General features: G+C 34.8%; 3 protein-coding genes across 3 annotated transcripts in view; 2 read left to right on the forward strand and 1 right to left on the reverse strand.

Annotated features, from left to right (window-relative positions):
- The window catches only part of LOC138334456 (uncharacterized), a 5,045-nt gene extending 3,657 nt beyond the window's left edge, over window positions 1-1,388 (forward strand). Inside the window, exon 4 of the mRNA XM_069283114.1 lies at window positions 1-1,388. This exon is cut by the window's left edge and continues 193 nt beyond it. Coding sequence (XP_069139215.1) covers window positions 1-25 — 25 coding nt within the window. The 3' untranslated portion in view covers window positions 26-1,388.
- A 15,281-nt stretch (window positions 1,389-16,669) lies between these two features.
- On the reverse strand, window positions 16,670-17,212 carry LOC138334457 (uncharacterized). The gene has a single exon (XM_069283115.1). The coding sequence runs from the start codon at window positions 17,210-17,212 to the stop codon at window positions 16,670-16,672; it is 543 nt and encodes a 180-aa protein (XP_069139216.1).
- Window positions 17,213-22,640: 5,428 nt separating this feature from the next.
- On the forward strand, window positions 22,641-58,915 carry LOC138334914 (APGW-amide-related neuropeptide-like). The gene is made up of 3 exons (XM_069283768.1): window positions 22,641-23,404; window positions 49,175-49,260; window positions 58,590-58,915. The coding sequence occupies exons 1-2, from the start codon at window positions 22,799-22,801 to the stop codon at window positions 49,223-49,225; spliced, it is 657 nt and encodes a 218-aa protein (XP_069139869.1). The 5' UTR covers window positions 22,641-22,798; the 3' UTR covers window positions 49,226-49,260; window positions 58,590-58,915.
- The last annotated feature ends 13,174 nt before the right edge of the window (window positions 58,916-72,089 follow it).

Raw genomic sequence — 72,089 nt, forward strand, 5'->3', positions numbered from 1 at the left:
CTATTTCGTGTGCGAAAAAGTTTAATAAACTTCACATGATTAACTTTACCTTTCTCGTCAGTGACTACCTCTCTGGACGTATTCCGGAGGAGTTATAATAATGGGTGGCATTTCTGTTTCAAAGTTTGACTTTCGACAACGATATCAGCTTTTCTGGTGAATTTAGGAGATTATGGCTTACATACATACATCTAAAGACATGCTCATAAACTCGAATGGAAAAGATTAAGGCAGCAATTATCAGACTAATTAGCAGGTAATTAAGGAAAATTTTCATTTGTGTTACTATGAATATACGCTACATGTATAAAGGGACGTCCTACACCTAAAGTTTATGTTTCGTCAACGATTCCAGCTTACGTAGAACATAGTCAACAGTAAATTGATAACAAAGAAATGTATAATGCTAAGCTTGAATTTTTAAGATTTTGATTGTATGAACCTGATTCATTAGCGACTAATGAGGGTGGGTAATATAAATTGTCACCAGTGTACAAAGCGGTATAGGGCCGTACATTCGTGTAGGCTGCACTCTGACCACATAGACCTATATTGACACATATGTGTCCGTCAGCAATGACTCTATCTATTCGTATTAATACTTGGAAATTTAAGTTGTATTTCTTAACTTGTAAAACTAAAAATATAAAAAATATTCTGATAGAAAACATCACTTTTGAAGCTAAATAGATATTAATTGTACACCTGAGAATGGGAGAAGGAACAGACCTGATAAGTTTTTAACATAATTGTTTTCACATAACAATTTATCGTCACAAAAAAACTGCTATAAGAAAATGTCTTTGCCATGACAATTTTTTTGGGAAAAATACCATTTGTAACATAAATGAATTGTAAGGTTACGAAACACATTTTTTAGGAGTTTTGTTTTGCCGGAAGCTGTAGGTAGCCTATTCTACTTGATGACTGTTTTGTGCTTAGGTTTTGTGAGACATAGCCAGTGTGATGTGAATAATGACACTTACTCATTAGACTGTTGTGCTTCGTACTCTCTCTGATAAGTCACTAGCTATATATAGCCAGGAACACTATCATCTGTCATTACTCCGCCCCATCCAACATCCAGTTGTAGGTAAATTCATTCGAAGTGATGTTTCCTGAATATTTATTAAAACATATGTGGTCCACGTGCTACGTCATTTTACTTGTGTAAGTCATCAATTTCATAACATATAATCATATAACTCAGATACGTAATGCTAATTGCGGCCACTTTTTTTTTGTTCTAGAAAATCACATGCTACTGGACAGGACATATTAGACTTGTTGACCTGTCCAGGAAGTTACGAGGCTATTGGTCTCTTTTCTTTCTTCTTCTAGTGATCTGTATCGTACATTGCCGTTGTCGTTGTAACTAGATAAGGTAATAAAATCACACTTCTTGTTCAAAATCGTTTGGGCTTCTTTGTTCATACAAGAGAATTGTAAAATGTGTAAAATCGGGCTCAATGCTCATAACATCGACACCTATTTGAATAGTGAACTTTTTTCCTGAAGTAATACCCGACTGAAGGTGAATAACTGAAATGAAATTACTGTTATATATGTTTATAATATATATTTATGTGACCACAGAGAATTTTTCGGAATTATCGTCCGTATTTTTTGTTCATATATGTAGTTTGGAAATCACTTATAACACCTCCTGTTGATAAATTCGAACAGAGAAGTCTTTTCATAATTGCATTTTTCTCACTATAGTGGGGCAGATAAGTGCATATTTCGTGCACATTATGATAAAAGCATGAAACTTGGCACAAATGAAGTTTAGGGTAAAAGAAAATCTTTTGATTAAAGCTCCGTAATAGATTAATCTTTAGAGAATTTTCTAATTTTCAAACTTTTTTCCTTCATAAATGATACTAAAATGTTGAAACTGAATTAATAAACATTTTGTTTCTGAATGAAAAGGAATTTGCAGACATTAACATGCCGTCACTGGCGGCCATTTTCCAGGTGTGATAGCAGCCATTTTTTTTTTTTGGTCAAAAATCCAATATGGCCGCTCTGAACTCGCTTCCTGTTTTAAACTTACATTTTTCAACATTTCACCAACGGCTTAACGAATTTCTTTCTTTTTTGGATATGTTATTTAGAATTTAAAAAAAAAAGCCACCAACAACTTATGTAATATTTTTCTTTAAAACGAAAACTTCCGGTTGGAAATAATGGTCAAAGTTCAAAAGTGGAATTCTTCGTTAAAATTAATTAAAATATCTTCTTGTCAAGTTCTGGAACGCAAAGATGCCTATTATTGCATGTAGAGCGCTGAGATAAAGGACTACCAAGTTTGTAAACTTGAATGACATTGACCTTCATTTATTGGGCAAAAAAAAACACCTAACACTTTCAAACGACATTTTGTCAAGTTCTAGAATTTCTAGAGATCTGATAGGGGGTCTACAGCATGCTGAAATAAATTAAGGGCTACCACAAGTTGATATGTTATTGAGAATGAATTTTACCTTTGTTTAAGGTCACATATGCCTTGGCATAACCTTATATTTAAACCACTTCTTGTCAAGTTCTGGAAGGCCTAAAGACATGTTATAAGGCCTGAAACGTGCTGATATAATGGGCTACCATGATTCATAATATGGATGACCTTGACCTTCATTCAAGGTCAATGAGTCAAATAACTTTATTTTTTAAACTACGTCTTGACACGTTCTTAAAGACTTAAATACCTGATATTGGATCTGGAGCATGCAGTGTGTATGTTTTAGATAGTGTAGTTCATCGCAATACACAAAACATAAAAAGTGGCCACTTTTCAAGATTGCCAACAATATGTTTAAATCATAATTATTTGTCAGTTTTTACTTTCAGACGTAATGTTGAAATAAAGAATTTAAATGTTATGAGGGTTATATTTAGAATTTTCAAAGAAAACTACTGAAATATGTATTCAGAACTCTTTAATTCTCTTAATTTTATGTCAAAATTGTTTGATTTCTACAAAGATAACTAGGTACTACATTTGAATGTGATTGCATCAACCAACCTTGATAGCATGATAAAAATATAGATGGTTATGATTATTTAAAAAAAATGTATGTTCTTATCTTTATACTGTCAACCTAATACTGTAGTCATAGTGTACATTCATGTACATGTATGTGCCTTCAAACAGATCATATGCTTTCATTGGCATGTATTTCTAGGTCTAATGTCGAATCATAAATAAAAGATTAAACAAGAGGCCCATGGGCCTTAACGGTCACCTGAGTTAGAATATATAATGAAACAAATAATGAAACAAATTAAAGACACATAAACACTATATGCTGGGCCTTGAAGTTAGTCAGTGATTTATGAATTTGACTTTTTAGACTATGAAGAGTATTTGCTTCCATCAAACCTGTGAAATTAGAAGTATTTTTTGAAATCTTAATCATTTTGACCCTGTTTGGTCCTGCCCCTCTGGTCCCCCAGGGGGTCATCGAGGACTGATATGGATGTTAAAATGCTATATCTTAGGCTAATAATTCTAATCAACTTTGACTACTTTCCTATGAAAATTGGGCAAATAATGTTCACAAATTTGTTTTTCCTGTATAAACTAAAGTAAACTTGACCCCTCCCCAGGGGAAAACGTGAGACCCCAAGGTCATATTATTCACATTTTTTTATAAAACACCTTAAGACCTTCCCATCTATAATAATTTGATCTTACTATTTCCAAAATTTTAGAAGATTTTTTAAGTTTTAGCCTATTTGACCCTTTTTAGCCCGCCCCTCTGCCCCCAGGGGGTCGGCAAGGACCAATATGGATATGATATTGAAATGCTATCTCGGGCTAATAATTCTTACCAAGTTGGACTCATTTCCAATGAAAATTGAGCAAAAATTGCTCATTAATGTGTTTTTCCTATATAAACTGTAGTAAACTTGACCCTCTTACCAAGGGGAAACGTGAGACCCAAGGGTCATATAATTCACAATTTTTGTACAGGACCTTAAGACCTTTCTATCTATGAAAGTATTTGATTCTACCATTTCCAGAATTTCAGAAGAAGATTTTTTGAAGTTTTAGCCTATTTGACCCCTTTTGACCCCGCCCCTTAGGCCCCTGGGGGTCAGTCATAGAAAATTTGTTAATAGGGTTAAATGGCCATCTCATACTGATAATTCTGACAATATTTGACTCATTTCCTATTACAAATGACCAAATAATGCTCAAAAATGTGTTTTCCCAATATAAACTAGTAAAATTAACATCCTCCCCATGGTGAAACTAGAGACCACAGGTTCATATAATTCCCAAGTTTTGTAAAGGACATTGAGACCTTTCTATCTATGGAGGTATTTGATTCTACCATTTCCAGAATTTCAGAAGAAGATTTTTTGAATTTTTAGCCTATTTGACCCCTTTTGACCTCGCCCCCTAAGGCCTCTGGGGGTCAGTCATAGAAAATTTATTAATAGGATTAAATGGCCATCTCATACTGATAATTCTGACAACATTTGACTCATTTCTTATTACAAATGACCAAATAATGCTCAAAAATGTGTTTTCCCACTATAAACTATAGTACACGCAACCTCCTCCCCAGGGGGAAACTAGAGACCCCAGGGTCATATAATTCACAATTTTTGTAAAGGACCTTAATACCTTCTATCTATGAAGAGTATTTGATTCTACCACATCTGTGAGTAGAGAAAAAGATTTTTGACATTTTACTCAATTTTACCCCTTTTGGCCCGTCCCACAGCCCCCGGGGGGTGGGGACCATAAAATTCACAATTTTGATTGGCCTTATGCCTTAGAAGGTTTGTGCAAAATTTCATTGAAATTGCTTCAGCAGTTTTAAAGAAAAAGTCGAAAATGTAAATTGTTTACGGACATGCGACGGACGCAGCACGACGACGGACAAATGGCGATTAGAATAGGTCACTTGAGACTTCGTCTCAGGTGACCTAAAAACAAAACATTCAAAGTATATAGTCACTGCTCTCGCTCTCTATTGGAAGGAAAGATCAATAGAAATGATTCTACGTGAGGTCAACTTATTTTAGAATTTGTTTTAGGTAGCAATGAAATTTGCGTTTGCATTCCATTAGTGTATACAATTTGATTAAAATGCAGATCCTTCTAACAACTCCGTTGACAACATCCAATATTAGGGGTCATGTTCAAATGACATTATACCACCTGTACTTCAAATCAAATCAACATGACACATTGTTTGAAAACGCTATTTCGTCGCATTTTGGCAAGATGACTACTCGTACATACACGAAAATAATTCTGACAGCTGTTTCAAACAGTTTCGTCTCCAGTCAAGATTCTGGTAGCGGTATAGGTCACCTGGCAGTGACCCCTAATGAGATGTTGTCAGATCCTCTCATTAAGCGTACTGACCATAAATGATCTGTATTTTAATAGGATTGATTATTATATACATCGTGTAGCACAGTTTGAATTTTTGATGGTTCCAGAACAGATCTTGAACTTTCTGGAGTTAATTATTTCCTCACCCATTTGAGTGATTGTAGTCACATGACTTCTATTTTTTGTCTAGACGACACTTTCTATCTACATTGTATATGTTGATGTGAAGAAAGGAGAGAACTATTTTTTTCAAAATGCAATTTGCAGTTTGGTGAAAAGATTACAAAAACTTGTATTCTATTTTGACGTAATCTTACTGATATACCTGAAATACAACTTATTTGAAAATATAGTTTGCCCTTTAATGCGACAAAAGGTTTATACAGTAAAAGCTGGAAAATTTTACGAAACGAATCGGCCAAAAAAATAATCATTAACATGGCGATTTTAGTGGCATCTTGTAAAATAGCAGTCAATATCTTCGTATTAAATTTCCCTGAAGTACTTTGATCAAAATCATTATTTGAAATGCATAAAATTACTTGTTAAATGTTCAAACATTATTTGAAAAAGAAAAGAAATAAGTTCGATAGACTTCATAGAAAAAAAGAAAACGGTCAATATTTTGGGCAGCCATCTTAGAAAATGCAGCAATGACGTCATATAGCATTCCCTAGTACATGTGCTGATATTACAAACATCAACTGAGAAGAATGAAATTGAAAAAAAAACAATAGCAAAAAGGCCGAAAAACAATCTAAATGATGTTTTTGGTAAATTTCATCAGCGGCCATCTTGGAAAATGACGACAAACTTACATAAAATTTCTGTAAATTCTATAATTTTTCTTTTTTAAATAGTATAGCAAATTTTATTTTTCACTCATACATCAATGAGGAATGAATGAAGTAAAATAAATATCAACATTGCTTACCATTGAGCTTTATGAGGTTTTTGAAAAAAATTGGCGGCCATCTTGAAAATTGACGTCAAATTGATTTGAAATATCTCTGAAATCTATTAATCTAAAAAAAATAGTGCTGCAAATATTTTATTTTTCATTCACACATGAAATTGGAATTAATAAAATGGAAAAAAAACAAACAGAAACATTACTCACCATTGATCTATAATGAGGTTTTTGAAAAATTTTGGTGGTCATCTTGGAAAATGACACCTAATGACGTCAAATAGATATAACATTTCTTTAAATCCTATTACTTTTTTATTAATTAGTGTCGCAAATATTTCATTTCTCATTCATAAATCAATAAGGAATGAATAAATGAAAAAATGAAAACAAAATCTGTAATGAGGTTTTGGAAAAAATTTAAATTTTGGCGGCCATCTTGGAAAATGGCGCTTAATGACGTCATATCGGTAAGAATTTTTATGAATGCTATCAATTTTAAAAAATAAGATGTCGCAAATGTTTTATTTCCATCCATACATCAATTAGAAATATATAAAGTGAAAAAAAATCAGAAACAGAAACTTTACTTGGAAAATGGCCGCCAGTGACCTCATTATAAGGCTAACTCGCGATGGCTCAAAGGCCACAAAGTTTTCTGTTGGCCTTAACTTCATTTGCGCCAAGTTTCATGCTTTTATTATAACGTGCGCAATTTGGCCATTTGTCTGCACTTATCTGCTCCACTATACCAAGTCTATATCCAACACATTACTTCATACGTCGTCTTGGTGGTAACCGATGTAGGCGTTTGATATGGAGACACAATAACCTGTTATATTATTAGAACAAAAATCGTACATTTAACAAAATATATTTATATATATACGTAATAATCAGTTGTGTTGCCACTAATACACATGACAAAGAATATGTTAAGTTTATGTAAAGGTACTATGTAACAGGATCCACCATTTCCGCACTTTATTGTCGCAGCGCGCACCATTCGAGTTATCCTCCTTTTACCATGACTATATCAATCGTCTGTGTATGACCTGGTAAAGCTGCTATAATAATTAATATCATGCTTAGCAATAATGAAATAGAATATTTCCAATTGTGTGTATAGCTTTGTTATTTTGTATCATTAGTTGGTTGTATTCTTCAATGAGATTCAACTATTACAAACATAAACGTAGGTAGTACATTAGCCAGTCTTATAACTAATGTATTAATGGAGATATTTTTGCGTTAGAAGTTTAGTTTTCTGAAGTATTTTGCTTTGTTGCTTATTAATCTGCTTCATTAACAATGTTTACTTTGAAACTTTGTATTAGATTATAAATACTTTTAACTAATAGCTTTTCCTGATTTTATATTGATACCGAAACAGCATGGAAATTTAAAAGCAATCAAATTGACATTAACAATCATATTAGGTGGTTATGGTACTAATTCTTAAATGTTGTGGTTAGTCTGGTATATACCCTTATCTACATTAACTCCGTAACTAGGTGACCATTTTGACTTTTTCATTGAAATAATAATAATATTTAATGAGTTGAGCTGTGAATGATGCCGTATAAAAATAAGTTACAACACAGCGGCCCTGCAGGCGTCGCCTGATGTCCTTATAACATGGATCGTAAAAGGCGACTCATTTAGGATCTTATCTCTTCTCTTTTTTAACGTCTCCCTTGACTTGTTGAACGCTTTTTGTTTGTTAGTTTTAACGTCTTTGTCCTGCAGGGAGGGCGTTAGAGTTGTACCTGATGGCCCTATTGCAAGATCGTAAAAGGCGACAAAATTTAGGATCTTATCTTTTCTCTCTTCTTCCTAACTGACTTAATCTTTCCTAATGCCTCCCTTGGCACCGCCTCACTTTTGGCCTTGAGTTGAGCGTTCGCCCCTGTGAGGAAGGCTCTGGGTTCTGTCCGCTGGCCAAGACACACCAAAGTCTATATATATGTGGTAGTTTCTGCCTTGCTTAGCACTCAACAAACAGGGAGTTGGGACACAGGGAGTTGGACGACTGGTTTGTCCGTTGTAAGTATAACGGGACCGGGAGGGGAATGTTGCTTGGTGTTTTCGGCGGCATGCTTCAGTGATATAGCAATATAAAAAGGGCAACAGTTCCACTATACAAGAAGACAGAACGCGAACATACCGCAGTCTCCCAAAACATGCACGTCGTACTTCACACACGCTACACACTGCATACATGGGAGGCCGTCCTTACAAAATTTTAACGTCCTATTCACAGCCAGGGTCATGTAAGATGATCCCCCATGTATGCAGTGTGTAGCGAGTATGAAGTGCGAGGAGGAAGAAGAGAAAAATAATATTCTAAATTTAGTCGCCTTTTACGATGATGCAGCAGGTACAATTCTAACGCACTCTCCTTTCCCTGTATATAAACACACATTCCAATATATATATACGACATGGTCTTTGATACAACGAACGAAGGTAGATCACTTTGTAGACGGAGATGACATAAGTTTTTGCTAAGGCCCAAATGAATAATAGAAAGGTATTTCAATTATCATCATTTGTTATACGTTTAGGTATTATAAACATACAGACATTTACAAACTTGAGTGAGATAGCACATATGGCATTAATATAAACATTAACTAACAACGGAGAAAACTCCTTAATGTAGTCGCATCATACAATCATGCATTGAGGCCAGCAATGACGGGCAGTTATGATTGTGCCTCGGTCATTTAGGTGTAGCTGCTTCAGTTGAAGTAGATGACAATTAGAGACACAAAATGAGGTTTGGTATTTGTAATTTCTGACAGGAACGACCGTTTTTTACTTGCACAATACCTCTATCTGATCTATATACACCTTCATTAACCTATAAAGTATCCTAATGAGGACCAATTACGCTTTAATTACACTAATGAACGCCGTTCCGCCTACATCGTTAAAGATTGCTCATCTTGCGTATATAGCCCTAAAACTAATTACTGTACTACCGCCACAGACAATAGTTATGTCATCTGTATAGGCCCGGCTCACAACGAACAAATGCTCGTGGTGAATAAAGAAAGAGGCCGCTAAATAAGTTAGTTTTACTTTTCAGCTATCTGAACTAGTATCATTCAGGTAACAAAATATGGATTTAATCATAATGTTATCGGTTATTCATACTTTAAATTATTATACGTTCCGAACTTAGTTTAAAGTCAATATGTGTTATGTTTAACAAAACGATGAAACTGTTTCTTGAGACCCCAGTCTGCACGTAGTTGTTTTGATCAACCTTCTTCGATTGATATTTACTCCTATAGAATATTCATTGCGTATAGGAATATGTCATACCATATTAAATAATTCTTCAATGTTATATATATTTACCTGGATACTAATCCAGAAGCGTTCATATTATTCCTTTAACGTCTCGAGTCTCTGTTGCTGAAACTTAATAGATTGATATTTAGAATTTTCGCAAGAATACTATTGTTATGCATATTAAATATAATGCAAAGTATAAGAAAAAGAAAGCCTTCATGCTGCTAGCCATATTTTTGTTGATATACAGTTTCTGTTTTGAAAAGTCCGGACTGGTGAGAGATGCTATTAACTTCACAGTCTTTCAAAAATATCGCTTTGTTAAATATCAATGCATCTGGTATAATTTTTATATATATTAAAATATTACAAAAGGTGTATTTAATAATAGCACCTGAAGTATTTAATAAAAATAATTTGCAAATGCATGTTCATCCATTGGTGAGCGGTGTCTGTCCTAATGTTAACCAAATTGTGAACAATTATGTAAATTAATATACCAAACTGCCTTCTGAGATAAATAAAATGACGATAAATGAAAAGTTTTTTTTTAAAATTAATTTCACATTTTCCCATATAATAACATTGACCGACATTTTTCATTTAATCATTTCTTAGCCTAATTACGGGTCAGGCAGTTCCGGAATTAATGTATGGTTTGGGCTCTTGTTGGCCCCCAAATTCATCAAATTTTCAAATTAGTGCTACGAAATTAAGATGTTGAATCTGAAATATTTAGTGTATGTGGTAAATTTCCGATTCATAAAAGATGGTCGTTTTTTATTATTACCGCTCAGCTGCCATTGTTACCATATAAAAAATATGTATAAATTAAGCGGATGTGAAAATGGAAAATTTATTTACTGCGAATGTGTCGGCACAATTTTTAACAATTTAATGGATTTGGAGGCCAAAAGGGCCCAAATCATACATAGTCCTTTTTAAGTATTGTAGGTATATTTATGACCAGTTGAATTTCCCTAAAACTTGTTATTTTGTAACATATTAATGAAAATGAACAAAAGAGTCGTTTCATCTTGAATATAACCATAACAAGTAATGTGTATTTAAAACAAACAAGTGCAACCTAATTATTACTCAGGAATCTATGAATTTATTAAATATTGAACTGTCAGACATTGTCTTATACCTCAACATTGGTAATAAACTCAGATAGTGAAGAACATTGACATGAAAACTGACATGACGGGCATACGTGACTGACAAGAACTTTTTTTTTTCTTTCTGCTCTTTCTGTACTATCATGTTATTATGGTTTCTTCCTCCTTTCAAGAAGTGCCGACGAGCGCAAACTTTTTGCCCTCCACTGAAATTGCGCTTACATTTATTTTTTTATCTTAGACACAAATAGTCTAAAAGCTAAATATGGAAACAATTCATAACTAGTTTGAGACTTGAATTATAATGCATTGACTTAGTGTCCCTGTAAGTCAGATTCTAATAGACAATAGGATTTAATGTCTAAATGTTAATCTCTCATACATTGGTCAGTTTTGCTTTGGTTATTATAGTCAAATATAAGATTGTTTTTCAAAAAACGTCATGAAGCAATGAAAGTGAAAATTAACTTTAATTTTGTTGTATATCCTAATGTGTATCAAACCACCCAATACCCCGACACTACATAATGGTTAAAACCATGGGACCACAAAAGAAAGCCAACAAAAGTCATTTTCTATTTAAAAGTTCATCAGCTGAATCACGAGTCCTGACCATGTCTACACAATGATTTACTAGAAATGCTAAAATGGCCTTTTAAGACGTGTTAGGTTCCTGGTCGGCTTCCCACAAGGACCCAATTTGATAGTAAGCATGCCCACGTGTAGGAGACATTACGTACCGCCGCGATAATAAACCTTGATAGCTTGTTTTATATGATTCGTTGTTCGCAAATGCCATCTTCTAACAGGATTCGTGTTTTCGTACCTGGGTTGTTTCAGTGAGATTTGGTTTTGCAGAATATGGACATGCTATCATAAAAATAATTCCTCAGACGACAAAGATGTTCCGTTTTATTTCATTCTGAGCTGTTTTTGGAATTTAGACCTAGGAATGTAATGCTTCAACTATAAATGAAATTAAGATTAACACAGTACAAAGCATTTTTTAAAATATTTTTATACATGATCATTTTGACATTTTGATTATTGTTAAGCAAATTCAGATGTTGATGGTGAAGCGAGAGCGAATTTCATTCGGTGGTTTTTGAGGTTGTACCTGAATCGTGTTTGATTAAATCGAAGTCCGAGATATTTTGCAGACGTCTTCGAGAGTCGTCAAGAAAACACTTTTATTAAATATTCTCATCAAATTTTAATAATAATGGTTAAAGTCATCACTTTACCATAATGAGTACAGACATTTCCATTTTTGATTCAATTCTGACTGGCCGTCAAAATGCAATATCTTGTACTTAAACGATAAATGAAGAAAATATTCACCTCTCCTTTACGTTTCCGGGGGATAATTTACCTTTCTACCGAACTAAATTATCATTATCAAAACACAGGCGTCCTGTGCTACGGAGGATTGTCAGTTTAAGATGAGTCTGAAGGTGTCGCTGGAATAAACGCACGTGTAATTAGGGAAAAATAGGTGATTATTAGTCCGTCACGTGCTATGCTGTTATTTGACCGGCAGGTAGATTGAATTACCCACCATACACCAATAGAATGAACATTTAGCCGCACAGAAGGCCTTGAGTGCATCAATCAATGGACGGCTACTAATGAACCAAATGATATCTTCTGATGATACATAATTTGACATATTTCTCAAATCAAGAGTGATCTATTCGCAAAGGATTGTCACCTACGAACAGTCATTAAAGTCCATGCTCTCCGTCGTGATTGAGTGTGGTGAGTGCTTTCAATATGTTATATTTATGATAGCCTCACCTTATTTCATACTTCAATTACATGTATATGTTTTGAACACTATGTAATCTCGTTAAAGGCCGAACTACAAAATAACATTACATAGAGATAAATCACAAATAAACACAGTCTCCTTATATACCCATATATAAACCATATATATCCCCAAAATATCCCAATGAAAGACGTAAAGCGCAATTCAACCAACCACTATAGGACATTTTTTAGCAGGTGTTAAAACTACCATTTTGTGTGTCTTAGCCAGGACAGATAAACAAGAAACTTCATCACAAGGACACCGTTCAACTCGGGACCAAGAGTGTGAAATTGTTAAGGCAGACGTTAGAAAGGAGAGGATCACTTTGGATAAAAAAGAATATATCATAAAATATTTAGTCGCAATGGCGACTGCAGAAACGATTACTTAAGTTTGTTTTAATGTCATGTCTACGATAAGACTAGAACAACTAACAGACGTGCGCAAAGATGTGCTTAGAAAGAAATATGATGGACCGGTATATATAAAATGTTCAATTTAATGTAAAAAAAAAACAAAAAAATCTTTTTTCCTGGTGCATTTGTCTGATTTTCAATATATTCAAACTTTTCAACAATTAAAAATGTGCAACACATAACAAACTGAGAGGACATCCACAATTACTGTGGCCGTTATAAATTGGACATATAAATAAAAAATCTTCCTTTTTTCAAGTCGGTAATTACTTATCTTCATCGCGGTAGAAAAGGCGTATTCTCACTTTTTGAACTCTGCATACTACACCAGTGTAATCTGGAACGATTTTCTTTCATCGGTTGTTAATTCATTATGACGTTATGACTATTCTTCAGTAAACAATGGCATGACGTCAGGATTCGAGCACGTGACAAAATGGCGGCTTCCGCTGGATTTTTGCATCGCGTTTTGACGTTCAAATGCTTCGAAATGTAGATTTTGTCTCGGCTTTTTAAATTTTGCACGCCAAGGCTCGCAAAATTAACAAAAAACTTAAACTATTTTCATTTAATATTTAAAATGAACACTCATGTAAAATCCTATATATATTCCTTTGCATGAAGCATATAAATGGTTAAATACGTCGGAATGTACAATAACGTACATGTATGGATAGGTATGATCACTAGTACTCTTTTAAACACTTTCATACTGACATACATGTATGCTAAAAGACACGATGAAGGATGTTTGAGAACCTCGTGCATACAAAATATCGAAGTACAGTTTTTGTAAATGTCAGAGTTACCATAGAGAAGATTTATTAAAGAAGTTTGAAGGGCGTAATATTATATAATCAGAACCAACCTTGAAACGAAAATAGAAAGAATGCACTTGTGATTTTGAAATAATTAAACTTCTTGACTGAATAAGCATTACATATCTCTCGGGACAGACAATAATACGTATCTATATCTAAGCACGGCTACGCTTAAAAAATAATAAAATCTACATAATGACTCTAATTTCGTTTTGCCGCGTAGTGACACATTGATAGTTTACGCAACGATTAGGGCGACGCCGGGAAACATAAGATAACCTACATCATGGGAAACATTAATTAGAAGATTTTGTGATGGTTCAGAAAATGATTATAAGTATGTAATTAACGGTAGACTAAAAACGTTTGCATCTCTAAAATATCAAAATCCATCTATATATGAGGCCACTAGCACGACCTGCAAGTGGAACATTTGATGCTGACCTTAACACTAAACATTTAAGTTATATATCTTTTTGAGGTTCTTGATACTATCTTTGACTTTGCATTATATACCTGTTCATGCACTCACTATAGACATATCTCGCGATTTGATCTACAGACTATTAGTGTATGTTCTTACAATTTTGGGAAATATAGGACATTCAAATGAGTGTTTATTTCATATGAGATTTTTATGAAACGAGTCTTAGCAGTTTTCAGTTTTACGAACCTTGGCGAGACAAGTTTCATAAAAATATTATATGAAATTTACGTAGATACATGTTCTTAACTACAAAACTACAACAACCTACATTTTAAAAAAATTGAACACCGCAATGACGTACAAAAAATCCATTGGCGTCAGCCATTTTGTTCAGTCGACCTTGAAATCCTGACGTCACTTTATTGTTTTTGTCCTGACGACACGATTATTTTTTTTAACATCGCACAGCTGATGAAAATTGATTCAAGATAGTGGCATGTGCAGAAATATCACATAGATTGAATCACTTGATTTGGCGGAGTATGTGTGATAAACAGGAAAAATGTCCATTTCACTTCTGTTTTTCATTTTGGTTCCCTTCAATGTGCCTCTTATGTACTGGTGTGTTAGTTAATGTGCGTATAAGTCGATTTTAAATAAAGTGAAATTAATGATGATTGATAAACAATTTTAATTGATAATAATTGATCAATTTATGCTTGATGAATTACATGCTGACTTGAACAGCTCTTCTTGCACATGGTCAGGATAAATATGTAATGTACAATTTATACAATGCAATTAGCAGTACTGCTGTGAAATCATGTCAAAGGAAGTTTCCAAGATGAGGTTTTCTGGCCCATACTCTCACTATATACAATACATATCATGGGGAAAAAACAATATAAAACCAATTATTGAAGTATATGTCAATGAAGAGATGATTATTTTTTCTTTATGTAAAACGTATTCCAGTATTACGTGACCCAATTCCACTTATGTCAAATATTAGTAATATAAGAAAATGATTGGCAATTTTATTAATTGTTTCTGTTGTCGATTGATTTCCTCGGAGAGCTGTACGTTAAGAAAAGAATTAGTGCTGGGAGTTATTTCCCTTTGTAAGAATTATTTTATGTCTGAAGAGCATTGACGCTAACCAGGACATCAGAGCACCGTCTATTTATCCCATCAATTAATTGAAGTGATATTAAGAATATGGCCTTATTAACAATATTTTATTTCATTGTCTTCTAGCTTTCACATTACCATTTATATTTGATGTATTGTTTCGCTTCTTTAATGGTTTTAGATCACATAAGACCTTAAAATAATTTAAACAAAGCCTATCTGAAAGCGCATCAGTTATTTAAAATGTTTCCAAATAGAAATATATAATTGTTATGAATGCAGTTTAGATGCCTTTAAATAACGGATTTCTAACGATGAAAGAGTTAGTCTTATCGATGTTATGCGTTATGTTCTTATTGCTTATTGTGTTCATTGCCTTACTGTACTACTTGAAATCATTTTCATATTTGAATCATAGACTTGCTGAATTACCGAGTAGAAAAAAAAATTTAGCAACGAATACTTCTACCGTTACCAGGCGGAAAATTCCGAAGCAAATGGTCACATAAAACGGCTTAATTTAAGGTTCAGAAAAAATGTAAATATTATAATTAGTTTAGAATTAAATTGGAAGGTTTATCTTTCACTGATGTTTTCATTTTGAATTTTTCATAGTATATTGTTTGTAATCACGCGAGAGTGTGACTTTATAAACTGTCCTGCTCAACACTGTATCTTGTTGTAATTTCCGTTTCCTGTTTACGAGAAAGTTTTCCAACTGTACATATACTGAGCGCCGATGAAAACGCAACACTGTTATAATATGCAAAATTTAATGATAAAAAAAATTTTACAGAAAAAAAATCTTTATTTCATTACAAAGGTATACATTTCGAGAGTCGTTTCCTACATGTGAGCTAGTCAAAGATTGCCCGTCAATAGGGATGAGACAAACGTTTCAACGCTACCCCCCAAACTCATTTTCACAGTTTCACAGTCTAATGTGGCCACCATTTGCCTCCACACAAGCACGACACCTACGTGGCATGGACCGAACCAGACGCAGAATTCTAACTGGCTGAATGTTCCTCCACTCCTCCTGAAGGGCAATTTAAAGTTCACGTCGATTTTGCGGTTGTAGTAGCTGACGTCGTTTCACAGCTTGACCTAACTGGTCCCACAGGTGATCAATCGGACTTAGGTCAGGGGAGAAGGCAGGGCAGTGATTTAATGTTCTGTTGATTAAGGAAGTCTGTGTCGCATCGTCTTGCTGTAGAATGTCGACGTCGGATGATTACGAAAGAACGGTACAACGGTAGTTTGTAGGACTTCACCGATGTAACGCCGTGCCGTCAGATTACCGTCCACGATAACAAGGGTCGTCCTGCGGTCAAAGGATATCTCTCCCCACACTATGACACTGCCACCACCTCAACGGTCACATTCGCGGACGCACGAATCGATATAACGCTCTCCCCGTCGTCTCCACACGCGAATTCTACCGTCACGATAACGGAGATGGAAGCGGGATTCATGCGTGAACAGTATGCGTCTCCATAGGCGCATGAGCCAATGCCGATGCCTCCGGGTCCACGTCAGGCGATTTTGACGTCGATGTTGTGTCAAAATATTCCCACGGAAGGGTCTACAGGCTTTCAAACCGGCGTTACGCAAACGTTGGCCGACAGTAGAAACCGAATTTTGTCTTCCATTGATACCTATTGTTGTTCTGGCAGTTTGGAAGCGGTCACGGAGATGGGACACCCGGGTGTAACGGCCCTGTCGATCCGACGTCACTCGTTGCCTCCCAGGGCGCGGTCTATCATTCAGAGAACCCGTTTGAACGTACCGCCGATGAAGTCTCACAATAGTAGAAGGCGAACATCCCATTCTACGCGCAATTTCACGCCGCGGAAGTCCGCCTGCCAACATACGCCTAACTTCGTGACGCTGGGAATCCGTAAGTCGTGGCATCGTTTTCCAAACTAAACGGCGTTTTCAAAATCTGAACGTGGAAAACAGTTTTCCTATCCACAAGGACTGTACACGTGTAATGGGTAGACCAAGAGCGCATTTATACCGAGTGCACGTGCAGATAGGTACTTTTTCAACAACCGACCGCTTCACGGCCCGAGAGCAAGTTCAGTCATGCGATTCATTATTGTATACATAGGTAAGTTTTGCATTATTAATTTGTTTGATATGATCAAAACACTTATTTGAAAAATATTCAATTAAAAAATGTTGCGTTTTCATCGGCGCTCAGTATATATGGATGATTTACATAGATTAACGGTAGCGAGACATCTCTATCCAAAGTGTTCGCTTCGTGAACGGGTCTTTGGTCCGTTCGAGCTACGCTCTCTGTCATATGTGTCCAATTCGAATCGACTCTTGTCTGTGCTCTGTGCGCATACAATGTTTGTATTTTCATCTGCCATGGTCAGGAAGTTAAGCTGTCTCTACCGACAACTTCAGACATCGGATGAGAGTTTGTTTGTTTGCTATTAAGTCACTGAAGGAAGAGCTCCACCATTAAAAGGAGACGTAACACGGACATACCACAGCCTCCCACAGAGATGTCACATACCCAACACATAACAGACACAACAGGATATCAAAACCATCCCACATGGGGTCAGGTTGAAAAATGATAATAAATAAATTGACAAAGTGTGTTGCCACTTTCTTTACATAACCAATACTCAATCAGATTGGCTAAGCTAATACTTATAAAGACACAAATGTAAATCAGAACTGATGTTCAGAATTAAACATTTGCCTTTTTAAGACTTTGAACAAATGAATTTCCAACGACAACATGTATGCGGTATATACAGGCGCCACCCAAGGTCTTGACTGGCCACAATAGTTTGACTGTCGTCATCATTTCAGAACAATGTTATAATGTATCGTGTTATAATAGTATCTCTGATAAGGTGATACGCATGGTATGACCGGGAGATAAAACCTATATTTCCCTCAAGGGATATGAAACATCGTATTTTATAAGGCTATGTGCCCCCATGGTGACAGCAAATATTTTCCTTCAAAATGAAAAGACAAACAGCTTATCCGAGCAGCGAAGATTAGAAGAAAATATGTGTATGTATATAAATCTCCATGCATTTTTAATTGTGAAATCAACGTAACAAAAGCAACGTATTCAATGGATCTTAATGTACCGGTTAACTTTGTTGCTTGGGTATGTAACATTGCTAACGCTACACAGCTATCGAGAAGTACTATGGAGCTTTGTTAATGTGTAAACATTGAAACAACTTCCTTTTCATGGTTTTGGGTTTCATAGTTTAACGATCTATTAACAGTAGGGTTAATGCCAGGTTTGTACGTGGAGGGAAGTCGGATTTCCCGGAGAAAAACCACCGATCAGCAGTCAGTACCTGGCAACTGTCCTGCTTCCGTCGAAATCGCCACCCGAGGTGGCCCCATTCCTTTCTCTTCCAAGTATGAATAAGTCATTGGCACTAATAAATGACATGACAATAGTTGTCTACGTACATAAAGGTATATCATTACACGCCATATACCTACAAAAGGTATAAAACTAAATTTCCTTATCACAACCTACGAAATATTACAAATAAAATGATAAACTTTTTTAATAATTTCGGTATTGTAAAATGATTTATATTCATTTGATTTGGTTTAATAGATTAGCGCACTTTTAACAGCCATGACAGTTTATGGACGGTCTCCCATGAGTCAGTGCCATGACAGTTTATGGACGGTCTCCCATGAGTCAGTATGTTTTGAGGGGCTATGATATATTCGTGTTATGTCTTCTTACAATAGTCGAACTCATATATGAATATACCAAGTGTCGGATTGATAGTTAAAATGTACATTAACCTTAGATGTAATATATATCTCATCTTTGTGCACATAAACCTGTATATGACCCCGAGACTGGGATTGTAAGTACATATATTCCTAATTGACCCTGGCTGTCGAAAGGCTGTTTTACTTATTATTATAACTCATGTTTATAACAGCGTTTGTGATTTGTTGAAACACGTCACGTAAGAGGAATAAAACATCGTATTTCCCTGATGCGCGTGCCCCTATTGTAACCGCTCGTCTTTCACACGGAGTTTCCTCCCCGTCAAATTGTACAATGACGGACGAAGCGTAAAACGCTATCACGAATTTAAGTAATATTTAACCCAGTGTACAGCGAATCGCAAATTTTCGTAAAATTAAACAAGTTATGTCCCTGGTGACCATGTAACGTGAATGTTTACTTATTCTCAGTTGTGATATTTCCCTCGGACAAGCCCTCGGGAAATATTAAACTTTCGGCTAAATGATTTAAGACGCTTTCACATATGTGGATATGTAGTATTAGAAGTTTTACAATATTTTGTGATCCCAAGAGTAGACTATCCCTATCCTTCATACCCACATATGAAACAGTATTTTTTCTCTTATACCTCGACGTTTTATTGCAATTTTACAACTATGATATTCTGCCATTTTGAAATAAAGTAGGGGAAAATCGCGACTGCAATTCAGTTGTCTTTACATCAAAATACGTGATATTTTCTAAGCAAATGTCATTGCTTTATCTTTTAATTTAAAAAAAAGTAAAACCAGTGTAGTTTCAAAGAAAATACTAATTTTGTTGTCGCTGTGACGTCACGAGGCTATATTGCATGGGTAGACTTGGAATACAGCCTCATGCGAAACAAGGGTATTGCCCGAGACCAGAGAGTGTTACACCTGTAGGTATGAAAAAAAAATTCATATCACACTGCCGCCGGGGCTATACATACATAAAAAATATATAATGAAATTAATTACATAACACTAAAAGGTTTAACTGCAATTTGAACTTGATTGAGTGACTGTCACGTTTGCATTCTTTATTGTTATTCCTAGATCCCGTTTAAGACGTATTGGGTTCAGTACTTTAGCTTCTATTTTTATGTCAGCCTAACTTTGTATTGTACCAGCTGTCGAACCATTAAGCACAAAATCCATACTTGAATTAGACGATAAACATTTAATTCTTCTCCCATTACAGAATATGTACTGTTAATTACTATACATTCTATCATCTGTACATAATTTTATTGGTGTTTAAGATTAAAAGGACTATTGATTTAAAGTAAATTGATAAGTTAAAATCAGGGATTCCACATTCATTCGCATAGCTAGTATATCCGACATAAATATTGCGATTGCGATTGAAAGAAAAATGAGCAAATGGAATAGATAATATTTTAATAGAAATAGGCGAAAAAAAGAAGTTACTCGTTGTCAATTATTATTATTTTTACGTTCCAATATGCGCAAGTAAAACAGCACTTCAAAATGAGTAATTAAATAACATAGTGCTTGCTAATCGACATTCATATATTACATACATGGAATTACATGACCCTAGCAGTTATTGGGCCATTAAGCCTAATTAACATAGTGCTTGTTATATCCTAGAAATTAACAAATTACATAAATGAAATTACTATCTAGGTTATTGGTCATTTAGAAATAACATACATGGGATTACATGACCCAGCAGTTATTGGGTCATAAAGCCTAATTAACATAGTGCTTTTATATCCCCAAAATTATACAAATTACATACATATGGGATTACATGACCCAGCAGTTATTTGGCCATTAAGCCTCACACATTACATACATTTGATTACATGACCCAGCAGTTATTTGGCCATTAAGTACAATTACATACATTGATTACATGACCCAGCAGTTATGGGCATTAATCACACATTACATACATGGATTACATGACCCAGCAGTTATTGGGCCATTAAGCCTCACACATTAACATATTTGATTACATGACCCAGCAGTTATTGGGCCACATAAGCGTCACACATTACATACATTGGATTACATGACTCTAGCAGTTATTGGGCCATTAAGCCTAATTAACTTAGTGCTTGTTATATCCAAGACATTCACAAATTACATACATGGAATTACATGACCCAGCAGTTATTGGCCATTAAGCGTCACACATTACATACATTTGATTACATGACCAGCAGTTATTGGGCCATTAAGCCTCACACATTACTATACACATATACATTGACCCAGCAGTTATTGGGCCATTAAGCGCCACACATTACATACATGGATTACATGACCCAGCAGTTATTTGGCCATGAAGCCTAATTAACATAGTGCTTGTTATATTCCTAGACATTAACAAATTACATACATGGATTACATGACCCAGCGGTTATTTGGCCATTAAGCCTAATTAACATAGTGCTTGTTATATCCCCACATATTCACATATTACATGCATGGGATTACATGACCCAACAATGAAGCAGTTATTAGGCCATTAAGCCTAATTAACAGTGTTTTCTATATCCCTGGACATTCACACATTACATACATGTACATGGGGTTACATGACCCTACAGTGTAGCAGTTATTGGGCCATGAAGCCTTATTAACATAATACTTGGTATATTCCTAGACAATAACACATGGGACATACATGGGATTACATGACCCAGCAGTTGTTAGGTCAAACAACCAAGTAACGAAATACAATAACACACGTGATGTATTATATTGAAAGGAATTCAAATTCAACTTATTTTATGGCTATACTATATACATTTACAATATTTATCTTCGACTAAGGTATGCAGTATCTGCCTATCATATTGACAACTAATTAAAGATGAAATATAATATTCTTAATTATTCTGATAAATGTTCACATTTCTACAGTGTTTTTAAATTCTGAATTTGCATATTACAGAGTTATCTGCGCTTGCAGGTAAATATTGATTATGACGTAATGTGTTTGTGAGCGTAACGTCATAATTTTCGGAGAAAGCCACGTGAATAGCGTTCACAAAAAGGACGTCACAATGGACATCTACTCGCAAGGCAGCTAACTCTGTAATATGGAAAGACGGAATTAGTAGAGTCCATACGTTCATTAAATTTCGTATACAGGAGCAGCTAGTGGGACTTTCAAGGTTTAAAACTAAGTGATGCTAATCATAAACTCCCTTTATAACATAGGATTTAGTCGTCTGCGATAGCAAGTTACTATATATTTTATATGATATATTACTTCTACTTCATCAATGTGTCCTGGTTGAATGCAGTGTTAATCAAATATATGTGACGTTAGTGATGTGCTTGACCAGTGTTAAAGTCAACAGAGCATCGTACTACCAGTACACCATCACACAAACATAGTGGGTGTATTGTCGGATGTGATAGCTGTACTCCGTGCGTTTGAGCCCGCCTTCCATGTTACACTCATCAAATAAAAGTGTTTCTGATTGGTTACTCATATATCTTAGATGACAAATCATTTGATTGGCTCGAGTAACTTGGTTCATCTCATCAGAAAAATCTGAAGTTGTCGTCTGCTATTTACTACGCTTTATTGTTTGAATGATTTCAAAACTAGCATACCACGCCAAACTGCGAGCTATATAAGGCGTAGGGAATCGGTTCCATCAAGTGGCACGCAGAGACGGTTACAACAGGCAATACATTCGGAAAGTGAAACATCTTTGAGAAAGCATCATGGATTCTTTAGCAGTAGGAATTCTTAGTTTTATTTTGACATTTAGTGTACTTTCTGCATCCAGTGAAACTGACATTTTGGATAAACGCGCCCCAGGTTGGGGTAAACGAGATGGTCAAACAGACGACGAATCGACGTTAGAAGAGTTTGGGGAACCAGATAAACGGCGACCAGGTTGGGGTAAACGTGACTCGTCTGATTTCTTAGAGAATTCTCTTAATAAACGTCGTCCCGGATGGGGCAAACGTAGCGAAATTTTGGACAGAATTTCAATGCTGAAACGAAGACCGGGTTGGGGTAAAAGGACAATACAAGACTTTTCTGATTTTGAAAAAAGAAGACCCGGCTGGGGCAAGAGGGATTCCGAAGGCTTGAACATGGAAGAACGTGCACCAGGATGGGGTAAAAGAAACTTTATTGATGATGGGGAATACTCTGTTTATGATAAAAGGCGACCGGGATGGGGTAAACGATCAGACAATATTGAAGTAGAAACAAGGAGACCCGGATGGGGAAAACGAGCGCCTGGATGGGGGAAAAGGTCGATGGATGTGTGTCTGTCTATGAAGGAAGAAGCTGAATATTTAATAAACTCTGCTATTGAGGTAAGTGTATCGTGGTGGTATGTTATACAGTAAATAGTTGTTAAACAAGTATGACGTTGTTCTATTTGGTAAAATATATATCCATAATTAGCCATATTCCAGATAAGCAATTTATTTGTTCGCAACTCAAACCCTAATCACAGTTTAAAGCTGCGAAACATGGTTCAGTGGCGCCGCCTAATTTATTGAAGTGTGTAGTTTGCAATTTTAGGAATAGTCTGTTAGAAATACTAAAGATGGCTGAAATGATCTAGGACATTATACATTACATATATACGGTTTAGTTAATCATCTCATCTAAAAAGGCAAGTTTTTATTTAAACACACCAACTCATATTTTCTCCATATGTATATATAAAAAAACCTCTCAGTATATGGAGTTTTAGCAGTGATTTATCGACAGTAGAGTAAATTGGAATAAAGTCAAGGTTGTAATACAATTCAGATGAATAAATTATGTTGCAAGGGTTGTTAACGTTTAGAATCGAAACACGTTTTAGCTAAAAAAAATGTGTTTTAGGAATGTAAATTATGTAAATCTTTATGCATTTTCAGAAATTTGAGTCATACAAAGGGTGTTTAATGAATTACATCAATATAAATTCATAGTGTTTCTCTGGACGCTATATTTAACCTGTTTTAATTCAAAAGTTATCCATAATTGTCGGCAACGAAAGTGAATAGTATCGATTTTACTTTTATCATATTCATTGCGGAGTACGTTCCATCTGTATTATCAGTTTAGAATATAACCAAGACTTATCTCATAAATAACAAATAATATTGATATAATATATAATAATATCAATGTTAACCCCATGTATATTATCACCAGTATAAATAATTAACACACGACATATCACGTAAATTATGAAATGCACATTTATTGTCTTTACCAGTCTTATGTAACTTTGAATATCGTTTAGATGTCGGTTTCTAATTAAAATTGACAAAAACAAACATAACGCATAATGTGACATTCGATACATTTGTATATCATATTATGTAAAGTGATAATACATATACAGTTACGGAGGCTGGGTCTATAGTTTCCACAGTATACATTGTAGTCTATCCACGTAGTCTCCAATAATTTACATGTCATTAATCCCTTAATGTGTTTTTCTTGCCACTGTGTACATACATTCATACAAAAACCAGTAAATTTGTATGCATCACTTACTATTGTTTCCTTGGCGCCGAATGTTTCGAAAGCAAACATCAAAAGAGACGTGGAATCGCTACGTCTTAGACACTATGTTCCTGATTCAATCAGAAATGTTCGGAGTAAGTGCAAACTCTGGCCTATACTTAGACATCGCTCTTCGTTGTCACGGTTAACTATTAGTATTGATTATAAGTCGATATGTACTATATCGCATGAAATGTATGTGTATGCATTGTTTGTTGGGTTAGAACAATCGACTCGCGAGGATGAAAACTTTTGTTATAAGCACTCTACACAAAATCAATAGCACATATAGCTGTGTATCAATATAAGTTTATATGTGTCAGATGTTCCAACACGACCTCGAATATAAAACAAATATAACACACACAAAAAACATATTTACTATTATACCAAACGGTTGATATATTTGACTGCAAATGACAAGTTCAAGCCTACTATTAACCAAATCGAAACTTGAATTTTTATCATTTACGATTCCTGATGGTCTGTTCATCAGCGAGATCTGCGAGTAAATTCTTACTCAGTACTAAATAGAGGAAGAACGTTACCACCGTTATTGTTTACTGTGCCCAAAGGTTTACGTAGCAGATAATCTACTGTAAACCTGGCACCAATGGATTGAAAAAAAAACGAGGCTAAGCTTGCGGGATGAACAGGGAATCGCAGGTCATTGATGATTTTGCCTCCTTGAATGTGTCCTTCTTTCGATCATTATGAGTCATCACTGGACTCAGACTGACTTAAAATATACTTCAGCATTGAAGTCACACTATACTCTACGTAACTGTGAACAAAAAGTTATATTCGACCCCGATATTGTTAGTATATGTAGATGTAGTTGAAATTAAGTTATATGGAAGAATATATATAATGATAGTACCGCAGTTACGATAATTGCCGAACGAAAAGTTCATGACCCGTTCTCGGAGTAGTTTGGACAGATGCTACGTAGTAATGGTGACACATGACGTTCTCTTGGCATCGACGTTACAATGTCGACGAACTCCGACTTGTTTGACTAAATGGGATCCACCTAGCGATTTTCAATATTTAAAAATATTTAGGATAAAGATATGTGTCATCGAAAGTTTCCAAATCATTATCGCTCATCTTGACTTCGATATAGTCATGTATCTGCTTGATTTACAACAGGATTTATTTTTCAAATATTTTCTAGGCAACCCGTGAAAATATTTAGGATAAAGATATGTGTCATGGAACTTAACAACGAGAAGGAAACTCGTCTAAGAAAGATGAAAAGTACACAAAATGGTATTAAACACACTACAATGAGTACTTTCACCATTAAAGGTTCGAAATCATTTTACATTTAAGTTGATTATGAAAATATGTGTCAATATCTATACGTTGATGAAGAGATTTTATCGAGGTTAATCAAAATACTATTATGATTGAAATATAATCGAGATTTTAATATATCTTAAGGGAATACACTTATATGGGATGAGATGCCAGCAATGATATCTAGGCTTTGTAGCGACGCTTGTAACGCAATTGTTTTATGTCGGTGTCGACGGGTGTCCGCTGCTTCGTCCGGGAATATGTTTCTCCGCTGCTTCGTCCGGGAATATGTTTCTCCGCTGCTTCGTCCGGGAATATGTTTCTCCGCTGCTTTGTCCGGGAATATGTTTCTCCGCTGCTTTGTCTGGGAATATGTTTCTCCGCTGCTTTGTCCGGGAATATGTTTCTCCGCTGCTTTGTCCGGGAATATGTTTCTCCGCTGTTTCGTCCGGGAAATGTTTCTCTGCTGCTTTGTCCGGGAATATGTTTCTCCGCTGCTTCGTCCGGGAATATGTTTCTCCGCTGCTTCGTCCGGGAATATGTTTCTCCGCTGCTTCGTCCGGGAATATGTTTCCGTGCGAAAATTAAATTCGATCATTTTTACTGTGAAAAGTGCTTTTCGGTAACGAAGCTAACGAAAGTTTTAGTTTGAAAATTATACAAATACCATTTAATTAGATTTTGCTAAAAATTGCTCGACCGCTGACAAATGTTTTTTTTCTCCTCAGTTAGAAAATGTACCTACTTTATACCATTACCGCCATTGAAAAGTTTGAGATTCCCGAAAAAAATCCATGGCACTATGTCCTTTATGGAATTAATTACTGATTGAGCATGCATCAAAAGAAAATTAAATTATTTGATATTACTTTTTGTGTTAATTAGACATATATACACGATAAACACCAATTAAAACATAGTTGTGATGTCATATAATGTTGTTTCTGTACTTTAACTCCCGGATTATCGGACAATTACCTGTAACTGTACTATATGTTACCTTTTGCTGTCTTATATGTGACTATAAGACAGTCACTTATAAGACAGTAAAAGGTAACTTATGGGAGAGTAACACAATACGGGTGAGTACATTTCTCCAGGCATAATCCCATAATAATGTTAACACACAACCTGCCGGAATATTCCATTACTTTTAAATCCAAATTACGAACAAACCCCACACAATGAATATGAAGAGAATTCAATCCTCTATTGGTGCGGAATTAAACACATCCACAGAATTTCTGTATATATCTCAGATATAGTAATTTAACACTTACCTTCAATATTAACTCCAATTTCCACATTCTGAAATCATGATTAACTGTCCAATTTCCACATTCTAAGAATTTCATCTAAATTCCACATGTTGTTGATATTGCCCATGGTATAAATAAATCAAAATCATCTACACAGAATTCAAAGTTTTGGGGGCACCGGACACTGGCCTGGATTTTGATTTATTTAGTTTCACGGCCTCCCAATATTTCAGAGTGTATTTGCATCTAAAATTCCACTGGCCCTTGTTATAGTGATCATGAAAACATTACACACCCCATGGTTATAAATAAATCCATGCTGAAACTGTCCACTTTTAGAGAGGGGTCGTAGAGCTTTCTCACGAGGAGAACGCTCAACTCCCTGCAGGTTCAAGGGACGGCAGAAGATTCAGTTAGGAAGGGGGATCACTTTTTTACGACTAGGGGGCAGCAGGTTAACGACCTTGAACTGGCCTGGAAATCACTTTTACATGTGATTATTTTAACAAGACGCTTTCAAACAAACGCCTCAATTGCAAGTATAATTTCATATGTCACATCAGACATTGGAAAGAAATGTCCTTTTAGTAAAAGTCACTAAAGCCACCTTAATATAGCGCTTAAATCGATAAAATAATATCCCTCCATCACTGTCGGTGGACATGATGAAAATTAATTTACATTTAGTTGTCCAACCCAAAAGCATGCTTCATGCATTCCGTTCATGAATGCTATTCATCTCATATATCGCAGGTAAAGGTAATTTTATATTGCAATTGTCTATATCAGATTTGTCATGGTTGAATGCACATTGATAGTGTTACCTTAGCTCATAGACAAAGGCAAAAAAATGGCTTATATTAGAAATAAAAGTGAACTTTATTAACACAAAGACTTACTATGTTTTAAGTTAGAGATAAGCCTCAAACTGTACAATATGTGGGATAGAGAATAGATCTCGGGCCTGACGGGCAGTTCTCTATCCCACATATTGTACAGTTTAAGGCTTATCTCCATAACATATTGTTCAAACGATGATTATCGTTTATGCTCTGTCGGCTTTGGAGCATCTTTAATTTCCTTACACACCCAAACACTGGTTTAATCATGTTATGCTGTGTATAATTGGTGTATGGATGCAATAGAAAAGCACAATACATTCCAAATTACTACTAGTTATAGACTGTAACTAAGGTAGTACGGGCCGGACTCAATAGTGGCAAGTAGTGGTATGTCTTTAAAATATTTGAGAAAATAAACATGAAAACTGTAATCGTACTACTGCATGGCTTAACAAGTCAGTTGAGCGATTCAGGCTCTTTTGGCATCTTGCATTAATCTAAGTTACACGTCTCTAGGATGCATTTTTAAACACTTTCTTCGTAAAAAATTCATATAAAGCGTAGCGACAGTACAGATTTGTTGAACGAAATACTTTTGGCTCTAAACGCGTCGAGTCGCGTAATGCTGTCGATGAACTGTCCAAAATGCAGTACATGTACCTTATATTTCAGTTAATATTCTCAAGATTTGAAAATAATCGCACTAGACTTAAACATGCTGGTTTTTTTTCTACATTTTTAAATGTTTTTAAAACCTTATCAACTCGTAAGCTATTGCTAATCACGAGATTGAACGGGGCTTGAAATATTTTGCAAAGATTAATTGTTCGAATAAAAGATTTTGTTATATGCATTTATTCTTGAAAACATTACATATTAAGAAGGCTTAATGAAGACAGTATGACGTTTGTGAAACTGTCACAAGGTCACATGTATTATCTTTGTGTCTCTTCGCATTCAAACAAAAAATAATTATTATATGTGAGAAAGCATTGCTCCTGTGTGTGTTGTTTACTAACATCACGGGTAATAATTGGATAATCTTACAGATTACTTTCAGACATAACACAATCGCCAGCACTTCCGTCGCAATAATGTAATTGTCTATCGGGTGCCGCTTCGAAAAAGAATAGCATACTGTTAGAATCACTGAAGCCCATTATGGTCGTTAAATGGTAATACGAATAGAAGTATGTTCAATCTAATTTCTGAAATTGTAATCCAGAGAGACACGTAGTATATTCCTCAAGGAACTATTACATAGGTAAGAAAAGGTAATGAAATCTAGCTATCAGTTAAATATTCACATTGTTCTATTCAAGTTTAATTTGCGCAGCATAAAGAAATCCGATTATATTTTGTTCATGGAAATTAAAACAGAAAAAAGAAGTAATTGAAATTTTAAAACGTATCAGGTATCAGAACGAATGAGATATATATGAATGCAATTATATAAACGATTATTCTATTTTTCATCTGTAATTTAATTTTAATTCTAAGCTCAGACGTTTGTATTGTGCCTGCTCTGCAATTGCATGATCGCGAAAAGCTTGTTATATTTTCTATACTTTCTGACTTTGTCCTAAAGTCTCCTTTGACACTTCTTAAAGAGTTTGACCGTAACACCAAACTCAAGGCCAAACATTTCTAGCGATTTCGTTAGGAAGATGAAGAATTATATCTCCTTTTCACATTACTTTGAGATAAGTTAATAAAATATGAAAGCATTAAGGATTGGAAGAAGTAGTTTGATTATTTGCTGTTTAGTTTCCTTTTCTTTTTTCCTTTTCTGTTGTTGTTTTTTGACTGGGTTTCATTGAAATAGCGTTTCAGAACTATTGCGATGACACATGTTATGATCATACTGCAGTCAAAAACTCACATATATACGTACCGCATTAGGCATATCTCATAGAGAAGATGTCATTTAAAGTTCTAACTGTGGTGAGATACCACTACAAAATGGGCAAGAGCTCCGCTATTAAAATGACACGTAACTTGTTAAGCAATCCAAATAATTTATAACATAGAAATGAAGCAATATGAACGCTTTTTTAATCTTCATATCTGCTGCTAGTTCAAAGGAAAACAAACATCTGATCTGGTCAGGAATGAAAAAGACCGCTATTCACATCAACATGTTGTTCAAAGGATAGCCTTTGGGAGTCGCTCCAATACCAGGATACAAACAGAGAGTATTTATATCACATTAACTGTGATCTGTAGTACTCCTCAGTTCGTGAACAAATTGATTGAGCCAATATTGATGGGATATTGATTGAGGACGGACAATAACCTGTTATCACCACTTGACGCTGATTAGACGTAGCATTGTGCTTTATTATGTAATGTCATACGTTTGAAACGTCAGGTCACAATAACTTAATCGGATATAGGTATTTATAGTGACGGGAGCAACAAGGCGGCATTGATTATTGGGTGTAGCAGAAGAGGTTGTTAATAAAATTGAGGATGGGATACATGTGTATCACTACAACATTGACGATAATGTGTTCCTTCCTTGAGTGGGACACTGAAGATCATAATATACGATATTTGACAAACACGAGTGTTATCAATATAAGTGTTGTTCATCACGAAACATAAAAGCAATGGTGAAACGGTCTGAATGGACTTACTGAATGATATATTGCTAACATATGTACGGTTATGGGAAATATTTTATCTTTGATTCTTTTGATGAAAAGGGCAAAAATTTCCACTTATTACAAAGGGATATAACACGAATATACCGCAGTCTCCCAAAACATTTACGTACTCCACATGCGCACCACATCACATATACCGGATGCCGCCCTTGAATGACCCTGGCTGTTAAATAGGACGTTTATCTAATCAACTAACCAACTAAATACTTGATGCATATGTCCCATTGTTTATTATGATAACCATGGCTGCGATTAGTACGAGACGGACTCTCATAATGTGTTTAAGCTTGATGTCGACAGGAAAATTCAATTATGAAGACATTAGTTTATTTGTTTATCCTGGTCATATGATTTCAATGTCAACTGACTACTCGATAGGCTTGTTGCATTGCCCCTTTTCGCATTTTATGAAAAAGAGAGCAAATTGGTCCATTGGCATTTCGGTTAGAAATCAGTCTTAAACGTATTTGCCTGGAGCCTGTACAGTATTTGTTTATCAGTCCTACTATTTTAACATAGTATGGTGCCAGAGAGTTTAGTCTATATTCAGTAATATAATTCGAACAGTTTATTTCACATTCTATTCATATTACTCACGGAGTTGTATTTCAGCATTATATGTGCAAAACGAACTTTGCTCTAAATTATAACGCGGCCAAGGATGAATGACGCCGAGTGTTGTATCTGTTAAATTCACTGTTAAATTCATATGGCTTACAACCTTTCCATAAGGCTATTGTCAAAAGAAAGAAATCTCCTTTGAATGCTTCATTCTTTTATAGTCGTGAAGCAATTCTCTGATAGCGCGTTAGGAGAAATATGGATTGATTTTATCAAATGGGCAATATGTGGTGTATCCCTCGAAAGAAGAAATTATACTGATATGTTATGGAAGTGATATCTACCTTTGTTTGCTTGTTTGATTCAATTAACGTTCTTTTAACAGCTATGGTCATGTAATCATAAAGGACAGCCTCCTGTGTATGCGGTGTATTGCATGTTTGTAGTGCGAGGTACGTGTTTTGGGAGACTGCGGTATATTCGTGTTGTATCTTCTTGTATAGTGGAACTATTGCCCTTTTTATAGTGCTATGAAGCATGCCGCCAAAGACACCAAGCAACACACCCAACCGGTCACATTATACTGACAACGGGCGAACCAGTCGTTCCACTCACGGTATCCTGAGCGCTAAGCAGGAGCATAAACCACCACTTTCATAGACTTTGGTGTGACTCGGCCAGGGGACAGAGCCGAGATCCTACCTCACAGGGGCGAGCGCTCAAAAAAGGCCAAGAGTGAGGCGATGTAAAGGGAGACGTTTGGAAGAATAAAGTCAGTTAGGAAGAAGAGACAAAATAATACCCAAGATTTAGTTGCCTTTTACGATCATTCAATAGGGGCAGCAGGTACTATTCTAACTTCCTACATTCAGGGCAACGATATCTACCAGCACAAGATGCTGAGTACATGAAAGTATCTTTTAGCCATTTATTCTATAGAGTATACACATATATTGTGGACACGTCTTTGGTAAAAAATATTACTATTAGTCCCATTATAGAAAATATCCTGTTTACAGTTATTTTCTATATATCAGGCATTTGTCTACAAGAAAATATCATTATGACCAGAGACTATTGTTAATATTTTGTTCTTTTGTTATCAGTTGTCGGAAATGACATTAGGTTTCCTTTATCTACTCACTCAGTCCTATTTCCTGCAACCTTTCTTGTAAAAGCATGTGTTCCCAATCAATATCATTATGCTTGATTATTTATCGGAAAAGAATCTATAAATCTTATTCTTACTAAGATACTGTGAATTATTTCAAGTCTGCCCTTGTAATTCAATCTTTTCAAGAAAATTGTACATCAATTGACTATTTTTCTCTAAGATATCACTACCGTGTATGAGCCAATCAGGTGCAATGTTACATGTAAAAATGGCGACGTCATTGTTATGATATACATGTAATATAATTCATAGAGAATGCTCGTTACCAGAAATTTTGATTATAAACCCATTAAAGATTTAAAGGGACATGAGCCTAAATAAACCATGTAAATTTGAGTAAAATACATATTTAAGACGTGTCAGAGACCTTACTAAGTAATATACATCAGTTATTGTGCAAATTTGTCAAATGAAATAATTATTAGGGAAATGCCATTTTTCTGTATTTTGAACCGGCCCGGTCGAGTTTTGTAGTCTGGTTGTATTAAAATAGCAGTGTCGAATTTAAGTGACCTCCCACAGTGCACTGCACAAATTAACTGAATGAAAACAAAATGGTGGGTCAAAAACGTGGGTGAAGCGAACACAAACGAATTCCGATAAAAAACGGAGTACGACAAGAGTCAGTATCGTGCGAGATTGGGAAAGTAGGTAAATACAAATAGATCGCTGGAATACTAGAGACGGGAGCAATTTCCCATTTTATACTTGCGTGATATCCATGTGAAAAATAAGTCAAGAACCTATGTTCGCGGTGCCCCGCCGAATGAATGTCTCGTTTGACTTTTGACTTATCATTCCTACGCTAAATACAAATTGTTTTATAACGAATATTAACAAATATGGCTTAACAACCATAGTTAATTAGAAAATAATCTTTAAATGTGGAAAACTCATATTTCTTGTCTTGTCGACAAGTTTGTTGTTCATTATAACCTCGCTTTCGACCAGCTTTCGTTTTGCGCTCCAAAAATAGAATATGACGGACTGTTTGTATCATTTTTGAGGTAGGTATTCCCCACGTTTTCTTGTCGTTTTAGATAACCAATCATTGTAATGAAACCATCAATACATATCCGAAAACCATATCTAAGCATACATAACTACTTATTTAAGGTTCGTGTTCCTTTAAGTGATAACGAAAAAGAATTTAAAAATATCATTCTTACTGCAATGCTGTAAACCATTTCATCACATCTGATTGGTATGATGAATAATGAATGCTGTCGATCCATAACATGTCTAAGAAACTCCTGTTGGCATTTTCATATCAATTTCCTCTTTGACGGTATTGTAACAGTTATCTATAAATCATAACGTCATTTGGCCGGAAACAGCATAATTGGTTTCTGAAAAGGAAGTGCGACTTAATTACACCATTAATTAGATGAGGGAGTGGATTTCAAAGATTTTCATACAAAAGTGCTCCGAAACACCTTCAGTTAATCAACATGAAATATACCATATCGGACATGAGCTTAACGAAGATAGATCATTTTAAGATGACATATTGTTTAAAGCACTATATGGTGATGGCGCAACAACTCATCATGATCATCTCGAATGTTTGGAGAACAAATATTCTCTTTTTTTGTGATTAGCAATCATTAAACAGTTGCTGTTCTGTCTTCGGATCTACAATGCTGGTCAGGAAAATATCACACTGGTCGAAACATGACGTTCTCGTACAGTTCTTAAAATGTGAGATGGGTATTTTCTCATACAGTGGCTAGGTATGTATTAGGTTTTTTCACACTAACCACTGTAAGATACATGATACTGCTTTTAGAATGTCTCTTGGTCACTGCTAAAATTCACTTTGAACTCTTATTTATCTTTTTGAAATAAACAAAACTGTATTTTATGTATTGTTATTCTTAAATGTTAGTACCTTTTGGTGCTGAATAACATATCAAAGGGTCTACTTGATACGTAGGTATAAAATAACAGCACATGTAACTTGATGGTTGATATGATAAAGCAATATCGGCCTTTCACCTTTATACTACAGATGGTAATAAAACTACAAAGGGAATTATACAACAACCTTATGAGAATGTCTTTTATCATGTTAATTAGTTGGTTTATTAGAGTAACATCCTGTTACAACCAGGGTTAAATAAGAACGACCTCCCGTGTATGTAGTATACTGCATTTGTGAAATGTATTCGTATTTTGGAAGAACGCCGTATGTTCGTGTTATATCTCTTTGTGATAGTAGAACTCTAGCCCTTGTAATACTGCTATCTCACTGAGGCATGCTGCCAGAGACAGAACAAACATGCCCCATCCTCTCATGTTATACCGACAACGATGAAAAGTCTGCAATATGACCGCACATGATTACATCTTATAGAGAACATCTTTTTTTAACCTATGATGTCACATGCCCGACGATATTGATGTGGCTTACAGTCCTATCGTTTACTGAATCGAAGATAAGGTCTGGACAATATCTGTGATCAACACAATTTGATGTCAATCTTGTGACGAATGCCACGTGCGATTCAGATCATAGATAATTCCGATTATCTGTTATCCATTGTATTCAGTTCTTAATACTTTCATTTGGTCTTCCCGAATTGATACGAATCCATGGCGCTTAAGTACTATTTGCTCCGTTGTGATGAATGACATATACTGTAATCTTTGTCTAGGTGGCAATATCGTTTATGGTTCTGTAGCTTATCACATAGAACGGTGAGTTGTATAAGTTGTATGTCATAAAATCACACAGAGCGGCGACCCCCAGATAATGAAATCGCCGAAATAATCTCCCGCATTTCGTTATTTTCAAAAAGTAAATTCATTGATGAAGCTATCGTGTCCTTCCCGTCCAGACAGGGACATTCAGATGTTATTTTATAGTTTTATCCCCGTTTTGCTAATATTAAGGAATCTTAATTTTCTGGTATGGAGTGATATATGTTTTGTCTTGGTATGATGCATATATGGGGTGTTTATTGTTTGATTAAGCACTATAGAATGCTGTTTGATAAATTGTTAGAACTATACAACTGTGGTATAAGTTAGAACAAATGTGCAATATTTTGTCTTTGTGTGGGAGAAATGAGGTAATTAAGCTTTGTATAAAAAATTAGGGATTTATTACGTCAACATGAGATACAAATTAGTTTTGGCATATTTTGCTTTTAAAATCTTTGTCTATACATTCCACGACGTGGCGTCACATTATCTTCCAGCTCATTTAAAAAAATATACAAGTTTTCTTTTATTGAAATTACAGTTGACATTAACCTTTCGATACTATTTTATGGTTTAGTAAACTGTCAACAAAACTTTATTCTCTGAAAAACATATTATGGGTTAAAAAAAAGGTTTCAACGTTTTACTTGCAGTTCTTAACATAACAAAATGTTTATTATATTAATTTAATTCTTATCTCAACAATTTAGTTTGCAATATCGTAACTTTTCCGGGATTTTGTTCTTCAGAATCCAATTGTCGTTATTGTTTTAATTCGCGGTTTCGGTTGCAGTAGAGCAAATGAGTAACAAAAATCACAGCGAAACGGTACATAAGTAGACATACTTTGTCTTTTCCTAGTCTCATGAATTATTTAAGTAATAATAGAAACGCTGTGGATGTTCTGTGCAGTTGTCTGTGCAATGTGTGCCAGTTCAGTAATGCTATACAATCTTAACTTGGTCCATATATTGCATAGTTGTTGTAGTATTTTTTTTCAATAATACTTTTGTTTGTTTAATTAAATTAACTTCCTGTTAACAGCCAGGGTCATGTTAGGAGGGCCTCGCATGTATGCGATGGGTTGCGTGCATGAAGGACGTGGTTAGGGAGACTGCGATATATTCTTGTTGTGTCTTCTTGTATTGTGGAACTCTTGCCATTTCTATAATAACAACGGGCGAACAAGTGGTCCCACTTCCGGCACGAGTGGTTTCAAACTGGTTATTCAGTAGAGGTTCTGTATAGTAGTCGTTATGTAATGTCATTCCTACAATACTTGAACTACCTAGTTTCGCTTTAAAATCTTACTACAAATTTCCATTAGTGCATACATATTGAATGGCCATTCATACATGACATTTGATAAAAGTACCACGTATTTTTTTCACGTGTGGTACGCATTGTACATCTTAATCAAATGGAAAGGGAATTAAACGCGTCTTTTGACAGAGATGCAATCAAACGTTGTTTGAATAAGCATCTGTTCTGACAAAATTTAACTTGATTTATTGTTATTACGTTCACAAACGAAATAATCACAATTAAATCAATGCTTGCCAAATTTGCGTGTGGCAACTTGTGTGTCAGTTACACGTTGAAAAAGACTTTATTGTTTCTCTTTTGTCATTTTAATTCTACAGAATACGCCCAACACTTAACCTCTAGTTATCAGTCAGTGACACGATTTGATTATAGCGTTGGCATGATCTAATTGTAGCTACTTCCTGCCATAGTAAATTGTATTTGACTTGTCGAAGCAGACAACCCACTCACATCTAAGAGAAATGTTCGCCATGGGTCCAAAACAAATACTTGTTTTATTGACACCTTAGCCCGAAAATGTGGTTTTTAAGGATGTATTTCTTTAACAGTACGCCATATGATCTTAGACTAATTTAGGTGTTATTTTGACAAAAACAGAACTACGACTCTCTTATGCAATGTTTATTTCATTCGAAGGATGATGAAAGCAGTAGTATTTTATCAGGTGATACAACTCTGTATGACATAAACATGCATGAGCTGTGAATAAAGAATGTGATTTGCTAAATATGTCGTGTCTCGATGTGATAGCGTGAAAGCTTTGAAATGCTAACTTGTTGAAGCATACTTTCAATGATATGGAACAAGAGTAATTGGTTCATGTCTTGAGGCTACCTAATGTTTCATTTTAACTTTCTACTTTTGAATGAAAATTCCATTAAGGTTCAAACACCTCACATACCATTGTTGTAATTTGTCTTGATAAAGTCTTTTTTGTTTGCTCCAATTAATTGTCTTCTTAATTGATCATCTCTGGTATTTGACAGTATGAGTCCTTCGCATTGTCCATTTGATAAATCATAGTCATATTGTTTAGGACTTTGATAATATTGAGTAATCACTTCTACCCCTAGACCACCTCATGATCGATTAGAGTGCACCCATTTAGGTCTCGTATGCATCTTCATATTGACTGGCAGTTGCTGCATTTCAAAGTTGTAATAATACTTGCCAAATGACTTCCTTGTCTGTGATGAAAGAGACTTGTAATGTGTAGGTGTAACTCCTGTCACCATTCCTTGGAGCTGAACTATGACCGAAAAAGTTTCCTCCTTAACAAATCTGAACACATCATCATTTGATGGTATTCAGAGGCAATCTAAATTGACCATAGATATTCACATTACCTCTTACAGTTACTCGAAAGACAGTTCATCGTAGACATAAGTAGAATGGAAGCTGGTGGCGGGGGTGATTCAGTAATATTTTCCTTTGTTAGCATTTTGGAATGCATCATCAGTTGATGATCATGAAACTTACATGCATTTTGTAAATAACCATATATCTGGATTCTTCACCACTGTATGATTACTTGCACGAATTTTGCGATTTTATCCGTCTTTAAAAAAATCTTCTTGAATATACTCAATAATGAAATATTAATAGTTTGCATTAAGGAACCTAATTTGGTGGTATTAAAAGACATTCTAAAAGAGATGAACATAAGCCTTCGCCATCATAATGTGTTGCCGAGTGGTTAAGATGTCTCGACATACTATCACTGGCCCTCCACTTCTGGGTTGTGAGTTCGATACCCATGTGGAGCAGTTGCCAGGCACTGACCGCTTGTCGGTGGTTTTTCTCCGTGTACTCCGGCTTTCTTCCACCAAAAAACCTGGCATGTTCTTAATGACCCTGGTTGTTAATAGGAAGTTTAACTACTTAAAGTCCATAAAACACCTCCGCGAATAACGGGTTGATTTTCCTTGCTAGAGGGAACTTCGTAAGAATAATTAAGACTAAAAGTAAATAAAGAGTAAAATTGTCCATTCGGTAATGAATACTTAACTGTATACGCAAAATAAGCCTTTCATAATTACGTTGCCTCATTCATGTGTTAATAATTACGTAGCATCACCATGTTTGGACTGTTTTATAGCTAAGAAATGTCCCTGTTATAAAGTGCACCCATGATGACCCTGAGTAGATAGTCCTGAGAACGTTTGAGTGTAAGTGTCCGTCTGCTCGCTTGGTTTTAATAATCACTTCCGGCAACAGCAGCTTTTCTGTTTTCCAATGAACGCAATATACTGTGCGACATTTCGTATAGGGATGTGAAAACACCAGTTTGTTCGGTTAAGTATCATTTTAACACCTACGGAATCGTTGGAATTAGGTGGTTGTGGCCGTAAGATTGCTATTGGCGTTTCATGTTTCAGAACGTCCGATGAGCTCGACCACTGACCAAAATGGTTAAATTTACGTCATACCTTAAAATAGGTCCATTCTTACTTATTATTGATCGGAACAAAACTATAGAAATAAGGTCTTTCTAAGAAAAGTATCAAAATAGAAAATTTCCATGGACATGATTAAAATGATTGTTTTTAAGGTAAAAGGAAAAATTGTCATATCCTCGGTTTTATGTGCGGTCCTTTTGATATTGTACTTCATAATTCTTTGGAAGCATCCCTGAAATACTGTTTTTTCAACTTATATTTATAAATACACATATGTGTTAGCCCAATTGAAAAAATGAACATTTAAAACGCGACCTGCTCAGAACTACCCTTTTTGTAAATTACATTTACTTTACATATTTGTCAACTTCACGCTTGCCTCGTAAGCAAGATTCCTTAACACCATTTTTTGTTTTTTCATGGATCATCTTTAGATTTTACAGATTCATTTTCGTTTGACTTTGAAACACGCCATCGTACAATAGTTTCAGTTTATTTCATTATTATCACAAGAAGCCAAATGCATCTCCGCTTCAACCATCTTGGCCTTGAGTTGAGCCTTCGCCCCTGTGAGGAAGGTTCTGGGTTCTGTCCCCTGGCCGAGACACACCAAAGTCTATAAAAGTGATAGTTTCTGCTCCTGCTTAGCGCTCAGCATACAAGGATTGGGGCGACTGGTTCGCCCGTTGTCAGTATAATGTGACCGGGTGGGATGTGTTGCTTGGAGTCTTCGACGGCATGCTTCAGTGATATAGCACTATAAAAAGGGCAACAGTTCCACTATAGAAGGAGTCACAACACGAACATACCGCAGTCTCTCAAAATACGCACTTCAAACACGTTACACACTTCATACATGCGATGCCGTCCGTACATGACCCTAGCTGTTAATAGGAGTTAAAATAATCAAACAAACAAATTTTATAATGACCATTCACCAATTTCACACGAGAAACACAACGCGGGCTTTACAAGTATTCATTTCACTGAGATATATATATATATTATTTGTATACGCAATTAATTAAATCACGGACATACGTGTAACCTGTTGGTGTTGTCGCATTCACTGCACGTTTACTTTCTATGAACAGGAAACACGCTCTGGAATTTCCGCTTTGTTTTGGTTTGTTTATATTCCGGCAACACGTAGGCATCAGTCAACAAATGCGGTGTGATGAAATTTATTTAAGCATTGAAATGTATTAATTTGGCAATTACGGGAGTAGAAGTTTGCCAACTGAAAAACAGCAGATTTTAACATGAAACGCAAGCATTCACACTCAAATTACTGTCCACTGAATGCAGATCAATTCTTATATTTACGTTTGATAACAGTTATATGATAAAATATCAGGGACTTTTCATCGATAACGAATAAACGGCACAGCCATTTTAACAGCCACCTTCCGTGATTCGCTGAACAACAGCCACCTTCCGTGATTCGCTGAACAACGCCTACCACGGTTAGAAAGGTCACATAGTGAAACATGAATGTTTACGATTATATAACATCCAAACAGCAGGTCTAGTCTCTGTAAAGGTTAATGCTAGTTTTAAAAACCTATTTATACTATCCTTATTAAATTATTACTATATTGTTAACAAATTTAATATCATTCCTGTCGTATTCTATATGTTCTGACGCTAACTTTATTAATGTCGTGCTTTTTAGGTCCTTATTGTCTGCTTTCAAACAATTATGTGAACTAAGGAAAGTTCTATAACGGTATGGGAGTATTAATTCTTAGTTAATACAGTTAAATACTTTTACAAAACTAAATTTACAACAGAAAGTAAGACTAGTAATTGACTAACAATGGGGCATTATCATTTATCATGACTAATATCAAGTTTCTCTTCCTCTTCAGTATTTTAGAACTAAATTTATATCATTTTCTAATTCATTTACTGATGTCATTACGGCATTTGACGCAATATTTTCTCAATTGGTTTCAAAATTATGATATTGTAGGTAAGCCCTGCAGGGGGAGGGAGGCATATTTCTATCGCGAAGGCGACTAAATTTAGAGCCTTATTTTTTTTCTTTTCGTCACTGACCCATTGTTCTAAAATCATCCTTGACATTACAACATTTTAGAGCTTGAGAAAGGCTTTTGGGTTGTGTTCCATGGCCAAAACACCCAATAACACCAGCTGAGTGTAAGCTTCTGATTAACGTCCGGTGTAAAGTGTGTGGATCAACTACTCTGTCCATTAACATTATAGGTGACATAACGCATATTAACCAACAACCCAAACATAAGATATAGGACACTGGTACTTCTGGAGGTGGATAAAATACTGTTTTAATCAGATAATTCATTACTAATTTCATGACTAAAGTGTTTAAGTAGACAGTTCTGTTTATTCCCAACATCACCAAAACAGGAAAATAATCATACAGCGGTGGCCGAGTGGTTAAGATGTACCGACATATAACCATATGCCCTCCACCTCTGGGTCGCGAGTTCGAATCCTATGTGGGGCAGTTGTCAGGTACTGACCGCTGGTCGGTGGTTTTTCTCCTGGTACTCCGGCTTTCCTCCACCAACAAACCTGACACGTCCTTAAATGACCCTGGCTGTTAGTAGGGCGTTAAACTAATAAAAAAACCCAGTGTAAACCATTGATCTTGCGTGAGAGCAGAGATGCTAATTCAAATGTTACGCGAATCACTCTATAAACATATATATATGAATGCACGATTATCATTAAGAACCCTTGACGTTGCCGCGATCTATTGATTACGCGTGAACATCAAATGCTATTCAGTATTAAGTTGTCCGTCAATCCGTTTGTTTTTCACCCTGCGTATTGTGTAATAAAGTATCAAATGCGAACGTGTTGTCGCAACGATTTTCTCAAAATATAAAAGAAATACGCTTGAGTATTACATCAATATGAAAAAGTATATTTTTATCCTTGTTTAATTTTGTCATTCCTTTGTGATGCATCTACAATGGTTTCAAAGAAATTGAAATTCACAATGATCAATTAATAACATTTGAGATAGCAAAACTATGAAAACTAGACAGTTTCCTGTCCATTGGTCGTTAACACAACATTTTGAATATAAGAACAACAGTGTACAACTATATTGCAAAAACAAATATTTTTTTCTACTGTTTTTTTTCTTCTTTTCTTTCACTTTTATTTTATCTACATGTATATTTTATCCGTCTCCTAGTCATCACTTGTCTATGAGAGTTGTAAAACAATGAGCGCCAATTTCTGGTAGATTCCTTTCTGATGCTGTCAGCCATAAAACAATACTGGCATGAATCCATCACTGGTTCATTGTGTTCGGTCTATGTATCAATAAAATGCTTGGCTGACAACCTATATTTTTCTCTGTATCCATCGAACCATTAATGCAGATAACACAAACGCTTTATCGTACATCTGATGCATAAAGAGATCACTGACCAGCTATAACATGTCTGGTATACTGGACTGAACGTAATGTAAATGTTGCATCTTTTTATGAAATCATGTTAAAGTCAAAAGTCTCCCTGATCTTTGATTAATCTGTAAAGACCAATAAAAAACAGGTGTAATTGACCGATCGCCAGGTGTAATATAGCCACGCCTCGTGCTCGCAAACGCACGTGTTTCTATACTATTCAATGTGATTGTCGGAGCAAACATCGTAGCACACAATACAAAATGCAAAGTCATGTGCGTCTTGATTGACAGCTGGCGATCCGTCAATTGATTTTACGCTACGAGACCCCGTTACGCGGGAATGTTTTGTTTTATACAATACATATTCTTAATATAAATTAGGTATTACATTTTTGTATCTTACAGAGCATCATGCTGTTGCAGATTGATATCGATTTTAATGTGAGCGAAATTTACGTCGTGTTCTTTTCCATGGAAAATATGTTTCAATCACAAAAAGCTGTACGTAACAAAAATACCAACTCACAAGTGCATATGACTCTGGTATATGCATGTAGATAATAACTAGACAAAAGGTCAAGGTCAATATTCAGTTTCATTGCCTTAATGTAAGTTAATGAAAATATAGGCAATACACATGTAGTTCCCGAGTGTCAATTTGCTGAAAGATATACGCTAATGATTGACATAATGAAAATTAAAACATGAACAAAACATCATCGTCTGGGAAATTGTCAAAAAAATAATTTCATTAGTCCAGAGAACAAAATGGCCTGAATAAGTCTCGTGAGAATGGTAAGCAATCTGATAGTTGGTTGATAATATCACGCACAACATGGTACAATGTTAATAGGTTTTATTTAAACAATGAAGCAAATTAATGTCACGCAATGACTTAAAACTCGAGAGGTTTGTAAAAATCAAAAGATGGAACGGTTATGGCAGGTTTGGTAGGAATGATGTGAACGAAGTTTTACTGAAAACGTAAAAGACAATGCACAATGACAATCCTTTTTAATATTTTGTTTACCTTGCAATATAATCACTTACAATGTGATTTTATTACTTTCTAATCAAGATAATATGTCGATCTGTTAAAGTGGTGATATTTTCTATTTGAATTTAAATTGTTCTTATTTTTAAATTGTATTATGTACTTAAAGCTTCATATTTGAAATTTAACTATCAAAATTTTTTTTTCTTTTTTGTGTCAGCGGTGTTATGTTAAATGTATTTATAATTCCCTGCCATGATACGCATATTTCAAAAGTGAATGGAAAATAGTGTCATGAAATAGCTGGACGCATGTAACATGTCCCCTCGTTATTTCGTAGAACTGTCAGCATGTCGAACTAACGAATTATCAGCCGTCGGTCATCTGCATCTGTATCATTACTGAGCTTTTACTTATAGCTGAAACGTGTGAATTAAGCGTGTGAGAGACGTCAGATGGTCAGCTAAGTGTTATTATGTTTACTTTGATTACCCTAGCTTCTGTATGTCACGGAAATGTAGTGGAACCAGAGGACAGTGTTACGGACTTAGGTTTGGGTTAGATGTTATCTTGATAAACTAACAACCTTGTGAATGTGTGTTTTGGAGACTGGGGTATATTACATAGAGGTGCTTAATCCTCGCTTTGTAATGCTGAAACAACACGCCGAAACTTGTAGACTCACGCTCAACTAGTTCATATAGTAGTGATAGAAGACGAACCAGACGCCATATTCTCTTTATACATAAATGCGGTCAAACAGGATCATGAAACCAGTTTTACGGATATTGGTACCGCCTCGACTAGACTAGCACCAACATTCAGTCAACAAGCATCCAATTATAGGGGAAACACTATTCGTTGGCCACGCCATATTCTCTTTTGGTGCTATCGACAAAAGTTTTCGCTTTTGCAGAATAACACAACATGGATAGCCTTCCAAAAATACAGAAATATACGTACGTAGCACACTGCATGGAGGGGAGACTGTCCGTAAATGACCATGACTGTTAAGAGCACATCAAGCCTAATCAGTCAACCTACATTACCTACATGTACACAAGTAGGCATTTTGAATCAACTTGATATCAAAATGTAATCATCTGTTTGATGGCATCTTCAAGAAAGTAAACCAGACAGATTCAAGAATTTATTTATCCTAAGTAGAGTAAGAAACTGCCCCTATAGTTTTAGAGCTCGAATGTGCATTCTTAGGTTAAGAAAGTACAGTATTCCAGAAGGGTAATAAAACAGAATCAAAAGTGAACCACAGACTTTCAGCTAATGCGACTCTAGATCTGTAATAACGTTACATTACTGATATTGAAGTTGCGATGAATATTTTACCGCTGGGGTGCGGTTACCTATATGTAAGTCCTTTATAGGAGTTAAAATTGCGTAAATGTCGAGAAGGATTTTCTGCCGTCAACCAAATGTAGAAACTGAAACACGTTCATACTTCTCTAAAAAAAGGAGTGCAACACTTATGTTGAACATTAGGTTCACGTAACCGTACTGTAAAAAGTGGCTGGCTAAAGAATGCATCTTGACTGCGTTACAATGGTCGTCTCGACTCGTTTCCTTATATGAAGATGGGGCCTTTTATGTCTAATTGACATTTCTAGTCATTAAAAATACATACGTTATCTCTATTCACATTCCTGTTGCATGAAGGGATGATCGCTTGTTATGGACAGGTTTTGAAACGAACTAACATGGGCATTAAAATATTAAAGATCGGTCTAGTGACATGAGAATTTTTACGAATTCAGAATCCATTCTTCAGTTTTTATAATGGTTAAAAATTCATCCAAAACTCAACATTGTGCTGTTGCTAAATTGATCATATTAATTGTATCATTTATGTTTCTATTTTTTTATCACTTTATCATACATTTTGATTATTTGGATTTAGAATAGTTTCATTGTAATGTCATTTTATTGACACATACATCTAGTAAAAACCAGCTAAGGTCATTTTAAGACAATATATGTACATTTTCACTGCAGTCCCACTATGTAACATCACCAAGCGCAGTTATAGACAATAAACTTCAATCACTCATATTGACGTCATTATCATTGTGACGTCACAATTGCCGTGCCAGCGATCATGGAAGACGGCTGTTCAAATGAATGTTCTATCCATGACGATAATGAATGATTATTACAATATAGATGCAAAGGCCTTGGTATTTCATCATAAAATTGTAATCAAATGTAAATAGCGCACTTCATTGAATTTGCCTCTGTCCAGTTTGCGTTCATCGTGGCTATAAATGCCAACTGAAAGACGTTCAATGCTTAACTGTACGCAATGCGTTGTTTGTGTGTGACTGATTGTATATTCTGTGAGGCAGCGGTATATTCGTGAGTGCATCTAGTTCAAAATGGTTTTTTTTGTTCATGCTTGTAACTCAGTTATTTGTATTTATTGACAAATATTTACATTTACATGTCACTTCTCTATATAAAACTAAGCAAGGCAAGGTGATGTATATGCAGTATAATTGACGCCCAAAACGTGACCATTATGACGTCACTTATATGGTGACGTGGTGACGTCAACTGAACACCGTCAAAATGGCTGTTCTATCTTGTGGATTAAATCGTCGTTGATAAACGGTTTTCCCTGGTTAGCTGAAACAATGTTAATACAAAGACCCTAAAATTAGATGATAATGTAAAAATAAGCATTAAACTATCTTCCTATGGCATCTATGATCTATATAGATGCTCGAGCTTTGCAGACAATCATCTCTGCAAAGCTCTGGCATCTATATAGACCATAGATGCCATAGGAATGTAGTTTTATGCTTGATGAGCAAAACACATTATCAATAAGTTCGTAATATTAAAACACGTTAAGAAAAGCCAGGTTGATCTTTCTTTCCGTACATTCGTCTGTCCGTTAGACACTCCATTGTGTTTATGACACAGCTGTGACTCCACCCAAGGACGTGTTGCGTCAATCCCTGGTGATATTCCCAAAGACAAACGATGTGTATTGTCAACAAACAAGACATACAACCATGCAAGGTTTTATGGTGATAGCAGGACATTTTCCACGTGGGAATTCAAATCTATTATGGAATCGCAATACAGAAAACCATGAGGGAGTTTTAATGTTCTCTATTCTGGAAGTGTCTGTGTATTCATGTCTCCGGAAAATTATCGTAAAAAACGATTCTGGCAGAATGATGGTCTGTGGATTTTATATCCTCCTCGCCTTAAAAGTTTCGTCCGTGGTCGTGTGCTTTTTGCTTGATTTAGCACGTCATTCAATATTGAATATTCGATTTATTTTTAAGAATCTATCTTAGTTATCTGTTTGGTGTACCAATTTTAAATTCTAAACATTTGTATATCAATATTTTCTATATAATTTTGAAATTCACATCAATGTCATGAAACGTAACCATACATCTTACAATTTCAATAAAACATGATACTAAAGAAAATAAATCGAACTTTGTTGAGACGTTCGCCATTTGCTGGTTTGGGCTACATGTACATTAAAATATCATTCAATATCCAAAGTGGATGTTACGAATGAAAGCATCACTTTCAGACGTGTTTTCGTACCCAGGCCGCAAGAAACTAATGCCTTACAACAAATATTATATGTTATGTAAAGAAGTTAAGTCTGTTGACATATCTTCCGAAATACATTAACCACCATTAGTCGATCAAAACCAATTATTCAAGTACAGTGTAACATCTTTTTTTGAAATCTAATACCGTCTATAAATTATATACATCGGTTTTATAACTTATGCCATAATCTGGGATAGATTTAAATCCATTTTCCATCCTGATTCTGTGGCTGTGGAAATGAGTGTATATCTAGTTACACAACACCAACTCCGAATTGGAACCCGCGCTATTGGATCGGATTGTTGTCTCGTCACGTTATGTTAATACTAACGTTTAGTGTATGATTACGTGACGTAATCACGGGTATGGTGTAGTAAACTACAAACGACATAATCATCTTACGGAATAATTTAAGTATCCATGTACGGTTGAAGTGAAAGTATGAACATGGAATTTTTTCCTGATATCGTAATCACTACGTTTTGTATTCTTATAATCTTACACACTATAAGAAACATTTGAGGTTCTAGCATTTGCATAACACATAGTTATTGCTTGTACCACATTTGTAATTGTAGAATTCGCCTCAGGATATCACCTTAATTTATGCCACCTGTATTTCACACCAAATGAATTTTCTACATCTTGCTACATTAACTGAAAACGCCATTTTGTCTCAGTATTGCATATTAATTTTGCTTTGTAGTGTTCTTTGGGCGAAATGACTACATACACGAAAACAAATTCTGTATGTTCCTATCGATTCATCAATGTTTCTTCTTTATTACAACACGTCTTACATGCAAATATTGATTGCATTTTGAACTTTGATATCGGTGTGATCTGTTTCTGTGGGGCCATAAACATTTCAAGTGATGACGTATCCCCAAAAAGCGTTACTTCCGATAGCATTTACAACGATAATAATAGTGAGTTACGGTATGTAAATGATAATTTATGAGAACATCGTGTCTAGACAGCCATAGTTACCGTATATTACTTCTTAAAGAATTTGAAAATTACATGTCTTAAATCAAAGGGAAGTCACACGATGCGTATTTTTTGGAAAAATTTACAACATTTACTGTGTGTAAACTTTAGATTATTTAATGTGTTGTCACTATAACATGACGTCATTATAACGTGTGCGTTGTGCTTCAACCAAAATGTCAAGATGGCGGACAGGTTCTTATGAGAGGGAATGGAAGCCAATTTTGCTTTTTCTACAGAAAACAACTACCCAATATTGGTTTACCTTTAATCTTCATGAAACTTTATTTCGTTTTAAAGAAACACAGACGTCTGCAACAATTGACATGTTGTACTTTTAATGTTACAACGTGGTGTAGAAATGAAGGTAGCGTTGCGAGGTATCGCTTGACGTGCTTCTGTTACGTTGACATGAAAATGGGTCTGATGTGAAGGTGATGTACTAAACCATATATGGCCTGATTGTGAGGGCACTACTGCCTCATAGTCTCGTGATGGGATAGTCCATCCCTCACCAATGCTATGAGGCAATTGTGTCCTCACAACCAGGCCATAATTAATAGATATTTACTCTAGAGTTATAGCCTTGTGTTACGATATTTTATCCTCAGAACGGTAGCCAACATATAATGATATTTTACCCTTAAAGCTGTCGCCTTATATACATGTAGTGATATTTTACCCTAAAGCTTGCGTTAACATATCATTTTACAAATGTGGCCTTATGATATGTGTTACTCTAAAAACTGTATTCTTGGGAAATGGTATTTTATCAATCGAGATCCATTAAGTTCAAAAGATATATGTAACGCCACGTTCATAAATAGCCGGATTCGTACCATCTACTGCGACATGTTATTTTTGCACATGCTTTCAACTCGGTTATTCACCTTTAACTTTTGCAGGCTTTCGATTACATTAAATGTCAATACAATACGACATCTACACTATATATATGCATAAATATTTTTGCATTAACACTTAAAAATAAGATAGTTTAAAGCTTAATCATTCCGAAGGTCGACGACCCCGTCAGTTATTCTACATAATTTCAAAGTCATAAGCTGTATCTATAATCCTTTACAATATTACAAGTTTTAGTGGATAAAAAATACAATTAGCTATGCACTACAATAAAATATATGAAGGAAGAGTGAAGAGAATAAATTGCCCCGACCTCCGTCTAGAACCTCAAAACTGCCATACAATGGCCTTGAACTTAATCTTTTAATGGACTAATTTCGATCAATTGCCAGAGGCCTTGACTAGTGTCCAGCCTTTTATTAAATGTAGGTGTGATTGGCGTGTTCTTTTAAGATAAATGTTTGAACTCTGATTATTTCTGTTACAGATTGAGACAAAATACGCTTCTATGTGCGGGATTCGTGATCCAAGATCTTGAGGACGTGACAAATGGAGAATAATTGTCATTTAATGGTAAGTATCAAAAATATTTTGAAATAAATTATGTAGATAATTGGTTCGGTTAGTTTTATACGGTGTAACGTCCTATTAACAACCATAGGGTATATGATATATTGCATGTGTTTTCTTAAAACAAAGACACCAAACAACACACTCACCGTGTCACATTATACTGACAACGGGCAAAACAGTCGTTCCACTCTTTTTATCCTGAGCGCCTAGCTTAAGCAGAAACTATAAGTTTTACATAATATGCTGTGTCTAAGCAAGGGAAAGGAACCAAAAGACGTCTTCACAAGAACAAATACTCAACTCAATGTCAAACGTGGTGCAGTATTATTACTAAAAAAGAAAAAATGAATCAGTAGAAAGGAGAGAAAAGATAATATCCCAAAATTAAGTCGTGCCATGTGAACATCATGTACAATTCTAACACCGATTTACCGATTTGTTGGTTAATAATCGTCAGATATATCCAATAGTATTTTCCAGGCGTGATACTGCATATCTCATTAGTGTAATATGATCTGGAGTGATTTTCCTTGCTCGCGACAAATGACCTTGGAATTCAACATATGCGTAGTAAAATGGCTTTCTCTGCTTAAATCAAATTTTAATTACAGTACGTCCTGACATTGATATCTTTCGAAGTATATTAGTTACAACTAAGGTGATATCTGTAATTTGTGATGATTTTTATGATATTCACTTCGTTTAAAAAATGTCATGAAATGAAAAAGTCTTTAAGATCGTACAGGTAAAGTATAGCGAGATCGTTAAGATTGTTATGTCGTCATAATACATAAAAGTTACAGTCGATGTCTGATCCAGCAGGTATAATGTCATTTTATCTTAACCTCACCCATCCTTGTTATACGATAAATTTTAATTTGAAGCCGTCAACAGAAAACTAAAATAAACACTCTTGACCTTTCTCAGATAAACCAGGCACTAGAATATGTATTTTATCACACAGACATTCTGTCAACGACGAGGTGATCATATCAACCAATATTAATCGATCAGGACAATAACTGGAAACAATGACTTATCGGCATCGATAATATTTACACAAAGAAGTCTGTTTTCCTATTCAAGTTAAAATTACATATGCCCTTTAACTTTTTGGTTTTTCTTTTTACTTTGTAGTTATTTGGTGTTGGATTCGATGCTATTTGGGTTCATTCATATTTAATCTTTTGGCGGAAATAGAATACGTGTTATCTTCGAATCTTGTTTTAGTGAAAGGATTGCATTTGATACTGTAAGAAATCTTGAAAGCGTGATATTTTGTTTAATTTCTACTCTTTTTTTTATAAATTTAGACAATTATAATGAATTCTATATGATAATGAATATTTTCACTTTGAATTTTTTTCTCTCCGAATCCATCATAAGGAAAAAAAAGTATGATAAAATGTCAATGCATTGTATTTCGACAATAATTATAGTTATCAAAAATTGAGGCTCTTGATTCTAGTAATTGATCATAATTAAGATTACAATTTTCAATTTTAACTTTCATACAGCATGCACAGCCATAATATATTACCAAACCAGATATTAGAAAAAAAAATCGTTCTGTTGATTAAAAAGTAATTATAAATAATTATAAAGCTTATGGTGACTTTTATGAAAGTCATTCAAACTGATATCGTATATTTGGAAAACATTTTGATCACTGTAAGGTTGTATTTAGTCAATGATGTAAACCTGTTTATTGTCACAGAATAATGTGGACGTGTGCAGTAGGCAGGTTGACATTATGAATGACATCCTAATCTCTCGGTCAGCGAGAATACGTAGCCTCCCTCACATTGACACATTGTAGTTTATGTTAATTAAGTCCTGTTCGAATTTCTCACTGATGGCCATGAACTTCCTGAAAACATTACGTGTATGTATTATCCAACACCACTATACCTCAAAGATATCAATGAGAACATATTACATACATGTACTTCATAAACGCAATAACGGAAGCACACACACCTAGTATATACGTCAACCGTTGCGTTCTATTGTATTCACGTTTACACTTACGTCATGAACTGTAAGGTTCTACTATTATGAATAATATGATGTATGTTGTTAGCTATACGGCATCGATCATGAAACAAGTCAAACAAAGACCGCAGATCAACTCTCCATTGCACTCAAGGGTTATCACTTTGTGTGGCTATACATCGTCCACATATGTGTTTGTTTACGCACGAGGAACGTGCGTTTTACATCTGATAAACGTATGAATATAACGCACAATATCTGAATGTGCGTGTTTCATGTCATTCACGTCAAGCGTTTTACGCACGTGTCACATACGTGGCACTTTTGACTGTCTCATTTATTGACATTGTATGTCTTTCCGTATTGAGAGGAGGTGATACAATTTGAGTACAATCCTTTTTCAGTAGGTGTATCCATGTTACAAGGAATTCTATAGGCTTATGTCACTATAATCATATTCGTGTATTTGTATTTATCACCTAACATGGTATGACATGGTTATATGGAGGGAGGTGCTGTTGTATTGCTAGGGCGACATTGGGTTGTGTCTCATAAAGCGTGACTTTCTGCTTGTTTGAACTACTTGTGAGGTACACCATTTACATAGATGTATTTTGATTTCATCCAATATAACCTATTTAACTGTGAAATAAAGTGAGGTGTGTTTGATAGTTCTTGATATGGCGAGTGTTCGACGCCTGTTCTGATTTCAGGTTGAAATTTGATTTGAGTCTGATTTTGACGAGGGATGACAATACAAAAAAATATATATGAGATTATCATTCATTTCCTCGTTCCTTCTGGTTCTGATATTTTTATGCCCTTTCTCCCTCTAGTATGTATCCGGTGATTGATCAGCTTTGGGTAATACATTTATTTGTCTCTTTGGTTGACGAAGAGCCTTTTGCCTGATCTTGAGATGTTTTTGAGAATGTCCTGTGGTAAATATACTTTGTCAAATATTTATATATATTTGGAATATACAATGATAAAGCCTTACCATGAGCACAGTTTATGGAATGACGCATAGGTCCGGAAAAATCTACATTGGGGAACATTCATACCAGAGTCGATAGTGGACAATTAGGTCAATGTGAAGGTCATTGAATGTGACACTTGACAGTTGGCTTTCGATGAGCAAACTGATTATTAGGAATCAAGTCACGATTAATTCCGTATAAAGTTTTACGGGTGTCGCAACTGTGTAATATATACCAAACAATGACATCTATCAAGAATTACGATCATCGATGTACTGGTCATATCTCTAGTATGGATAATGATAATGGTTAAAACATTGCGTTGATTGAATCACTGTCCCATTTTTCTTGTGGTATCTAACGTACAACTGAATGGTTACAAGGATAAGGTTTAATTCTATAAGAAAGAGGCAGTGCATATATCATACTTGATCCTTGCAAGACAATAAGATTGTTTTAGTATCTTAACAAGCATGTATCATGCTTATCCATTTAGTTTTAATATACGTTTTATGTACAAATCGCAATTAAACTTCAAAAGAGCACATGACAATTCATCGATAAGTATGAGATGCCAGTATATACAGATCCCACGAACATTAATGACATTTATGGCTGTCTGTCGTCTGTACATATCATGTAGGATTTAATTCAAAAGAAAGTTAATCTAAATTAAGTCAGAGTTGCTTTTCTATACAGCTAAGCGTTAGTTATGACGTGTAAATTTCGCGTTATTGGCTAAAAACTCAATTTTTTGTAAATCAAACCAGTTGTTGAAAGGTTTGTAGCCGATTATTAGTGTTATTGAAAGGAAAAGAAGCGAGGTTCAAATTACAACTCCATCCGTCAAATGTATTAATAGCTAAAGATTGATCTCACAGAGAAGTTATTAATATTTATGACGGAGAAAACAGACGTCTTTGTTATACAATTTATTGTCTGCTCAGCAGATTATGATAGAAAACATTAGGTGGCCTATGGTAAAGATATTGACTTTTTATTGTCGTTTAGATCAGTTACATAATACATGCAAACATCAAGTCATCACTCATAAAGCGGAAGACGGTGATCAAACAAAAACTGACAACACGAAGAGAAATGTAATGATTGTATGATGAATGTTCTTTCTGAAGTTTTTTTTATTAAATGATAATTCACGATTCTTTATAATTCCGGAATTTCGATCCATTTTGTTTTTAATACTAGATTCTTTCGCAATTTCACCCATGATGCATTGCGGTCCTCACATTTTATTTGAATGTGGGACCGTAATGCACCCTGGGAGAAATTGCGAAAGAATCAACTGTGACTGAAAATATGACTTCTCCTAAACATTTGTATTGTCTTCGTACCTTAATTAACGTTTTCGACTTCTTCCCAACCCAGCTAATCTAAAGCCAAAGAGGCTATTTAAAACTCTTTCATACCAAAAAGCAATCAAAATATGATTGAATTATTTGTGTGTATTTCCATGCAAAAGAGCTTAAGGTTCGAAGTAAAAAGTCTCACATTGATCAAAAATTTGAAAACAAAATCTAGATTTCCAAACACGACCAAATAAACATAATAATGAATATGTTAAGTTGTATACATCACTAACGAATGATTGGGAGTATTGTATGGTATAGTTATAGTTATGCAAAACAGAAAATTATGGAAACTGGTATTACGAACAACACTTTTAAAACAATTCTTATATCAGGGAAATCCCTTATTGATTATTTGTGTGGGTATACTACTCTGTTGGGTGTAAATCTTTGTAGTGTCTGTATAAATCACATAGCCACACACATCAAAAGTGTTCTTGTCAGTCCCAGTGGCTTTACATATTGGTTGTTTAAGGCGGCTAACACCTGATGTAAATACACCACTGCATCATGCGTTAGTTTATAGATTTCTGCTCCAGAGCTGGCTCCATATAAGCTTTCTGGCCTAGGACACGTATACTAATTGTATAACATAGGTTGGGGTTCGCTTTGGTCAATTGATGTAGTTTATGGATCACCACCAAGAACATCAGACAATGAAATTATGATGAGAGTCATTCATTATAGTTCATTATATATGAAGTAAATTTTATTCATCTATATATGCAACGGGGAAAATCCCCCATTGCATTTACCTAAGATGACTTCTCGTCATCTAAAGCACATTACAGACAGTTTAAGATAAAGTTGCGTCTTGCATCTATTATAAATTATTTCGCTGATACAAGTGCGTCCCACTACGTACAATAGACACATTTATTATGACTTCACAAATCTGATACCCAGGACAGTTGGTGCACACATGAATCTTAGCAGACAACACCAGACGCTATAGTAAATTATAACACTATAAAGCAGTCAAGATGCATGTAAACAACCAATATTGGTTGATAAGATACATATAAATGCCAATTATATGATAATGTCGCTATCCTTTAGTGCTTTCGGACGACCTTTGGAGTCATTGTTCTGATCACAAAGACCTGCAAATGTATCGTCACATACTTTACAAATGTTTCTATTGACAATGCTGTCCTCCGCTGTCTAGTATTTTATCAATTATGGACATTTGTTGAGGTTCATATGGTGTTATGCCGCCCTGGTATAATAGTTAATAACCAAGGACGCAGCCCGATGTCATTATTTTAAATTCTACCAGGTGGTATAACACTATATGGACCGAAACAGAAGTCCTTTATTTTTATATTAAATGTATAGTTTATTTAAAAATGTTTAAAAAAATATCTAATGTGCATGTTCATTATAAGAATAGCGTTGGCTATAGGACGCCACCCTGAAGAACGCAACGTTTTAGGAATGAAGTTCACATAGGAGTATTGACTCGATGATGATAGTGGAAAATAAGGGCATAAATGTATCTAATAAATATTTAATAGTGCTTTATAGTATGCGATGATGCAATATAAGATTTGTTCATTATTACAACGTCCTATTAACAAACAGATCCATTAAAGAATGTGTGTATTGGTGGCGAAAACCCGAAGTACCGGAGAAAAACAAACGACTTGCGGTCAGTACCTGGCAACTGTATCAAATAAATTTACTTTCGCGATCCAGAGGTGGGGGGCTAGTGGTAATATGTCAGGCCATCTTATCCACTCGGTTATTAATGAAAGATCAACACTCGATTAATTTTATATCGTTGTTCAATAAACTTGAAATGTAAGTTTATCATAATTCGTAGTTACAATTAATTTCATTCCTGCTGGTGGTTTTGACTATAGCCTTAAAGTGGTGGTGGCCGAGTGTTTGAAGGTGTCTTTACATTACATTGCAACAACCACACGCATCCACACACAGCCATGCTGTATTTACTAGATGTTAATATTGATGTTTCCTTATAATACAATAATAATAACCACTTTCTTGCCGTCAATCTGATTCCGTATTCTCACTGTATTTCATAGAGGATATAAAAATATGATGACATTTCAAACTGGTCAATGAAATGACCTCCAAAATTCTCGACGGGGACAAAATAGTTAACAAGGACTTTTAGAATCATTTTTGTGTATAAAGTCATTTTACCCAAGCTTAACAACATAGCTATACGTTTATGCATATATCGGAAATCGAAATATCAGTAGTTTCTGTAATGAAACTATGTATGTACATAACAGAAATAAAGTGAGTATGGAAGTTATTAGAACGTGGCCCTGAATGTGATTATGTCATATCATCTATGGAACGAAATAGAAATGTGGATTTTAATCTGATTGGCTTATCGTCATCTTCATTTTTACTGGTGATTGGCGTATTCACTGAACATAACGAAATCGGCTTATATACTCAGCATCTTCACCATACAGTGTCTTTTTCTATTATTCTATTAGAAATATAATTGATATTCAAGATATCACGATGTGTCAACATCCCGATCCAAGTACTTTTTCTATTTCATTTTAGTATATATTTTGAATACTCATAATTATGCCTTGAAATTATCTAGACACCACATTCCTATGAGAGCAATGTTAAATCAGATGTTTCTTGTAATAGTAAATGTTACTAGTTAATCAAATAAAAAAAAACCCTCTTTGATTATTCGCCGTATTTAAAACTTTGGAACAGCGAACTTGTATACACTGACATGTCTTTATTTGGTATGGCTATCATTAGTCCAATTACAGTTTGGTTGACGCTCATTACAACAATAGTGAAAATGTATGGTGATTACTTGTCTGACTTTGACGTTAATTTACAGATTGGATTACCTATTAGGTGTCGACACGATGTCAGATCCCTACTGACTGTAGAGTTCCCCGTGATCGTTAATTGGCTATAATTGATCATTTGGAATATCTGTATATCCAAGCGAAGTCCTTAATTAAGTATTTTCCTTGCCGCTCCTGATTTTGATAATTGTATAGACACATGCAGAGAAGCTTGAACAACCACGCATCTACGTAAAATGTCAACACTTTCATGTTTATATTCTTCAAATCAGGCATCTTTTACATTAAATTTATAATTAATAAGAACTTTTGCCACACTATAGCAGATCTTTTGTTTTGTAAATATCTATTTCCTCATTCCATAAATGATCCCTGTTGGCGACAAAATGGTATAATCGGATTTTAGCCCATATCATGTTTTCATTAAAGGCCCTTAACCTTTCTCAAACGGCTTTTAATTTTTAAAATTTGAATATAAAACGAGATCGATGATGTTGTTGAATCGCAAAAGTTAGTAACTTAGCGTTAATACTACACTTATCATTATCAATAAATAAACTTTGAATTATCGTCTGATGTTTCTCGCCGTCGTCCTAAATACCGCTCGATAGTTGACTATCACTTCGCCAGACGGCAAAAAAACCAGCGAAATGAATCTCCACAGTTATCATATATTACGCAGGAAATTTTGCATATGTTTGGTGTTGTTACCTCACCTTAGAAAATTGCGCCATCTATGGAACCCAAAGATGAAATATTGATGCCGCGTAGGTGTACATGTTCAATAACTGAAAGTAATTATTAAACAAATATTAACCGATGCTTCGGTTTCATCAAAAATACTATTTCACTTTGAATATAAACGGGTCTAAACAACTTTGTTTAAAGCAGGCACAAATCACAAGGCATACAATCTGGTAGATAATTAATATCGCAGCCTTCCAAAACATACCGCCATTCATACACGCAACACATTGCATTAAGCATGTCATCTTAGAATGACCTTAGCTGTTAATGGGACTTTAATAAGCCAACCAACTTACTGTTTCCACGATATCCCTAAGACATCGTATCATCTTCTGCTCTTAACTGAGTCTGTCTTCAATTCACTATATAGCGAAGTTTCCGCCACAGTAGAAAATGTCTGTGTTGTAACATCATCAATTAATATCAGATCCCATCCTGTCAAGTGATGCAAATATGAGGGATCAGTCAACTGGATTGCCCTTTGTTTATAACCGTATAGATGTATGTTGAAAATATTGGGTGATTGGGTGGGTTTCAACGGGGTCTGATGGGAATATTCCGGAAGTCGAGAACATCACCATGATGCACTTTTGTGACAGTGTCTGGAATGGAATGGCTAGAGTAAAGTTCTATATACTAATACAAGACAGTTCATAAAATGAATTTGACTATTACTTATAATCTGTGTACGGGATCTCACAGGAGATTGTAAACAAGGTAACAGCGTCATACAATACCCAAAGAGTAACTACAAGCAATATGGGTTTTTTTGAAGTATTACTTCCGTTATGGAATTATCAGTTCAGCTAATATGATTGTCACCAACAGAAGCAATATATCATTTTGTATTTTGAATGAACTTTTTCTTCTCATTTATTAAACAGCATAATTGAGCGAGTTCTTTAGTTATCATTTATGTCACTTCTAAGTGACGTTTCAGCCTTAAGGTCGCAAAGTGCCTGCAGACAATAATTCATGATGTTAATTGGAACACATTACAAATGAATTCTGACTTTAGCTGTGACTTTTAATCGAGTAAGGTGTTGACTGATCACACACTGGTAAACACAAATTTAAAATGCATGTCATCTTTTGTTTATTGATACAATTTTTAGTGTTGAAAAGAGGAAGAAACAATATAGTATTTATTATACATAATGCAATAGGGATAAATAATGTCCCTTTTAATGTAATATTTATGCATCATAAATATGTATTACTGTTACGCAGAGCTGTGAAAAACCGCAATGTTTTCAATATTTTTGTGTTTTTAGACGAAAGGACAATAAAAAGTACTCCAATTATGCTTCAGAAGCGTGGCACTTAATCATACATTAGTGAAGTGTTCATTTTCCATTTTCCATTTTAAAACAAATCCGATTACATAGGACCTTTCTAATGAATATCATCATTTTTCATTTCAGATTCTGCCTTTTTCCGTGTTGATATCTACATTTGTCCGTGGAGACTGTCTTCGTTAGTGAACAAAAGAAATTCGTCGGCATGAGTTATTGGACAACACATTCAAAAATACCAATCGCAAAAACTGACTGTATTAACTATAGTACGTCATCAACTGTCACACAAATGATCTATTTTTTCTGTTTATCAACCGACGCTTCTTCCACCGATCTCTCATACAGCGTTTCCCAACCACGTGCTCTGCAGAACGACTGACAGAAACGAATAAAAACTGTTTTGGCATACTGTCAAATCACTGCCTAATACTAATAAAGCATATGATGCACTACATTCTTGCATTTATCTTTTATTATGGTTTACATCATTATCTGTACACGAATTCGTCTATAACTAACTCGCTATATCATAAGTTTATCTACTGTAGTGAAAATAGTTTTTGTAAGATGTTAATAAATAACGTTTAAAATTAAACTTGAAACTCTGAAAAAATTGAATAACTTGGATCGTTTCATTTTTGTCTTGCCATCTTGCAATTCACATTCAGGGATATTAGATTCCCCCTTTGATATCAGTATCCTTTTCATTAGCGAGGCCTTATTCCTCTGTACATGAGACAGACTCTATAAGTGGCTCATCGATAGATAATCTAACTTTGCCTGTTACATAGTTAGCTCCCTTGTTGGTAGGTATCGATTGTGACGTCATTATTTTGTGATCGCGATTCACTTCGTTTTCTCCGAAAATTATGACGTCACAATCAATACAAATCTGCAACGGCAGATGACTCTGTAATATGCAAATACAGGATAACGAATCGAAATAAGCATTTTCTTCAGATTGGAAAATATTTTTTGAATGTACTGATATTAGTTGTAAATCGCAGAAGTACAAGAGTCAATAAATAAAAGAACACATTGACTTTGATTTTTTAACGTAAATATATAAATTCTTTGTACGAAAAATTCCGTTATATAACACTTGAAGCACAAATAGTTATGACAGTAATATTATATACATGTAGTACTGAAGTCGGGAAGTGTTTTTGTATTTTGTTATATGCGCAAATTAGTTCTATTCGACTTCGTTAAATTCAAGTTTTATCGTATGTAGAATGATGAAAGTACAATCATCGTACGTACAACATATAATGTTTTCATATTATATCAGATTTGTTAAAATGATGTGTTTGATCAAAATTGCAATTTGATGTCTCTCAAAGTTCTTGTGTTCAAACTTTTAAAAAAATTCTTATCGGCGAATCGAATAATGCATTTAGATCGACGAGAAATTTTACGATGTTGTAAACAGAATCCATGGTACAACATCCACGTCATCATCTTACGGCCATTTGAAATAAATGCAATGTTTCAAAATATTGTGAAACATGCAATGAAGTCGTCTTTTAATACACAAGGCATGCATTTTGTGCAGGATAATTAGATATAGTGTTTCAACACCTATCAACTCTGCAATAAAATAGGGCAATCTGAATAGTAGAGATGATATCCCGTGACCTTTAAATGGAACGAAACTAAATCAAAATTGCTATTTTGAGAAGAGTACTTCAGAAAATAAACATTTGATAAATTTGTTTTGAATTATTATCCTCAAGACGCAAACTAAAGCAGATGGAATAACAAAAACAGGTATAAGTGTTACAAACATTGATGTGATCTTTTTACTATAGAAAAGTTTCTCGTAAAGTTGACATTAGGGAACAATTAAACGTGACCCAATATGTGTTTGAACATTTTTATAAATCATTAACATTCACAGCTATTAAAATAACAAAATGTCCCAGAAGGATCTTGGCACCCACCAAAGAATGATATATGTCTGACAATGGAAAAAAAAGAGCTTTTCATACTACACATTACAAATGAAATTTGAGAAATAGCGGAAACAAACTTCTCCTATCAAAATTCAAGATGGCGGCCAGTCGATTGGCCTGTTAACTGATCAATTCCAAATTACAATTGCACAACTAGAGCCCTACGGTCCTACATGTGATATTCGAGACAGATTGCTTTAGTACTTTCTTATAAATAGCGGAACAAACTTCAACTATCAAAATCCAAAATGGCTGCTATCTGGTGGGCTAAAATGATAAATATAAACTTGGAATCAAAACCAACTTAACAATATATATCAGCGGAGCAGTGTGTGTGATCTATTGATATTTTTAGTGTTATTCAATTCAGTCTCATAAATGATTGCTTTAAAAGGCGTGATATGACACTATACAAGCTTTCCCTCCCAAACATGATACCCTATTGTACCGTACACACATATCTCCCGTCGGCTTGACGTTTTGATGAAAACTTTATCGCTTACGGAAGTCTGGCATGTCGTAATAAAACGGTCATTCTACCAAATTTGGATATTTTAATTGAGAAAAACATTCTATGCATCACACCTTATTGCTACCGATTTTGACCACATTTGTGCGGTGTATTCGATGACGCTAGCTCAACTGGAGTCATTGTTTCTAATTCTTCCCACAATCTACTGTAAACATACGTATTCTACCGCAGTTAAATTTTAACACAATGCAAAAAACTGTATATTATGGTTTATAAGAGCGTTGGTTCCATACCGGAAATGCCCTTACCCTTCACACAAATTAGCGCTTAACACTAATTTTGGCTTAAAAGACTGCGCAAAAAGCTAATTTTGTTGATATTTTCCCTCTTTTTTTTCTGGATTAAAAAACGCTCTTATATTATAAACGCACATACTTTAATCAAGTTAAAGTGCAACTTTTTAACTAGTACGCACAATTTTGTGATTGATTCACGCAATAACCTTAACGGCATTATATACAATACACAAAACTCAATTAGAGCATCGATATATTTAGTGCAGCAATGAGTATGCGAAAAGCGCTGTATAACGATTATCGTTTCAATATTCACATAATTAATTTTGAACAATACCTCTTTTTCTCATTGAAGAAAACATTAAAAGATAAACCGAGGTGATATTGAACAACATTCATGCTCAAAGAACCATTGGATCAACCATAGAATGCATTAATATTATCTGTAGGAATTCAAAATAATGCTAAATATACTCGAATCAGTCATGAGAACTTAAATATAAAACCTTCTTAGCTCTCGAATAATGACTTTTAACCATCATAATTGTACATTGGTTTCCTCAACAGACACTTAAGTATCATGTATTTGTTTGATCGACCTGTCTCGTTCACATATGGGGTGTGTTAATACTGAGAATACACATCGTATATATTCCCTTGTCAATTTTAAGGAAACTAACAACATTGGTTTCATTGCATTAAATTCTTCCTAACAGCACATTTATACGAAAGATATTCTTCACTGGTGCTGGTTCTCTTTTTGTTCACAAAGGCAATGATGTTTTTTGCTGAATAGACATTTGTACAAAATACTGTGTAGAATTTTTCAGACAGACACTACAAAAGATTTTTAGTAAATTTGGTTTATTTAAGGATTAACTTGAATATATTTTTTATGTTATGGAGATATAACACAAAAATCTGAGTGTACTCTAAATAAACCGCGAAGCGGTTTATGATGAGAGTACACTCAGATTTTTGTGTTATATCTCCATAACATAAAAAAATATATTCAAATTAATCCTTATAATTCAATTTACTAAAGATAATCTCTTCAATATTCAAAAATCATTTTGGGACTCTTTTGTCTATGAAATCATTACGCCGTCATCTTAGCCAATCAGAAGCAACGTTATAAACGGCGACGCCATTTTTTCCTTTATGGGCTGATAAAGTAAATTTTTAAGCCAATGAAAATGCTCGTAACAAGCAAAATTGAATTATTGAAATAACGATTCACATATGTTCGTGTAATAATGTTTTAATAACTCGCTAAATACAAATGATTTTGGCAAAGATCACTCTAAATCATAGATGAGTAAGGATTGCAGCATCATATATACTTCTATTTTATGGAAGAATGTAATGAATCATAGTGTAAAATCATGTTACAGGTGCTATAAAAATGTGACATGGATGATTAAGCACAAAATATAGTAAATCGGTAAAAATGAAATGAGTTAAATGCTTTAAAATTGTGCGTGATTGAAAAATAGATAAGGTTTGTTTGTATCTATTTGGTCGGCTTTCCTTTTTAATAAGTTTAAACGAATTTATTGCAAACAAATTTACAAAGGGATCGCCACAAGTTATTACAATTTATTAAGCCCTCTCCCAAGTGGCTTTCCTCTACTTCCTAAACGTGCCGTCCTTACATTTCTACATTTGTTAATAATATGTTAACAACAATCAAACCCAACCATTTCTCATCTCAAGTTACTAATTACCTTATGTACAAGCATGATATCAAATATGTAATAGTAATAGTAAAACTAAAATCTGTACCGTCAATTAACTATCGCTGTTGTGTAAAATACGTCTCCATTAGTGGGAAAAATGTATTTCAATAATATTTCCTTCTGCCATTCTTTCATTCTTTTAAATTCAACCATATATAGCCTACTTTATTTTGTGTCAAATTCGAAGCCATGCCAAAGTAGAGCGAAAGCATTACTTGACACTGGAAGGATGATTGGAACAAAGGACACTGCAATTGAGTAGGTTATTAGTTCTACGGTAGACCAGTGTTCTATCGTCACAGCTGATTCCTATCACGAAACGCCACGTGAGAAATGTGTTTTAATAGACCGGCACATCAAGTCAATTCCTTTCCAATTGACGTTGCGATCTGAGAGAGCGATGAAATACATGTATGCTTTAGTTTATCACAACATTGTCTATCGTACAAGTTTTACACCGCTGGATTAGGATCCCAAATGGGGGAATAATGAGGTACTAATTGACGCGTATTATTAAGTAGCATACACGCATATTGCATATATTCACATCCGGCAAATTATCTCTGCTGTCCATGAAGTAGCACTATTCAGCAAAATAAAAAATAATAACATACAGCTAGTACATGTATTAATATATTTATGTATGCTTGGACACTAACATATCTAACATCCTGGCATTTCAGAATTGTTATATTTCATGGACACTGCTCTTTTAAACAATGAAGTGTTATAAATTGAAAGTGACCAGAGACCACTGTCCTATCCTAAAGGAAAGACGCCACAAATGTGTGTTAGTGATTGTTTCCTCTTCCACATCTCAATTTTCACATGGCATGGAAAACCCCCGCCAGACATTCGAATCGACAATAACAGGATGCTCTCAGAATATCCTTCATCATTAAACCTTATCGTATAGCTACATCAACCAATTAACGTAAGAATTGGTTAAACTTCTTGATTTTGGCGTTAGAGTACATTCTGAATATCTATCAATCACATTATTATGTCAATCGCATATTAGTTTCGGTAACAATGAATTGAAGCGTTTATTAGTAAACTAACATTATACGAGCATACTCACAACAAAGTCAAATTTCACTTTCAACACAATTTTATTTAAACATAAAATTTAGGCTAATTTTAAAAGGGTTGAACAAGAAAGAGAAATTTACTTGATATAAGGTTCACAACGAAAAAGTTGCGCCGTCGAAAATTAAATTTTCCCGTAATCATATGAAAGCAGTTATCCTACATTACAACCTATACTGCTTTTTGATTGACCGTAATATGAAGGTGAATTAGTCTGGTATCTACCTTATCCTGTGTATCGGTTACCATGACTTTTTACTTTTGAATTCCATATTTTTCCTTATGAGTGAAGATGGCTTCTGTTTCTGCTAAGCGTACAATATTCAGCGAATGGAAGGATTAGATTCGCTTTGCAATACATTTTACTTTATTACCTTTTACAACTTGACAGATTTTTAACAAAAATGTGATACTAAATTAAAACATGTGGCTTTCCTAAAATGCTTTACTGCCGTAACGAGATCAAGAATGAGAATGAAGTATCATGTTGGACCAGGTTCTCAGTGGCGATTTATTTTTGTGATATCTGATTGGCCGCGAGATTTAAACGCGTGCATTGGTTTTCAGTCATACACACTATTTATAGTTTGTTCTGTTTTTTTACTTTCATAATTGTGATAATATATAAATATGAAAATTCAGTCTTACTTTCCATTTCACGGAGCGGTAAATACAAACCATATCGACCGGTAGGATTGACACCTGAAACGAGACACTGAGATAAACTTGATCATTTAATGTTACACTTATTTAAACAAGAGGCACGGAGGAGCTTACCGATCACCTGCGTTCTGATACAGAATAGCACAACGATGTGGTAACCCTTTTGGTCTCTTGTGGCGATTAGACTCAGCTAGGACTAGCGAAAAAATCACATGTAAATATTATGGCACTTTCTTATCAAATGCAATAAGTTTATTTGAAATTAGAGATCATCTGTTTGATAATGCCATTAACATGCTGACATTTTAGAACTGTATGTTACTGATAAAGCTGGTGTTTTATTTGGCAACAGGCAGTACATGGACACTGGGAACTGTTCGTCATTTTAACAGCGTAAGCATCGCAGTATTGCTACAATTTTTATATTAAAGCATATATGAAGTACAAACTTCAATAGTCGATGATCATAATCGATAATTATTACAATGATGTTGTGTATATAGTTCATTATCCAATAGTTCCAAATCTGAAATTTTATATTGTTAACAATCTTCATATTTTCGAGGAAATAAGACTTTGTATGTATGTATGTATGTATGCATGCAAGCATGCATGCATGCATGCATGCATGTATGCATATGCATACATACATACATACATACATACATACATACATACATACATACATACATACATACATACATACATACATACATACATACATACATCATGCATGCATGCATGCATGCATGCATGCATGCATACATACATACATACATACATACATACATACATACATACATACATACATACATACATACATACATACATACATACATACATACATACATACATACATACATACATACATACATACATACATACATACATACATGCATGCATGCATGTATGAATACAAAATATACACATGAATTATTATTGTATAAAAAATTACCAAATATTTAACAATTCGGTAAACGTTTAACCCTTTCAGGAAAATTTTATGAGGAATTATTTTATCGACTATTATTCTTTGAATAACATTTTATAACTTAAGTCATTACATTGTACGATCCCATTTGGCATCCGTCCCTCAGGATTGAACACTGAAAAAATGATGCTCAAAACACATGTAGTAATTTTTTTTTATATTAAAGACCCTCTCCTCAGGAGAAATATGAGACCACAAGGCCGTACAACCCTTCAATTGTGACGAGTGTGTGATTTCACCATACGTTTGGTTTAAGAAGATTGCTGAAATTTTAGCCAATTATACTCCTTTTGTTCCTAATCACTAAGTATGTATAAGTGTTGGTGAAGACGTCGAAAATGTAAATTGTATACGGACACACGACGACGGATAACACATGACGTATGACAGAAAATGACGGTTAGAATAGGCCATTAAAATTACATGCCATATTACATGTACTGGAACATAACAAAAACAATAAATTATCTTTTTTTAATTCATGAAAATTTCAAGGTTTCTGCTGACTCCCGTCATCACTTAAATATCAAAGGTAGGATTTGTAAATCGATAGCCGTAATAAAGACATAAAATGGAGAATATATATAGGTGCTCCTACTTTTCTACACACCTATTCAACTACATAAAACGCTTAGGTACATAAAGTATTCGAAGTATTTGATGAATATTTTTTGTAAGAATATCAATAATAATAAACGCATGTAATGTTGTTGAAACCTAGTACTGATTTACGGGTAAGTTCCATTTCTGCAGAAATAGTAAAAACTTAAAATGTTAAAATTAATCGATGAATTATATTGTTACCTTTTACCGGCTATGGGCACTGATGATTGGTGTACAACTAGGAATCAATTAATCGAGCACTGAGGATTGGTGTACAGCTAGGAGTTAATTAATCAACCACAGAAGTATGTGTTTCATTCTAACAAGTGGCCTATAGCGTTCCGTCAACATTTAATATTTAAGGACCGTCTATCATACATGTCATGTTCCAAAGCAATGTTGTTTTGCCTGATATCTTGTCATTTTAATCATTGCATTCAGTTTTCACATTGGTTTTCAGCGAACACCCTTTTGTACCACATTTGCCGAAATCGAACCAATTAAAATTTTCAACAATTTGTAAACTTACGATTCACTACCTTAGCAATTGATGTTTACATAAGGGAAACTGTTCTGCACGACGTCCATCATATTCAGTATTTCAATAATGTCTCCATGTTTACAAAGCGAACGCACCTTTAATTTTACACAAACCCGCTTTGTTGTACTTTAAAAAAAAAATTTTGATACTTGATACAACTTGAAGATTAGAATGCACGAATTGGGAAATCATAAATGGACGCCGTTTAGCTCAAACTGGCCGATATATGATTCTTTTACTTCCCTCTTTGTTTTATACCTAGATTGGTCGGTCAGTCGATTGACATAACGTCCTCATAACATCTAAGGTCATCAAAAGACAGACTCCTCTTATAGGATGTGATATAATATTTGCATAAAATATTCTAATATCCTCCGTTAATGAGAAACTGCGTAGTTCTTTTGGAAAATCCTGATATTGCATTATTCTTGCACTAAGTAAGGATAAGAAAACAAAAGCTGTCTATAGCTATTAATCTATAGTTCAGACGCTAAGGCAATTCAAATTTTGCTGAGCAGACAAACATTTTGATAGGTAATATGTTACATTCAATGTGATGCAAAACAGCTACCATTAAACGTCTACCACTTAAAACATCAATAAACACCAATAGAACATACTACAGATAATATCAGGATATCTTAATATCATCTTTGCTTGGATCGAAACCAGTAAATATAATAGAAAAGACACTTTATTTCCAACATCTATTTTTTGACGTCTGTGTTTAGTATGGGAGTTCAGATTTCAAACATGAGTAGACATTTAGTTGTTGAATTTAAGTTGTTACGTTCATAAACTATTTCAAATATTTTTTCAGTGCTGAATGCTTCCTATATTATCGAACTCCACCTCGTTGCCAGTGTAACAGAAGAAAATCTCTGGTCTTGATGAACCTAACGATTTGTTGATTGAATTAACCAATCAGAGTCATTTGATCAGGATCTTGACCATATTTATAAGCGCAGCGGAGCAGAGAGAATTGGTACTGAGGCAGGCAGTCCACGACGATTAAGATTAAGTTCGGGAAAAAATCTGTAATCAGACCATGCCATTCCTGTGGGACTGACCCTACCTGAACCTGGTGGACATTTTTGTCTATTAACCCTTTGCATATTACAGAGTTAACTCTCTTACGGGTAGGTATCGATTATTACGTCATTATTTTGTGAATGTAATCCCCGTCGTTTTCTCCGAAAAGCATGAAGTTACGCTTACAAACACATGACGTCACAGTGAATTCATACCTGCAAGGGCAGATTCCTCTACGATATGCAAAACCAGAATATGTAAAGCGAAATTTACAGACCGCTAGTCAAACTGTTAACACTTTGTTAGTTTGTGTGGTTGTTGACCACTCAATAAGCGGCGATATATAAGTCCTCAATTTACTTGCCAAGATTAGGAGACGGAGGAAAACCGGAGTACATGCATCTTGCAGTGATTGACATGGGTGTATTTTAGACCTTTCAATACGTTCGCCGATTCAATTGACCTACTTATCAACAAAACATCAACTGAAAACAAAGTTGTATTATTTTGACGGATTTAACTCAACTAAGCTAGTTCACTATGAATGATTTGAATACAAGCATACTGTTTAAAGTGAACAGTCGGGCAAGGATGGCTAAAGTCGGTAAAAATGGCGTGAACGTACCCAGTATAATTTCTTATGAAATGGAAAAATAAAATCTCTCGTCAAAATCTGTCTGCGTACGAAGAAATTAATTTAAAGTATGGAAATTCTAAAACGTCCTCCCGGCTCACTATGTCCGTGGTTACATTTACACGCAGCCTCGCTTTCAATGCTTTCCACTTTTTTTACTTGGTCAGAACTGGGAAACTAAGCAGAGTTTGACCGTCTTATTAATATGTGAGAACTTTTGGAAGGCCAATGAACGCATTTAGACTGGTTTTCTTTGCCCGACTATTCACTTTAATGCCTTCATCCGTAAACTAAACTATAATTTTGGCTTGGAACAAAAAGACATTACTGGTCGGTCAAAGGGTAACAACTTCCGTGTGCATAAATCATGTCCAAAGAAACAGCTTGAACTTTGAGGCTATGCATACTCTAAACACATACAGTTTAATGGTTTGTTGTTTTTCACACACGTATCGGATCCTCTTTTGATCAGCATGTTGCTAAGGTACTGTAAAACATGCAACGTACCTACGCATTAGCCAAGCGTTCCTTGTAGGTATTCCACACAATCCACAGATAATGGACCCTTGAGGGTAATACACGCTATCACTAAGTCAATTACATTATCAAGTGTTTAGAACAAAGATTGCTAGACACATTATAAAACATGTATGTATTGATATTACCACGAATTTTAAATCATCAAAAAGATCAATGTCCGTTGATAATTACAACACATCCCATGTGAAATTAAACAAACACGAAAAAAGTCCATTGGCGTGAAGGAAGCCATCACTATCTGGTGCAATGTATGTTCACTCAAGCGGTCGCACTAGTCGACACGACGTTCCAATATGTCAATGGCTTAAAAATTGGTTTATATGGCTATAAACATCAAAATGCATGTTTGATTTTGTGCTGGAATTTCCGCAAAAAACATCCGCTCAAATCGCTTGTTACCAACAACTATCTTCAATTAGCTCCAATCTGGCGGCCTATATGCTGGTTTAAATTGTCGAGGGCCCCGCTTCACTTAAATACCACGCATAAATATTCAAACACCGAACGTGTTCTTGTGTTATAGTTGTGGATTTTTTGTTTAAGGTTAAACGAAAAATTGGTCCTTGAAAATAGTTTTATCGTATAATGCAAAAGAGAGAAATGCTGGAAACTGATTATGTCACTTCAATGGTATAGTTAAAGCGTCATTCTGCTTAAGTTTGTTATATTCCTAAAGGTTAAAAAAAACTAATTTGCTGAAAACCTTACAAGTTGTGTTACAGACCCAATTTACGTAACTTCCCAATTTTTTTTCAACATAACCAATGATCGACCATGGTACCAATGACCAAGAATAAAGATGAAAGACGTGAATTATGAAATTATTCCGTGCAGATAAACCCATAATATCGAACAGTCAAAAAATGTCCTGTTAACATACCCGCCATCTTAAAACAGTCGTTATTGCAAAACCGACAATAACCGAAGCGTTTCATATATAGGCCTTCACAATTTTTTACGGCCGATAACATTTTTGTTTCTGTTTTTCCCGCGTGAAGTCGACCGGGTCACATGATGTTTTCCGGAAATCGAGTTCTTCCGTGAATTACTTCGTATCGTTTCGGTTTGTATTTATTGTTTGCCGCATTAGTAATGTTTATTTTATTTCTTATATTTTTTTCTTCATAGTTCACAGTTTGTCTTAGAAACACTTTATCTGGCTTTAGTCAACCGTTTATGCAGTGAGAAAGTGGTAATTTTCTTGTAAATGTTTATGATTATAAAAACAATGAAAAAATACGTATATTTGGCCTTTAATGTGTAAGTTTTTCTCTGCGCTAACAAAGATATGCATATACATTCATTAAAAAATGACTTGCATGTAGCTCTCTTAATAAAGTGCAATTAAATAAATAGAGAAAAAATATATTAAAAAAGACGCAACAATATTTATATCAATTCCAATTGGGCAAAACATACATTGTACATCAGTAAGGAGAATAAATAAGGAAACTCCTATTACACTATTATCAAAGGAACCTCTTGGACACCAATGAGCTGGAGGCTACTAACGCTTTAATTACAATGAACTCTAATGGAAAAATCTCAATTCCAAAAATGACATCGAACATGATGTATCGCTGACTTGGGTGTGGAAATGTTAATAGTACTGTCCAGATAACGTGTGTTGTGAGTGTATGTCTATCCCAGTGTCAACGCGTTCTCAGATGCTCTCGTGACTACCTTTAATTGTCTACAAGGATTTTCCGCCCGGGATAATAAGAGATACAACATGACAGGAATCCGTTATGTATCTGGTGTGTCCTAAACATCGTATAGCACGGTAAATCGTGACAGATCTGATAGGTGGCCGTGTAGTTAAGTGGGCACGATCAACTTTTATATGTAGCAAATAAGTACTTCAGGTCTGACACAGTGAGTACTGCATGGTATCAGATGTATACCAATGTGGTATGTATAAGTCAAGTGTAAGTCAATAGGCAATGTCTGTACATTAATATTCACGTCGGGTTAGTTTTGCGTCTAATAACGTATTCACGGCGATTTCATATCGCGATTTTAACTCATTCAGTTCTATGATAGTTACGTTTCTCATGTTTTCTTTTGCAAAATTTTATTGAACGCGAAAATAAGTTGATTTACGTTATCCTTGGGAAAACATGGATGAAAAGATATTATTTAACAAGTCATCAAACTGCAATTTGTTCACTTATATGTTCATGATGCTTCAACTGTTTTCTTAAAAAAAACTTCAATGACTGTGTTCAGAGACAAACTCAGAGTCCATGTAAACAAAGTAACAAGCGATGAATATTTCCTTTCTTTTTAAAATCACCGCATAATTCAAAATATCTACATAGTTGTGAAATTGTAGTATACGGGACTGCAGCTATCAACGGATTCCTTATTGGGGAACGGAAATTCCAATAAAAAATCTGCTAACATCAGCCAATTGAATTTGAGTACTAGTATTCGTTTTTCGTGCCCAATGTATTAATGAACTTAAACTTTATTCACAACACATTTGATTGTTTATATTTAATAATCTAACTTAATGTCATAAGTTTGTACGAAAATTAGTTTTTTATACACCTACAGACAGGTCATCATTACCTTTGTGATATTCAGTTGTAATAATGTTTTGTGATATTCAGTTGTAATAATGCTTTGTGATATTCAGTTTTAATAAGGTTTTGTGATATTCAGTTGTAGTAAGGTTTTGTGATATTCAGTTGTAATAAGGTTTTGTGATATTCAGTTTTAATAAGGTTTTGTGATATTCAGTTGTAGTAAGGTTTTGTGATATTCAGTTTTAATAAGGTTTTGTGATATTCAGTTGTAGTAAGGTTTTGTGATATTCAGTTGTAATAATGTTTTGTGATATTCAGTTGTAATAAGGTTTTGTGATATTCAGTTGTAATAAGGTTTTGTGATATTCAGTTGTAATAAGGTTTTGTGATATTCAGTTGTAATAAGGTTTTGTGATATTCAGTTGTAATAAGGTTTTGTGATATTCAGTTGTAATAAGGTTTTGTGATATTCAGTTTTAATAAGGTTTTGTGATATTCAGTTGTAGTAAGGTTTTGTGATATTCAGTTGTAATACGGTTT

This window comes from Argopecten irradians, chromosome 11, assembly GCF_041381155.1.
Source record: "Argopecten irradians isolate NY chromosome 11, Ai_NY, whole genome shotgun sequence".
Lineage (NCBI taxonomy): Eukaryota > Metazoa > Mollusca > Bivalvia > Pectinida > Pectinidae > Argopecten > Argopecten irradians.

Excerpts from the sequence above, each read along its gene's own strand:
- LOC138334457 (XM_069283115.1), bottom strand. The coding sequence starts at position 17,212 with ATGCCACGACTTACGGATTCCCAGCGTCACGAAGTTAGGCGTATGTTG.
- LOC138334914 (XM_069283768.1), top strand. The coding sequence starts at position 22,799 with ATGGATTCTTTAGCAGTAGGAATTCTTAGTTTTATTTTGACATTTAGT. Across the intron at positions 23,405-49,174 it reads TAATAAACTCTGCTATTGAG|ATTGAGACAAAATACGCTTC; the intron begins GTAAGTGTATCG and ends TTTCTGTTACAG.